Here is a 69,540-nt window from a genome sequence, read left to right as displayed (position 1 = left end):
AAATACTTGTGACTGTGGAACGGCTAGAAAACTGAAAGGCTTGTGCTGCTGTTCTATGGATGATTTCCCGTCCAGGTCTTTGAGGTTGTAACATGAAAACAATCAACTGGTGTGCCCCCCCCACCCCCCAACTATATTAAAGGGGTCATGAACTGGGAAATTGAAGTTCCCTTGGGCTTTTCGCCATGATGGTTGTAGGTTAAACCATTAGTTCACCCAAAAATAAACTGTCATTGACTCTTTAATATCCAACTCTGTTAAAGGATTTTGGTTGCTGTTGGACAGTGTTTTCTCTACTTCCTGTTGGCCTTCTGTAGCTAATCATAGCTCCGTGTAGCTGTTTTTATTTTTCTCTAGAATCTTTTTTTTTTTTTTTTTTTTTAAGTGGTAAAACATAACTTAATTCACGCCATATTTCTGATATTATTGATCAATCTTATCAGATTAACTTTGATCATTCACTTTTATTTTATATCCATGAGCGAAGTACACCCGCAAAGCGTTAGCACTCGTTAGCTTGTCATTAGCGTTTTCTTTTCTCCTCTCTCTCGCTCCAGTTTTTCACAAGTTCATCAAACAACCGCAGTAAGAATATTTCATCAAGCACAGTGAGTAATGGCTTCTCCTGCTATCGTTATTTGCACCTCTTGCCACGTGTACGGTTTATCTATCTCTGTCGCTCATGAGGGATTCACATGTGATAAATGCAGGGAAATAGTTAGGCTGACAGAGAAGATTTCAGAATTAGAGACACGCATCCAATCTTTAATTGAGGACAGTAAGAATGTTAGGGCTCTAGATACGGCTGCCTCCCGTCACAGAGGTCAGTTAATTCTCAGCACATAGAGACTCTTTCACCTAGATATCACACTATAGAGACTGTGTCTGTTCCTCGAACTAGAAAATACAAAAAACGTTCAAACCAAGTTAAGATTAATTTAATTTAGGTTCAACAAATAAAAAAACAAGCAATATGAATAAATGATAAAGCTTGGCTTATTGAATTCAGCCGTCAGCTCCAGTATCACATCAGACAGTGCACTATAGACCCCCTGAGGAACAGTTCCACTCATTCTCTACTATAGGAGAGGAAGAATTGTATAAACTTGTTAAATCATCTAAACCAACAACATGTATGTTAGACCCTATACCATCTAAGCTCCTAAAAGAGGTGCTTCCAGAAGTCATAGTTCCTCTTCTGACTATTATTAATTCCTCATTGTCATTAGGATATGTCTCCAAAACCTTCAAACTGGCTGTTATTAAGCCTCTCATCAAAAAACCACAACTTGACCCTAAAGAACTTGTTAATTATAGACCAATCTCGAATCTCCCTTTTCTGTCCAAGATACTAGAAAAGGTGGTATCCTCACAATTATATTCCTTCTTAGAGAAAAATGGTATATGTGAGGATTTCCAGTCAGGATTTAGACCGTATCATAGTACTGAGACTGCTCTCCTTAGAGTTACAAATGATCTGCTCTTATCATCTGATCGTGGGTGTATCTCTCTATTAGTTTTATTGGATCTTAGTGCTGCGTTTGACACAATTGACCACAACATTCTTTTGCATCTTTTTGCAATTTGAAAAACTAATGGAATGCATAGTCGTAATAAAAAAACTGGATGACGAGTAATTTCTTACTGCTAGATTCAGAAAAAACAGGTGTTGATTATAGGAGCTAAAAACTCTGCTTGTAATAACCTAGAACACTGTCTAAGACTTGATGGTTGCTCTGTCAATTCTTCGTCATCAGTTAGGAACCTAGGTGTGCTACTTGATCGCAATCTTTCCTTAGAAAGCCACGTTTCTAGCATTTGTAAAACAGCATTTTTCCATCTCAAAAATATATCTAAATTACGGCCTATGCTCTCAATGTCAAATGCAGAAATGTTAATTCATGCATTTATGACTTCAAGGTTAGATTATTGTAATGCTTTATTGGGTGGTTGTTCTGCACGCTTGGTAAACAAACTACAGCTAGTCCAAAATGCAGCAGCAAGAGTTCTTACTAGAACCAGGAAGTATGACCATATTAGCCCGGTCCTGTCCACACTGCACTGGCTCCCTATCAAACATCGTATAGATTTTAAAATATTGCTTATTACTTATAAAGCCCTGAATGGTTTAGCACCTCAGTATTTGAATGAGCTCCTTTTACATTATACTCCTCTACGTCCGCTACGTTCTCAAAACTCAGGCAATTTGATAATACCTAGAATATCAAAATCAACTGCGCATTTAGATTTTCCCGCGTTCACTATGATTTAGTCGCTTTCAGCGGTGGCTCGTCGGGTGAGGCAGGGGAGGCACAGTTTCCCCCAAATTTTGAGGTGAATATGAGGAAGATTTTATGTTAATAAAATTCAATATTCATTTCAGTTCATGTCTCAGAATGTATATATTTTTGTTTGTAATTTCACAGTTGTAATACCATTACATGAAAGCAGGGGCGTAGCACCAAATTCTAGGCGCTGTATACTCTCAAAGTCAGTGGGCCCCCTACACATGCCAATGGGGGTCCAGAGTGTCTTCATAAACACTGCAACAAAAAAAATTGTTTTGAAGAATGTTTTCGTCAATTTAGTCAGCTTTTTCATTGAACCAAAAAGAAACATTGAGAAGAAGGATAATGGAATGGTCTGTTGCATGCAATAGTAAGGCTTTCCTCTCTGTACACATATCATTAAGTACAATTTTGCAAGTTTTATTGGTGTCCCCTTCAAAACTTGCTCGTGAGAAAAGTTATGTTTATTGCCCCCCCCCAACATTTAGATGAGATTTTCGCCCCTGGTTTGTACAATATTCAGTTTCTGCTGGTCTGACTTAATCAAAATAGTGTTTAAAAATTACTTTCGGTTTATAGTGACCATAACGCATAAAAGCGCATTAATGGGAACATTAGAGAAAGTTCTTAAAAAAAGTAACAAAAAAGTTACTTTAAACAGTAATGCATTACTTTTTGGTGTAATCAACAAAGTAATTGAGTTACTTTTTGAATTAAGTAACTTTTAACTAGATAATATTTCTTAGTAACTAGCACAACACTGGTGTTGTCAGTTTGGGAGTTCGGAGCATGAATCATTTGAGTCAGTTCGGCAGTTCGGAGCGGGTTCGCGAATCATTTGAGTCTGTTTGGCAGTTCGGATCGTGAATCATTTGAGTCAGTTCGGCAGTTCGGAGCGGGTTCGCGAATCATTTGAGTTTGTTTGGCAGTTCGGAGCGTGAATCATTTGAGTCAGTTTGGGAGTTCGGAGCGGGTTCGCGAATCATTTGAGTTTGTTCGGGAGTTCGGAGCGGGTTCGCGAATCATTTGAGTCTGTTTGGCAGTTCGGATCGTGAATCATTTGAGTCAGTTCGGCAGTTCGGAGCGGGTTCGCGAATCATTTGAGTTTGTTTGGCAGTTCGGAGCGTGAATCATTTGAGTCAGTTTGGGAGTTCGGAGCGGGTTCGCGAATCATTTGAGTTTGTTCGGGAGTTTGGAGCGGGATCGCGAATCATTTGAGTCTGTTTGGCAGCTCGAAGCGTGAATCATTTGAGTCAGTTCGGCAGTTCGGAGCGTGGATCATTTGAGTCAGTTCGGGAGTTCGGAGCGTGAATCATTTTAATCAATTCGGGAGTTCGGAGCGGGATGGCGAATCAATAGAGTCAGTTTGGCAGCTCGGAGCGTGAATCATTTGAGTCAGTTCGGCAGTTCGGAGCGTGGATCATTTGAGTCAGTTCGGGAGTTCGGAGCGTGAATCATTTTAATCAATTCGGGAGTTCGGAGCGGGATGGCGAATCAATAGAGTCAGTTTGGCAGCTCGGAGCGTGAATCATTTGAGTCAGTTCGGCAGTTCGGAGCGTGGATCATTTGAGTCAGTTCGGGAGTTCGGAGCGTGAATCATTTTAATCAGCTCGGGAGTTCGGAGCGGGATCGCGAATCAATAGAGTCAGTTTGGCAGTTCGGAGCGGGATCGCGAATCATTTGATTCAGTTAGGGAGTTCGGAGCGTGAATCGATTCATAAAGACATTTACAGTCACTCGCTGGTAGTTTTAGTTTATTTTTTACAGTATCATTTAAACCCTCATGTTGTCTCAAACCTGAATTAAGTACTTTCTTTTGCACAACATAAAAGAAGGTATTTTGAAGACTGTTGCAAAACAAAGATGTTTTGGTCATAAGTGACTTTCACTGCATGTAAAAAAAAAAAAAAAAAAAGAGTACTGAGATATATATACAGCTCTAAAAATCGCTTGCAGTAGCTCTGCTATTAAATTTATTTCAAAATTGCAATCCATATAAAACTATGATCAGCTTTAGCAGCATTCCCCTCATCCCCTGAGGTAACAACAACTATATTGAAGGGGTTTTATAAATATCAGTCAACAGACGACCTTTATAAAAAATAATAAATAATTTTACCCTATTTACATTTCTTACCTTTTTTACTGTATTTATTCGTCCATATAATTAAACGGAAATAAAACGAAACATTTGTTTCTTTTTTTTATATTATTTATATTCAACAGGGGAGCAATTGAAAAAATAACAGAGCAGCAGAATATGCAATTTTTAATAATAATAATAATAAAAACGTATAGGTACGTTTACCCGCGGGATTTTGCGGGCGGAGCGGGAAGAAACTTGATTGTTTGCGGGCGGGAGCGGGAGAAAATAACTTATATTTTTGCGCGGGCGGGGGCGGGACGGAAAAATCCATTCTGCGCTTGTCTCTGAAAGAGTCGGATGCGCATGCGCTTTTCACTTGTAAAACTCAAGGGTATATGGGGTAATGTAGTCTCGGCTCTCTGTGGGACGAATTAGGATTAGGATAGGATAGACTTTTTTCATTTTTATTCAGCTCTACATAAATACATTTTGAGATTCTTACTTAGCCTAACGAGTAGTTAAAATACAACAAATACTTCACATTTCTCCTGATCAGCCACAAAAATGGAGCTTAATCACAAATTATTTACATATTTACATGAATATTATGGAAACACACTGAACTTAATAACACATATTTGGGTAAGACGCTATGGTAAAAGTATGTAGGCCCATTATTTAAATAATAATTATAATAACAGTATAAACAGCACATATTTGAGTATGAATGAAACAACATAATAGGAGCAGTTTTCCCTCACGTGAATCCCCATGTTATAACTTTCAAGACTTCAAAACATTCAAGTTTATAACTGACCACCTCTAAAAACAAATTTATAACTGTCTTTTCAAAGAAATATGAATCTTTGGGGCTGCTGCTTTGACGCTGTACAAACGCTTCCAGTGTGAAACGGGTCAAGAACCAATGAGAATCGCCCAGTTGCATGAGCTCACACTTGCCTGGAGAATCATGATTGTTAATGAAGTGGGAGGGACTATTGCTAATTAGTTGGGACACAAGAGTACAAAAAGACCAATGTGCAGTATCTCAATAGTGTGGTTAGCTGTTGGACAATGGCTGGAAGTTGGTGGCTGGTTCAGGTATTAGCACTGTGTGCTCTCTGTCATGCTCTTCCAAAGAAGGGTAAGTGGAGTAAACTGTCCCAGAATCCTCCAGCTCTGATGCTCCAGCAAACTGACCAGCGGCTTCAGCAGTCAGTTCAACAGACTAATCAGCAGCTTCCTCAGAAGATTCAGTTTCAGAAGCAAGTAGCGAAGGCTGAGCCTTTGGACAGATGTTCTGTAGCTGATTCTGAGCAGATCCAATGTGGACAACCTGGTATCAGTAGTGCTGAATGTGAAGCTATCAACTGCTGCTTTAGTGGACAGCAGTGTTACTATGGGAAGACCGGTAAGAGTGAGTCAGGGTTATACTCTCAGTTAAACTGATCCTCAACATGAACCTGCTCTTGTTCCTCTCTGTTCCAGTGACTGTCCAGTGTATAAGAGATGGTCAGTTTGTGGTAGTGGTGGCTAGAGATGTTACACTGCCTCGACTGAGTCTGGATTCAGTCAGTTTACTGGGAGGAAGTGACCCAGCTTGCAGTCCTGTGGGGTCCACACCTTCCTTTGCTGTATACCAGTTCCCTGTGACTGCATGTGGCACAAGAGTGATGGTGAGGAGATGCTTATGGTTTTATTCTGCATGGCCTATGATGGACTGGATGCCAACAGTGTTGCTATTTGCAGGAGGACAGTGGTTATGTGGTGTATGAGAACAGAATGAGCTCCTCGTATGAAGTGGGGATTGGACCACTTGGTTCAATCACAAGGGACAGTCACTTTGAGTAGGTGCTCTATGCTGGTCTTATTTGGTGGTCTGTAACAAATGCTACAAGCTCATGGTTTGTCCAGGCTTCTCTTCCAGTGTAGGTACTCTGGCACTTCTGTGGAAGCTCTGGTTGTGGAGGTCAACACTGTTCCTCCACCTCCACCAGTAGCTGCCCCTGGACCCCTCAGGGTGGAGCTTAGACTGGCCAATGGTCAGTGTGTCACCAAAGGGTGTGCAGAAGGTGTGTTCTTGTCCCATGTGTTCCTAGTATCTTTAGACTCCAGGTTGCAGCAGTGTTTAATCCCTGGTGTTCCTCAGGGGATGAGGCCTACACGTCCTACTACAGTGATGCTGATTATCCCATCACAAAAGTCCTGCGGGAGCCTGTGTATGTTGAGGTGCACATTGTGGAGAGGACTGACCCCAACATTGTCCTGATGCTGGGACACTGCTGGGCAACTTCCGCCCCCAATCCACTCAGTCTACCCCAGTGGGACCTTCTGGTTGATGGGTGAGTAATGACCATGTTTATCCAGTTAGTCTGTGGCTTTTCTAACCTCCTTGTCCCTTTCAGATGCCCTTACCAGGATGACCGTTACCTGACCACATTGGTTCCAGTGACTGGCTCTTCTGGTCTTCAGTTCCCAACCCACTACAAGCGCTTCATTGTGAAGATGTTCACGTTTGTGGATCCCACATCACTGGCTCCTCTGCAGGAAACTGTATGCCGCTTTACTTTAACCTTTAGTGTTACTCCTGTTTCTAGATTTGACTTGACCCTCTTTCCTCCCTGTCAGATCTTCATCCACTGTAGTACAGCGGTGTGCCATCCGTCTTCTGGCTCCTGTGAGCAAAGCTGCGGCAGGACGAGTGAGTTCTTGCTCTCTCTTGACTAGAGGAACTGAGAATCTGTCACTATTTCCCTTCACACTTCTAACATTTCTCTTGCAGGAAGGGACACTCATGTGAAGACCATCTCTAGTGAGCAGACGGTGGTTTCTAGTGGAGCAGTTATTCTGATCATGTAAATCTGGTCTCTTTAATAAACCGTGTAAAAACCAAGATGACTGTCTCAATAGTTTGACCTCACACACCGGAATCACCACCTGGAGGGAGACCCAAAGCTTTGCTCCACTAACCACCAGATATTTCTGCAGTTTGCATAATGTAGTAAAACGTTAAAAGGCAAGTGCAGTAAACGTCTTGTGTAATTTGTACAGACAAACATGAACCCCATATAAACTGTCTGAAGTTTCACATTAATAGTTCCCTGACTTTGGTCTCTTAGTATTATGACTTAAGTGTATTAAGGCACATTTAAGTGTTGCAGTGTTTTGTGGCACTGTTTAATGACTGAAATATTGCAGTGGGTGTTTAATAGTAATTTGAAATCGCCAAAACTCGCATTTTGTTCACTTGAGAGGTAATCTAAATACTTGTGCCTGTGGAACGGCTAGAAAACTGAAAGGCTTGTGCTGCTGTTCTATGGATGATTTCCCGTCCAGGTCTTTGAGGTTGTAACATGAAAACGATCAACTGGTGTCCCCCCCCCCCCCCAACTATATTAAAGGGGTCATGAACTGGGAAATTGAAGTTCCCTTGGTCTTTTTGCCATGGTGGTTGTAGGTTAAACCATTAGTTCACCCAAAAATAAACTGTCACTGACTCTTTAATATCCAACTCTGTTAAAGGATTTTGGTTGCTGTTGGACAGTGTTTTCTCTACTTCCTGTTGGCCTTCTGTAGCTAATCATAGCTCCGTGTAGCTGTTTTCATTTTTCTCTAGAATCTTTTTTTTTTTAAAGTGGTGAAATATAACTTAATTCACACCATATTTCTGATATTATTGATCAATCGTTATTTGCAGCTCTTGCCACGTGTACGGTTTATCTATCTCTGTCGCTGATGAGGGATTCACATGTGATAAATGAAGGGAAAAAGTTAGGCTGACAGAGAAGATTTCAGAATTAGAAACATGCATCCAAACTTTAACTGAGGACAGTAAGAATGCTAGGGCTCTAGATACGGCTGCCTCCCGTCACAGAGGTCAGTTCATTCTCAGCACATAGAGACTCTTTCACCTAGATATCACACTATAGAGACTGTGTCTGTTCCACGAACTAGAAAATACAAATGGGCATGGTCATAATTTATATAATGAAAAAAAATCTGAAGATCGTTATGAAAATGAAAATAAAAATCTGACATGAAAATCTGTCTATGAAAACATGAACACACGATTAGGACAGATTAGATAATGATTATGATGAAGAAATGTTATTAATAAAGGAGCAAGAAATATCTGCCTGAGGTGAAGAGTAGCCTATACCAATAAACGGAAGCTAATTCTATAACACATCCTATGATAAATCTGATAACTGAGACATATCAGACGTAACATTACAACTTGTATCAGCACAATAGGATGCTAAGTTATGCATTAGATGGAGAGAGAGAGAGCGAGAGAGAGAGAGAGCGAGAGAGAGAGAGGGAGAGGGAGAGGGAGAGGGAGAGGGAGAGGGAGAGGGAGAGAGAGAGAGAGAGAGAGCGCGAGAGAGAGAGAGAGAGCGAGAGAGAGAGAGAGCGAGAGAGAGAGAGGGAGAGGGAGAGGGAGAGGGAGAGGGAGAGAGAGAGAGAGAGAGAGAGCGCGAGAGAGAGAGAGAGAGAGAGGGAGAGAGAGAGAGCGAGAGAGAGAGAGAGAGAGAGAGAGAGAGAGAGAGAGAGAGAGAGAGAGCTCCGGCTGATGCATTTTCATGACAGCGCGCTGAAAGATGGACAAGGACAGATTTTACTATAGATTCCTATAAAGTTCTCATTATAAATGTATGGCAGATTTGTGCTATATTTTCATCTACGTTATTAAGTGTAATAGTTGTAATTAAGTTTTAGTTAAGTTAAGTTTTATTTTCCATAAACCTGCGCGTTTTCGAAGCCATATGAATTGAATTATGCCCACAAATATGACGGAAAAAAAGCTCGGCTGCATTATTATAACATCAGTAATAAAATATCAATAATAATAGAAAAATAAAACATTTAGCTAAGAGCAATATCATTATCGGGCATTGCTTATATGAGCATGAAACGAATCGATGATATGCAGCGATTTCAGCAAAATTGTTCATGTTAATTAATCAGATGTAGACTAGCTCTTGCAACTTTTATCTGAAAAAAATTCATCGATGCAGATGTGAACTTGACCGAAAGTAACTCGATCGGATTGTGCTTTACAAACACGAAAGTACAATTAATTCACATTAGTGTCACTATCGTTATTTTTTTGTGTATTTTGATATTTAATTAATATTTTGTATTCAATTTGCACTTTCCGATCAACCAAAATATTATTTAAATATTACTTAACAGCATGGAAATCACTGATTATTGCTAAATAATTGAATGAGATTTAAAATATATTTAAGATAAAAACTATGACAAACAAATAATTTTGATTTTCGTCATCTCCACAAATTTAATGTAATTAGGCTACAAATATATCCTGTGCATTTTTATTTTATAAAGACCATTTCATTATTTGTCTGTGATTGAAAAATTAACACACGAAGATAATTCTTTTTTTTTCTTTTTTTTTTTTGCTACTTTATTCAACTGCATTTTTTTTTTTACAAAACATTGTCTTCCAGTATAACTTTAGCAGCATATTTTGATCCAGCGGTGAAACGTAGTTTTTAAAAGATAAGAAAAAAGTTCACCAAGTTTAACCAAACAACTATTATAAGGTATAAAACAGAGACCAAATAGCCTAGATATTTTAACTATGGCTAAAACTCAAAACTAAAATAATTATATTATTAAAAAAATGGTTATTATATTTACCACGACCGGTGAAACATTCAAATGTCTATTTAAAAACATAAGGCGGTCTACGTGCTCAGGTGAGAGCCGCGTGCGCAGCCTGTTCACATTTAGAGGAATAAATTCGCTCCGCTGGAACAGATGTTGCAGGAGCAGCCAGGCACCACTGGACAAGTAAACCTTCTCTGTCCCTGAAACTAATGGGCAGCAAATCTTTCACCACCATTTCAGCGAACAGCTTTGTCGTCTTCTCGGTTCTGCCTGCGTTGCATTTAGGTCTTACGGCAAGTGAGTCAATGCTCCTCTGAGTTGCCGCTCTGTTATCGCCAGATATTTTATGTACACATTTTAGATGATAGCGCATTGTATTTGTTGTAGATTTGTGTGAAAGCTTGGCGCTGCACAGCTTACCCTGAACTGTTTTTTCATCGTTTTTCTCAAAGGGAAACCAGCCATCACTACGTGACTTTGAGGCCATGATTATGTCTTCTTATGTCTTTTGAGCAAGTGGGAAGCTAACCAATCAGAGATCAGGGCGCCGCCCAACGTGCTGCCATAACCAATCAAAAAAATAAATAATAATAATTTTGATCATCGTTTACGTGATCGATCATCGCTGTCGAGGTCGAGTACTGGAGTACTGGATCACTGTTGCACATCCCTAGTTATTAAGCCTCTCATCAAAAAAAAAAAAAAAACAACACAACTTGACCCCAAAGAACTAGTTAATTATAGACCAATCTCGAATCTCCCTTTTCTGTCCAAGATACTAGAAAAGGTGGTATCCTCACAATTATATTCCTTCTTAGAGAAAAATGGTATATGTGAGGATTTCCAGTCAGGATTTAGACCGTATCATAGTACTGAGACTGCTCTCCTTAGAGTTACAAATGATCTGCTCTTATCATCTGATCGTGGGTGTATCTCTCTATTAGTTTTATTGGATCTTAGTGCTGCGTTTGACACAATTGACCACAACATTCTTTTGCATCTTTTTGCAATTTGAAAAACTAATGGAATGCATAGTCGATATAAAAAACTGGATGACGAGTAATTTCTTACTGCTAGATTCAGAAAAAACAGGTGTTAATTATAGGAGCTAAAAACTCTACTTGTAATAACCTAGAACACTGTCTAAGACTTGATGGTTGCTCTGTCAATTCTCCATCATCAGTTAGGAACCTAGGTGTGCTATTTGATCGCAATCTTTCCTTAGAAAGCCACGTTTCTAGCATTTGTAAAACTGCATTTTTCCATCTCAAAAATATATCTAAATTACGGCCTATGCTCTCAATGTCAAATGCAGAAATGTTAATCCATGCATTTATGACTTCAAGGTTAGATTATTGTAATGCTTTATTGGGTGGTTGTTCTGCACGCTTAGTAAACAAACTACAGCTAGTCCAAAATGCAGCAGCAAGAGTTCTTACTAGATCCAGGAAGTATGACCATATTAGCCCGGTCCTGTCCACACTGCACTGGCTCCCTATCAAACATCGTAAAGATTTTAAAATATTGCTTATTACTTATAAAGCCCTGAATGGTTTAGCACCTCAGTATTTGAATGAACTCTTTTACATTATACTCCTCTACGTCCGCTACGTTCTCAAAACTCAGGCAATTTGATAATACCTAGAATATCAAAATCAACTGCGCATTTAGATTTTCCCGCGTTCACTATGATTTAGTCGCTTTCAGCGGTGGCTCGTCGGGTGAGGCAGGGGAGGCACAGTTTCCCCCAAATTTTGAGGTGAATATGAGGAAGATTTTATGTTAATAAAATTCAATATTCATTTCAGTTCATGTCTCAGAATGTATATATTTTTGTTTGTAATTTCACAGTTGTAATACCATTACATGAAAGCAGGGGCGTAGCACCAAATTCTGGGCACTGTATACTCTCAAAGTCAGTGGGCCCCTACACATGCCAATGGGGGTCCAGAGTGTCTGGCACAACTTCATAAACACTGCAACAAAAAAAATTGTTTTGAAGAATGTTTTCGTCAATTTAGTCAGCTTTTTCATTGAACCAAAAAGAAACATTGAGAAGAAGGATAATGGAATGGTCTGTTGCATGCAATAGTAAGGCTTTCCTCTCTGTACACATATCATTAAGTACAATTTTGCAAGTTTTATTGGTGTCCCCTTCAAAACTTGCTCGTGAGAAATGTTATGTTTATTGCCCCCCCCCCCCAACATTTAGATGAGATTTTCGCCCCTGGTTTGTACAATATTCAGTTTCTGCTGGTCTGACTTAATCAAAATAGTGTTTAAAAATTACTTTCGGTTTATAGTGACCATAACGCATAAAAGTGCATTAATGGGAACATTAAAGAAAGTTCTTAAAAAAAGTAACAAAAAAGTTACTTTAAACAGTAATGCATTACTTTTTGGTGTAATCAACAAAGTAATTGAGTTACTTTTTGAATTAAGTAACTTTTAACTAGATAATATTTCTAAGTAACTAGCACAACACTGGTGTTGTCAGTTTGGGAGTTCGGAGCATGAATCATTTCAGTCAGTTTGGCAGCTCGGAGCGTGAATCATTTGAGTCAGTTCGGCAGTTCGGAGCGTGGATCATTTTAATCAATTCGGGAGTTCGGAGCGGGATCGCGAATCAATAGAGTCAGTTTGGCAGTTCGGAGCGTGAATCATTTGAGTCAGTTCGGGAGTTCGGAGCGTGAATCATTTTAATCAGTTCGGGAGTTCGGAGCCGGATCGCGAATCAATAGAGTCAGTTTGGCAGCTCGGAGCGTGAATCATTTGAGTCAGTTCGGCAGTTCGGAGCGTGGATCATTTTAATCAGCTCGGGAGTTCGGAGCGGGATCGCGAATCATTTGATTCAGTTAGGGAGTTCGGAGCGTGAATCGATTCATAAAGACATTTACAGTCACTCGCTGGTAGTTTTAGTTTATTTTTTACAGTATCATTTAAACCCTCATGTTGTCTCAAACCTGAATGAAGTACTTTCTTTTGCACAACATAAAAGAAGGTATTTTGAAGACTGTTGCAAAACAAAGATGTTTTGGTCATAAGTGACTTTCACTGCATGTAAAAAAAAAAAAAAAAAGAGTACTGAGATATATATACAGCTCTAAAAATCGCTTGCAGTAGCTCTGCTATTAAATTTATTTCAAAATTGCAATCCATATAAAACTATGATCAGCTTTAGCAGCATTCCCCTCATCCCCTGAGGTAACAACAACTATATTGAAGGGGTTTTATATATATCAGTCAACAAACGACCTTTATAAAAAATAATAAATCAATTTACCCTATTTACATTTCTTACCTTTTTTACTGTATTTATTCGTCCATATAATTAAACGGAAATAAAACGAAACATTTGTTTCTTTTTTTTATATTATTTATATTCAACAGGGGAGCAATTGAAAAAATAACAGAGCAGCAGAATATGCAATTTTTAATAATAATAATAATAAAAACGTATAGGTACGTTTACCCGCGGGATTTTGCGGGCGGAGCGGGAAGAAACTTGATTGTTTGCGGGCGGGAGCCCGAGAAAATAACTTATATTTTTGCGCGGGCGGGGCGGGACGGAAAAATCCATTCTGCGCAGGTCTCTGAAAGAGTCGGATGCGCATGCGCTTTTCACTTGTAAAACTCAAGGGTATATGGGGTAATGTAGTCTCGGCTCTCTGTGGGACGAATTAGGATTAGGATAGGATAGACTTTTTTCATTTTTATTCAGCTCTACATTAATACATTTTGAGATTCTTACTTAGCCTAACGAGTAGTTAAAATACAACAAATACTTCACATTTCTCCTGATCAGCCACAAAAATGGAGCTTAATCACAAATTATTTACATATTTACATGAATATTATGGAAACACACTGAACTTAATAACACATATTTGGGTAAGACGCTATGGTAAAAGTATGTAGGCCCATTATTTAAATAATATCAATCAATCAATCAATCAATCACCTTTATTTATATAGTGCTTTAAACAAAATACATTGCGCCAAAGCACTGAACAACATTCATTTGGAAAACAGTGTCTCAATAATGCAAAATGATAGTTAAAGGCAGTTCATCATTGAATTCATTGATGTCATCTCTGTTCAGTTGAAATAGTGTCTGTTTTAATTTGCAATCAAGTCAACGATATCGCTGTAGATGAAGTGAAGTGACCCCAACTAAGCAAGCCAGAGGCGACAGCGGCAAGGAACCGAAACTCCATCGGTGACAGAATGGAGGAAAAAACCTTGGGAGAAACCAGGCTCAGTTGGGGGGCCAGTTCTCCTCTGACCAGACGAAACCAGTAGTTCAATTCCAGGCTGCAGCAAAGTCAGATTGTGCAGAAGAATCATCTGTTTCCTGTGGTCTTGTCCTGGTGCTCCTCTGAGACAAGGTCTTTACAGGGGATCTGTATCTGGGGCTCTAGTTGTCCTGGTCTCCGCTGTCTTTCAGGTCAGTAGAGGTCCTTTCTAGGTGCTGATCCACCATCTGGTCTGGATACGTACTGGATCCGGGTGACTGCAGTGACCCTCTGATCTGGACACAGACTGGATCTGGTGGCCACGGTGACCTCGGAACAAGAGAGAAACAGACAAATATTAGCGTAGATGCCATTCTTCTAATGATGTAGAAAGTACGGTGTTATGTGAAGTGTTCCGGTTCCAGTTTACCTAATTAATGCAGCCTAAAAATCCTTTAACGGATTTGGATATTAAAAGCATATTAGTATGTTATGTGTATGCCAGGTTAAAGAGATGGGTCTTTAATCTAGATTTAAACTGCAAGAGTGTGTCTGCCTCCCGAACAATGTTAGGTAGGTTATTCCAGAGTTTAGGCGCCAAATAGGAAAAGGATCTGCCGCCCGCAGTTGATTTTGATATTCTAGGTATTATCAAATTGCCTGAGTTTTGAGAACGTAGCGGACGTAGAGGAGTATAATGTAAAAGGAGCTCATTCAAATACTGAGGTGCTAAACCGTTCAGGGCTTTATAAGTAATAAGCAATATTTTAAAATCTATACGATGTTTGATAGGGAGCCAGTGCAGTGTGGACAGGACCGGGCTAATATGGTCATACTTCCTGGTTCTAGTAAGAACTCTTGCTGCTGCATTTTGGACTAGCTGTAGTTTGTTTACCAAGCGTGCAGAACAACCACCCAATAAAGCATTACAGTAGTCTAACCTTGAAGTCATAAATGCATGGATTAATATTTCTGCATTTGACATTGAGAGCATAGGCCGTAATTTAGATATATTTTTGAGATGGAAAAATGCAGTTTTACAAATGCTAGAAACGTGGCTTTCTAAGGAAAGATTGCGATCAAGTAGCACACCTAGGTTCCTAACTGATGACGAAGAATTGACAGAGCAACCATCAAGTCTTAGACAGTGTTCTAGGTTATTACAAGTAGAGTTTTTAGGCCCTATGATTAACACCTCTGTTTTTTCTGAATTTAGCAGTAAGAAATTACTCGTCATCCAATTTTTTATATCGACTATGCATTCCATTAGTTTTTCAAATTGGTGTGTTTCACCGGGCTGCGAGGAAATATAGAGCTGCGTATCATCAGCATAACAGTGAAAGCTAACACCATGTTTCCTGATGATATCTCCCAAGGGTAACATATAAAGCGTGAAGAGTAGCGGCCCTAGAACTGAGCCTTGAGGTACTCCATACTGCACTTGTGATCGATATGATACATCTTCATTCACTGCTACGAACTGATGGCGGTCATATAAGTACGATTTAAACCATGCTAATGCACTTCCACTGATGCCAACAAAGTGTTCAAGTCTATGCAAAAGAATGTTGTGGTCAATTGTGTCAAACGCAGCACTAAGATCCAATAAAACTAATAGAGAGATACACCCACGATCAGATGATAAGAGCAGATCATTTGTAACTCTAAGGAGAGCAGTTTCAGTACTATGATACGGTCTAAATCCTGACTGGAAATCCTCACATATACAATTTTTCTCTAAGAAGGAATATAATTGTGAGGATACCACCTTTTCTAGTATCTTGGACAGAAAAGGGAGATTCGAGATTGGTCTATAATTAACTAGTTCTCTGGGGTCAAGTTGTGGCTTTTTTATGAGAGGCTTAATAACAGCCAGTTTGAAGGTTTTGGGGACATGTCCTAATAACAATGAGGAATTAATAATAGTCAGAAGAGGACCTATGACTTCTGGAAGCACCTCTTTTAAGAGCTTAGATGGTATAGGGTCTAACATACATGTTGTAAGTTTAGATGATTTAACAAGTTTATACAATTCTTCCTCTCCTATAGTAGAGAATGAGTGGAACTGTTCCTCAGGGGGTCTATAGTGCACTGTCTGATGCGAAACTGTAGCTGACGGCTGAATGGTTGCAATTTTATCTCTAATAGTATCGATTTTAGAAGTAAAGTAGTTCATAAAGTCATTACTGCTGTGGTGTTGGGAAATGTCAACACTTGTTGAGGCTTTATTTTTCGTTAATTTAGCCACTGTATTGAATAAATACCTGGGGTTATGTTTGTTTTCTTCTAAAAGAGAAGAAAAGTAATCAGATCTAGCAGTTTTTAATGCTTTTCGGTAGGATATGCTACTTTCCCGCCAAGCAATACGAAATACCTCTAGTTTTGTTTTCCTCCAGCTGCGCTCCATTTTTCGGGCTGCTCTCTTTAGGGTGCGAGTATGCTCATTATACCATGGTGTCAAACTGTTTTCCTTAACCTTTCTTAAGCGTAAAGGAGCAACTGTATTTAAAGTGCTAGAAAAGAGAGAGTCCATAGTTTCTGTTACATCATCAAGTTGTTCTGAGGTTTTGGATATGCTAAGGAATTCGGATACATCAGGAAGATAACTTAAAAAGCTGTCTTTTGTGGTAGAAGTGATGGTTCTTCGATACTTGTAACAAGAAGTAGAATTTACAATTTTGGCTATATGAAGTTTACACAGAACTAAATAATGATCTGAGATATCATCACTTGGCTGAATAATTTCAACACTATCAACATCAATTCCATGTGACAGTATTAAATCTAGAGTATGATTTCGACAATGAGTAGGTCCTGAAACATGTTGTCTAACACCAATAGAGTTCAGAATGTCTATAAATGCTGATCCCAATACATCTTTTTCATTATCGACATGGATATTAAAATCACCAACTATTAAGACTTTATCTGCAGCCAGAACTAACTCGGATGTAAAATCACCAAACTCTTTAATAAAGTCTGTATGGTGCCCTGGTGGCCTGTATACAGTAGCCAGTACAAACATAACAGGGGATTTATCATTAACATTGGTTTCTCTGGATAATGTTATATGAAGCACCATTACTTCAAACGAGTTATACTTGAAGCCTGCCCTCTGAGAAATCCTGAAAACGTTATTATAAATTGAAGCAACACCTCCCCCTTTGCCTTTTAGACGCGGCTCGTGTTTATAACAATAATCTTGGGGGGTGGACTCATTTAAAATAATGTAATCATCAGGTTTTAGCCAGGTTTCTGTCAAGCAGAGCACATCTATATTATGATCAGTTATCATATTATTTACAAAAAGTGTTTTCGTAGAAATGGATCTGATATTCAATAAGCCAATCTTTATCATTTGTTTATCCATATTGCATTTGTTTTTTATTTGTTGAACCTCAATTAAATTGTTAACCTTAACTTGGTTTGGACGTTTTTTGTATTTTCTAGTTCGTGGAACAGACACAGTCTCTATAGTGTGATATCTAGGTGAAAGAGTCTCTATGTGCTGAGAATTAACTGACCTCTGTGACGGGAGGCAGCTAGCAGACGGTCGGTTTAGCCAGTCTGTCTGCTTCCTGACCTGGGCCCCAGTTAGTCAAGTATAAACACTAAGACTATTTGCCATATTTCTAGACAGAAGAGTGGCGCCACCCCAGGAGGGATGAAGACCATCTCTTTTAAACAGGTCAGGTCTGCCCCAAAAGCTTGTCCAATTGTCTATATAACCTATGTTATTCTGTGGGCACCACTTAGACATCCAGCCATTGAGTGATGACAATCTGCTATGCATCTCATCACCACGGTAAGCAGGGAGGGGACCAGAGCATATTACAGTGTCTGACATCGTGCTTGCAAGTTCACACACCTCTTTAAAGTTATTTTTAGTGATCTCCGACTGGCGAAGTCGAACATCATTAGCGCCGGCATGAATAACAATCTTACTGTATTTACGTTTAGCATTAGCCAGCACTTTTAAATTTGCCAAGATGTCAGGCGCTCTGGCTCCCGGTAAACATTTGACTATGGTGGCTGGTGTCTCTATATTCACGTTCCGTACAATAGAATCGCCAATAACTAGAGCACTTTCATCAGGTTTCTCAGTGGGTGCATCACTGAGTGGGGAGAACCTGTTTAATGTTTTGATCGGAACAGAAGAGCGGTGTTTTGACCCACGACTACGCTGCCTCACCGTCACCCAGTTGCCCTGCTGCAGGGGCTCTGCTGGAACCGGACAATGTACAGGAATCCCTGAGCTAGACGCATCCAAAGCCATATCTAGAGCCCTAACATTCTTACTGTCCTCAATTAAAGTTTGGATGCGTGTCTCTAATTCTGAAATCTTCTCTGTCAGCCTAACTGTTTCCCTGCATTTATCACATGTGAATCCCTCATCAGCGACAGAGATAGATAAACTGTACATGTGGCAAGAGGTGCAAATAACAATTGTAGGAGAAGCCATTACTCACCGTGCTTGATGAAATATTCTTACTGCGGTTGTTTGATGAACTTGTGGAAAACTGCAGCGTGAGAGAGGAGAGGAGAGGAGAAAAGAAAACGCTAATGACAAGCTAACGAGTGCTAACGCTTTGCAGGTGTACTGCAGTCACGGAAGAGTGAACGATCAAAGTTAATCTGATAAGATTGATCGGTAATATCAGAAATATGGTGTGAATTAAGTTATATTTTACAATTAAAAAAACAAACAAACAGACAGTGATAGTAAGAAAGATTATAGAGAAAAAATATAAAATAAAAACAGCTACATGGAGCTATGATTAGCTACAGAAGGTCAACAGGAAGTAGAGAAAACACTGTCCAACAGCGACCGCTAGGCCCATTATTTAAATAATAATTATAATAACAGTATAAACAGCACATATTTGAGTATGAATGAAACAACATGATAGGAGCAGTTTTCCCTCACGTGAATCCCCATGTTTATAACTTTCAAGACTTCAAAACATTCAAGTTTATAACTGACCACCTCTAAAAACAAATTTATAACTGTCTTTTCAAAGAAATATGAATCTTTGGGGCTGCTGCTTTGACGCTGTACAAACGCTTCCAGTGTGAAACGGGTCAAGAACCAATGAGAATCGCCCAGTTGCATGAGCTCACACTTGCCTGGAGAATCATGATTGTTAATGAAGTGGGAGGGACTATTGCTAATTAGCTGAGATACAAGAGTACAAAAAGACCAATGTGCAGTATCTCAATAGTGTGATTAGCTGTTGGACAATGGCTGGAAGTTGGTGGCTGGTTCAGGTATTAGCACTGTGTGCTCTCTGTCATGCTCTTCCAAAGAAGGGTAAGTGGAGTAAACTGTCCCAGAATCCTCCAGCTCTGATGCTCCAGCAAACTGACCAGCGGCTTCAGCAGTCAGTTCAACAGACTAATCAGCAGCTTCCTCAGAAGATTCAGTTTCAGAAGCAAGTAGCGAAGGCTGAGCCTTTGGACAGATGTTCTGTAGCTGATTCTGAGCAGATCCAATGTGGACAACCTGGTATCAGTAGTGCTGAATGTGAAGCTATCAACTGCTGCTTTAGTGGACAGCAGTGTTACTATGGGAAGACCGGTAAGAGTGAGTCAGGGTTATACTCTCAGTTAAACTGATCCTCAACATGAACCTGCTCTTGTTCCTCTCTGTTCCAGTGACTGTCCAGTGTATAAGAGATGGTCAGTTTGTGGTAGTGGTGGCTAGAGATGTTACACTGCCTCGACTGAGTCTGGATTCAGTCAGTTTACTGGGAGGAAGTGACCCAGCTTGCAGTCCTGTGGGGTCCACACCTTCCTTTGCTGTATACCAGTTCCCTGTGACTGCATGTGGCACAAGAGTGATGGTGAGGAGATGCTTATGGTTTTATTCTGCATGGCCTATGATGGACTGGATGCCAACAGTGTTGCTATTTGCAGGAGGACAGTGGTTATGTGGTGTATGAGAACAGAATGAGCTCCTCGTATGAAGTGGGGATTGGACCACTTGGTTCAATCACAAGGGACAGTCACTTTGAGTAGGTGCTCTATGCTGGTCTTATTTGGTGGTCTGTAACAAATGCTACAAGCTCATGGTTTGTCCAGGCTTCTCTTCCAGTGTAGGTACTCTGGCACTTCTGTGGAAGCTCTGGTTGTGGAGGTCAACACTGTTCCTCCACCTCCACCAGTAGCTGCCCCTGGACCCCTCAGGGTGGAGCTTAGACTGGCCAATGGTCAGTGTGTCACCAAAGGGTGTGCAGAAGGTGTGTTCTTGTCCCATGTGTTCCTAGTATCTTTAGACTCCAGGTTGCAGCAGTGTTTAATCCCTGGTGTTCCTCAGGGGATGAGGCCTACACGTCCTACTACAGTGATGCTGATTATCCCATCACAAAAGTCCTGCGGGAGCCTGTGTATGTTGAGGTGCACATTGTGGAGAGGACTGACCCCAACATTGTCCTGATGCTGGGACACTGCTGGGCAACTTCCGCCCCCAATCCACTCAGTCTACCCCAGTGGGACCTTCTGGTTGATGGGTGAGTAATGACCATGTTTATCCAGTTAGTCTGTGGCTTTTCTAACCTCCTTGTCCCTTTCAGATGCCCTTACCAGGATGACCGTTACCTGACCACATTGGTTCCAGTGACTGGCTCTTCTGGTCTTCAGTTCCCAACCCACTACAAGCGCTTCATTGTGAAGATGTTCACGTTTGTGGATCCCACATCACTGGCTCCTCTGCAGGAAACTGTATGCCGCTTTACTTTAACCTTTAGTGTTACTCCTGTTTCTAGATTTGACTTGACCCTCTTTCCTCCCTGTCAGATCTTCATCCACTGTAGTACAGCGGTGTGCCATCCGTCTTCTGGCTCCTGTGAGCAAAGCTGCGGCAGGACGAGTGAGTTCTTGCTCTCTCTTGACTAGAGGAACTGAGAATCTGTCACTATTTCCCTTCTCACTTCTAACATTTCTCTTGCAGGAAGGGACACTCATGTGAAGACCATCTCTAGTGAGCAGACCGTTTCCAGTGGAGAAATTACTCTGCTCATGTAAATCTAGTGTTTTAATAAACCTTCTGATGCACCATGATGGACTTGTCAAGTCACTTTTATTTATGTAGCGCTTTAAACAAAATGCGTTGTGTCAAAGCAACTGAACCACATTCATTAGGAAAACTGTCAATACAAAATGACCGTTAACCCCAGTTCAATGAATTCTGTCTCATTTCCATTTAAATGGCATCTGTGCATTAATTTTGCAATCAAGTCAATGATATCGCTGTAGATGAAGTGACCCCAACTAAGCAAGCCAGAGGCGACAGCGGCAAGGAACCGAAACTCCATCGGTGACAGAATGGAGAAAAACAACCTTGGGAGAAACCAGGCTCAGTTGGGGTCAGTTCTCCTCTGACCAGACGAAACCAGTAGTTCAATTCCAGACTGCAGCAAAGTCAGATTGTGCAGAAGAATCATCTGTTTCCTGTGGTCTTGTCCTGGTGCTCCTCTGAGACAAGGTCTTTACAGGGGATCTGTATCTGGGCTCTAGTTGTCCTGGTCTCCGCTGTCTTTCAGGGATGTAGAGGTCCTTTCTAGGTGCTGATCCACCATCTGGTCTGGATCTGTGTGACATCAGAATAAGCAGTTGATTTTTGTATTCTCAAATTGCCGGAGTTGAGATTCAGTGGACATGGAAGATTATAATTTAAAAGGAGCTCATTCAAATACTGAGGTGCTAAACCATTCAGGGCTTTATAAGTAATAAGCAATATTTTAAAATCTATACGATGTTTGATAGGGAGCCAGTGCAGTGTGGACAGGACCGGGCTAATATGGTCATATTTCCTGGTTCTAGTAAGAACTCTTGCTGCTGCATTTTGGACTAGCTGTAGTTTGTTTACGAAGCGTGCAGAACAACCACCCAATAAAGCATTACAATAATCTAACCTTGAGGTCATAAATACATGGATTAACATTTCTGCACTTGACAATGAGAGCATAGGCCATGTTTTATATTTTGAGATGCGGTTTTACAAATGCTAGGAATGTGGCTTTCTAAGGAATCATTGCTATCAAATAGCACACCTTGGTTCCTAAATGATGACGATGAATTGACAGAGCAGCCATCAAGTCTTATGCAGTCTAATTGTTTTGACCTTGCAGAGTCTGAAGTTGCGTCTTTGTTTCTTGGGCTACACTAAACTGACTTTCCAGTACCTCTCTGTAAGGCCATGCATTCTGAGTCCAGGCTTCTACACAAGCAACCAGTAACTTTACATTTGTCCAACCTCCAGTTGCTACCCAGGGACACAATGCAAGGTTTCAGATTAAGGGTTCTGACTAACATCTGTCTGCATACGTTTTTTTTTTTCTTTTTTTCTCTCTTTTGATTGTGCTTGAACATGCTGCTATGCGATGCAGGGGTACTAGTAGTCTGGGTCTACTTGTGTGTGTGTGTGTGTGTGTGTGTGGCCAGGTATGGTGTCCCATAGTTGGAACGTGCTCTGCATTTAACGAATCCAAGTGCACACAGACTGATGTGTGGTGTTTTTTTTTTTTTTTTATTTATTTTTAGATAACATTCCTAATGTTTATTTAAATTAATGATCTATTTCCAAATGATTGAAGGGCTAAACTATGCCATGGTATATTTTGGGGCTGTACAGAAGAATTTTGATCTAATGTCAAATTGCCTTTTTGTATAGCCCTTGACACAATACTGATTGTCAAACAGGAAAATATTGTCTAATGCAAGAAGATAAAACATTTTTCCAGATAAAGCCAGTTCATTGATTCAGTGACTGTTATCCAGTTCAGCTATCTTCCAATAGTGTTTGTGCAATCAGGCAAGAGTCCCCAACTAAGTAAGCAGAGGCAAGGAACCAAAACACAATTGGTGACAGAAAATGAAGAACACCTTGGGAGATAGCAGGCTCATTTGGTGGGCCAGTTCTCCTCTGATCAGACAAAAGCAGTATGGTGTGCTTTAATTCCAGGCTGCATCACAGGTCTGATTGAGCAGAGGACTCGTGTGGTTCCTGTGGTCTTGTGCCGATGGTCGACGAAGGCTTCACAAGGGATCTGCATCTATGGCTCATCTAGTTGACATGGTCTCCGCTGACATTCAGGGCTGTAGAGGTCGTCTCTAGGTGCTGATCCACCATCTGGTCTGGATAGAGCCTGGATCCGTGTGGCTATAGTGACCCCTGAATAAGAATGAAACCAAATAATATTAGCGTAGATGCCATTCTTCATACAGTATAGCAGTACATCGAGTGCTATGGGAAGTGTTCCCGGTTCTGGTTGACCTGATTAATGCAGCCTAACCATCCTTTAATGGATTTGAATTATAGAAAAGTGACAGTGTATTGTGTAAACCAGGTTCAATTCAAAATGACAGAAATAATCAGTGTTGAGTACTCGAGACTCGGACTCGGTCTTGGACTCGGTCTCGAGACCGTATTTTAATGGTCTCGGTCTTGTCATGGACTCGTGTGCATTTTGACTCGGTATTGACTCGGACTCGAACATATTAGGAATCGGACTTATGCCCGAGTCCACTCGAGTCCCAATCAAACTATTTCATGATTATTACTGTATGTTAATGTTTCTTTAAATTGATGTATGATTGATACATCCAATGACTGGTGATTTTCTTTAGACGTTAGGCCAGCGACACACTGGATGCATGGCGCAAGCATCTCAGCTGCGAGGCGTGTCTGTTTTTAATTTGGCTCCCATGTTAACAGGTTAGAGCTTACAGACTGCCTGCGTGAGACGCGCGGAAAATGCGTGCATGCTAGAAATAGAACCGACGCCTATTTTCACGCGAACACGCGCGTGTTGGAAGCGTTTCCAGGCAAAATAAACTAGGAAAATATGTTTATATGTCACTTGTGTCATTATGTACACAAATACATATTAATTCATGACATTTTGATATTTTAAAGTCTATAGGTTGGCATAAATTCTGATATAAATGTAATTTAAAAAAATATAAATAAATAATTATCGATTTTCAAATATTGCACCTGTCAAACATACTCTATTTTGCAAGAGCCTGGTTTTTCGGCGGCCTCTCTCTATATCACCTATAGCAGAAGCAGCGCGCCAGCGCCGCGTCAGACACGCTTCTGGTGTGTAAATCATGCTTCAAAAAAACCATGCTTCTAGCACGCAGTAGAGACGCCACGCAGCCAGTGTGTCACCGGCCTTAAGTTACCCTCCTGCCATCCGCCTGTAGTGATCCCGCTTTCCAGAAAGCCACACTGCTACATTATTTCTCTCAACTGTGTTATTTTTACAAAGTAGGACAAAATGGTCACAGAAAAAAAAAAAATATTGTTTAATTAAATTATATAATGAATACAGACACAGACTGACTGTCTCAACACTAAACATCTCCCCCCGAAAAAATGTCTGACAGAAGGCATTGAACTTATATTGCATTTGATCCAGCTTTCTTCCCCTGGCACATACACACTTTTGGATGAAATTTTCCTGGACAGTCAGTCGGCTCTTGTGTGTATGCCTTCCATAACTAAAAAAAACTTCGACTAGTGTGTATTTTACCCTGCATTAAAACGCACCATCCAGTGAAATTAGCATTAGATTATCCGTTGCTGTTACAGAAAGTGATGAAATGGTAACTTTTGTCAGTCCCCGCTTCCTCTGCACCAGTAGAGAGAGTTTTTAGTCGGGGTGGATTGATCATGAGACCACATCGTGCTTGGTTGGGTAGCAGGATGGTCTCCTCACTTATTTTTTTGAAAAGTAATTATGCCCATCTTTAATCTTCACAACATCTAAAGTGCACATAATCCAAGACATTGTAAGGATATTAGCAGTCATTAGTTAAGCTTCAGGGTTAAAAGTTATGTAAAAGCTGTTACAGTTGAACATTTACAGGTATAGTGGTACAGTAATGTTACTTGTACTAGAAGTGTTATGTGGAATTACAATATAGAGTCGTACAGTAATATTATGTGTACTAGAAAGGTTATATGGATGTGTATAGTGGTACAACGATGTTATGTGAAAATGAGCACTTAATATTGACAAGTAACAATTCATAATTCTAATAAAATTACCTTTACACCACATACTATGTGGCCCTTTTACCCTTTATTGTTTCCATCATACATTTTACATACTCTTGAAGATTTCTTTAGGTCTTGTCTCAGACCCAATCTCTCTGGTCTCGGTCTTGACTCGGACTCGACCATCTCTGGACTCGATCTGGACTCGGACTCGAATGAGCTGGTCTCGACTACAACACTGGAAATAATACTACCATGTAATTTTAAATTAAGTAAGTTTAATATGTGGAGAAAAACAAGGAAAACTGAGTCTTAAGAACCACTGAGAATTACCCCGTTGCATGAGCTCCAGCGTTGCCAAGTCCGCTTATTATACGCGACTTTGGGCTTGTTTTTCTGTAAAGTTGATTACAAATATTGGTAGTCGTGGGTAGCATTTTTTTTAGGCTTGTTTCTAAAGTGTAGATGCTTATTTGGGCTTGTTCCCAGCTCCATAATAAGTTATCAAGCATCTATTTTCTATATGTTATACGTAGGAGTTCTAGCCTGTTCTCTCTGTCCCTCCCTTTTCCCCACACACAGGAGACAGAGTTTTTTCCCACCCACATCCTGCTTCTAACTGGCTCTAACCCAGATGGCAACGAGTACTAGCCAATCAGAGACAGAGCAGGGCAATCTGTTTTTTTATTTTCTGGTTAGGAAATCAGTGTCAGTGAGTGACGTAAACTTTAAATAAATGCGCGCGAGTTGCGACCAGGGGGCAAGGAACTCGACCGGAAGTTGAAGTCTGGTGGGGGCTGCCATCTTTTAGCAGAACTTCACTTGCGTTAGCAATCCCATTGACTCCCATTCATTTTGGCGTCACTTTGACAGCGAATAACTTTACATCTGAGGCGTTTAAAGACTCCGTTTGTCCATTATTTATTTCTAAAGATACACGACAATGTATAAAGGGCTCCATTACCTTCTATGTTACATTATGGCCCCGTATAAACAGTTTTTGTAAAAAATAGGCTAACGATTGCGTCATAACCACTCGGCTCTCTGTCGCATTACCGTAGAGACAGGAGGAGAAGCTCGCAGGCAATTAACTTAATATGGCGTACTGGCGTTACATTTTAAAATACTATACAAAATAATTAATCAGAATACTTACTCCTGCTCACTCACGACAAAGAACTCCCCGCTCAAGCTCGCCGTCTCTGTAAGATTAACGATGGCAGTTTGCACGCACAGCTACTAGAAGATTTACATCTGTCAGACAGGTTGCTGACGTCGTCAAGCTTCGTTTGAGTCTGCGCTTCAGAAACGGAAGTGCTAAAAAACGCTAAAAATGGGCTTCACTTGTCTCAATTGAGTTCCAATGGGGTCGCTGTGTCCATTTCTTTTACTGTCTATGGTTGCGACTGATGGTGACTGACTGGACTGTAGGAGAGTTTTTATTATGCAATAATAAAAAATTTGTGAATTCAGGATGATATTTTTTGTGTGTGCAAATTTTAATTATCAGATGTTTATTGTGAATATATGGTACTCGGATTAATCAGTCTATATTTGATATCCCAACAGTTTTCTAATGTTAAATAATATTTAAAGGTGGTTTAACTCCCTCTGGTGGTCATTTTCCTGAAGCTCAGGGGGAGAAAAATAAATAAACTGTACCTTGTGTGCAGTTTACCAATCTGTCCACATGGATGTAAACTGACAATCTGTACCCACAGTTAAAAATCCGTCTCCTCGAATTGTAAAACAGTGCACACAGTTGATTTATTTTTACCTTCCCAGAACCTAGGGGGGTTCTGTAGAAAAAGTTGCTTGTTTTGGACTTGTTTTCACAGGCCTGGTTGCTTATTTGTCTTGCGAGATCTGGCTACACTGATGAGCTCACACTTGCGCAAGTCTGGAGAATCATGATTGTTAATGAAGAGCGAGATACTATAACTAATTAGCTGAGATACAAGAGTACAAAAAGACCAATGTGCAGTATCTCAATAGTGTGATTAGCTGTTGGACAATGGCTGGAAGTTGGTGGCTGGTTCAGGTATTAGCACTGTGTGCTCTCTGTCATGCTCTTCCAAAGAAGGGTAAGTGGAGTAAACTGTCCCAGAATCCTCCAGCTCTGATGCTCCAGCAAACTGACCAGCGGCTTCAGCAGTCAGTTCAACAGACTAATCAGCAGCTTCCTCAGAAGATTCAGTTTCAGAAGCAAGTAGCGAAGGCTGAGCCTTTGGACAGATGTTCTGTAGCTGATTCTGAGCAGATCCAATGTGGACAACCTGGTATCAGTAGTGCTGAATGTGAAGCTATCAACTGCTGCTTTAGTGGACAGCAGTGTTACTATGGGAAGACCGGTAAGAGTGAGTCAGGGTTATACTCTCAGTTAAACTGATCCTCAACATGAACCTGCTCTTGTTCCTCTCTGTTCCAGTGACTGTCCAGTGTATAAGAGATGGTCAGTTTGTGGTAGTGGTGGCTAGAGATGTTACACTGCCTCGACTGAGTCTGGATTCAGTCAGTTTACTGGGAGGAAGTGACCCAGCTTGCAGTCCTGTGGGGTCCACACCTTCCTTTGCTGTATAAGGTAAAGGTAAAGGTAAGGTAAAGGATTTTATTGTCATTCCAAAGCATGTACATGAGCTGGAACGAAATTAGACACTGAGGCCCGGTTAAAACCATTCACAATAAATAACTAACTACTCACTCATCAATAAATACAATAGATAAAATAACAAATAATACAAGCCCATATTAATATATGGGTACAGTCTCTCCACACACTAAAAACCCTTAAAAATTAGCAGCATAGTAATAAAGTTAGTGCAATCTAATTTAGGACAGCAAGTTCAGTTCATCAATTCTGTAGTTTGTCAATATTAAAAAGTCTCACGGCTTCTGGATAGAAACTGTTTTTTAACCTTGATGTCCTAGCTCTGATGCTTCACAGCCTCCTGCCTGAAGGAAGAGGGTCAAATAGTCTATTGGCAGGGTGAAAGAAGTCTTTCATGATACTTGCAGCCCTAGTCTTGCATCTGTTGATGTATATATCTCCAATTGCAGGGAGACTACAACCGATGACTTTCTCTGCCGTCTTAACCACACGCTGTAGGGCCTTCCTCTCTGTTACAGAGCAGTTTCCATACCACACTGTTATACAAGATGTTAGGACGCTCTCCACCACACACCTATAAAAAGATGTGAGAACTGTAGTTCCCAAGCCAGCCTTTTTAAGCCTCCTCAGAAAATACAGCCTTTGATGAGCCTTTTTTACCAGACTATTACAGTTGGATTTCCACTTTAAGTCATCGTTGATATGTACTCCTAGATATTTGTAGCTGGAGACAACTTTCACCTCAGATCCCTCAATACAAATGGGAGGGGTGTGCCTCCTATTTGTTTTTTCTAAAATCCACAATAATTTCTTTAGTCTTTTCCACGTTAATCCATAGGTTGTTGTCCTTGCACCAGGCCACCATTTGTTCCACCTCTGATCTATAGGCTGACTCATCATTCTGAGAAATGAGTCCCATCACCACAGTATCATCTGCAAACTTGACAACATGATTACTCGGGTGTCTGGCTGAACAATCATATGTCAGCAGTGTGTACAACAATGGGCTCAGGACACATCCCTGTGGTGAGCCGGTGTTAAGAACAATGGTGGAAGAAAATTTATTATGGATTTTTACAGACTGTTTTCTGTTTGTTAAAAAGTCCAGTACCCAGTTGCACAATGAGTAACTCAGTCCTAAAATCTCCAGTTTGTGTATCAATGTCTGTGGAATGATTGTATTAAAAGCCGAACTAAAATCCATAAAAAGCAATCTCACATATCATCCTCACATACCAGTTCCCTGTGACTGCATGTGGCACAAGAGTGATGGTGAGGAGATGCTTCTGGTTTTATTCTGCATGGCCTATGATGGACTGGATGCCAACAGTGTTGCTATTTGCAGGAGGACAGTGGTTATGTGGTGTATGAGAACAGAATGAGCTCCTCGTATGAAGTGGGGATTGGACCACTTGGTTCAATCACAAGGGACAGTCACTTTGAGTAGGTGCTCTATGCTGGTCTTATTTGGTGGTCTGTAACAAATGCTACAAGCTCATGGTTTGTCCAGGCTTCTCTTCCAGTGTAGGTACTCTGGCACTTCTGTGGAAGCTCTGGTTGTGGAGGTCAACACTGTTCCTCCACCTCCACCAGTAGCTGCCCCTGGACCCCTCAGGGTGGAGCTTAGACTGGCCAATGGTCAGTGTGTCACCAAAGGGTGTGCAGAAGGTGTGTTCTTGTCCCATGTGTTCCTAGTATCTTTAGACTCCAGGTTGCAGCAGTGTTTAATCCCTGGTGTTCCTCAGGGGATGAGGCCTACACGTCCTACTACAGTGATGCTGATTATCCCATCACAAAAGTCCTGCGGGAGCCTGTGTATGTTGAGGTGCACATTATGGAGAGGACTGACCCCAACATTGTCCTGATGCTGGGACACTGCTGGGCAACTTCCGCCCCCAATCCACTCAGTCTACCCCAGTGGGACCTTCTGGTTGATGGGTGAGTAATGACCATGTTTATCCAGTTAGTCTGTGGCTTTTCTAACCTCCTTGTCCCTTTCAGATGCCCTTACCAGGATGACCGTTACCTGACCACATTGGTTCCAGTGACTGGCTCTTCTGGTCTTCAGTTCCCAACCCACTACAAGCGCTTCATTGTGAAGATGTTCACGTTTGTGGATCCCACATCACTGGCTCCTCTGCAGGAAACCGTATGCCGCTTTACTTTAACCTTTAGTGTTACTCCTGTTTCTAGATTTGACTTGACCCTCTTTCCTCCCTGTCAGATCTTCATCCACTGTAGTACAGCAGTGTGCCATCCGTCTTCTGGCTCCTGTGAGCAAAGCTGCGGCAGGACGAGTGAGTTCTTGCTCTCTCTTGACTAGAGGAACTGAGAATCTTCACTATTTCCCTTCACACTTCTAACATTTCTCTTGCAGGAAGGGACACTCATGTGAAGACCATCTCTAGTGAGCAGACGGTGGTTTCTAGTGGAGCAGTTATTCTGATCATGTGAATCTGGTCTCTTTAATAAACCGTGTAAAAACCAAGATGACTGTCTCAATAGTTTGACCTCACACACCGGAATCACCACCTGGAGGGAGACCCAAAGCTTTGCTCCACTAACCGCCAGTTATTTCTGCAGTTTGCATAATGTAGTAAAACGTTAAAAGGCAAGTGCAGTAAACGTCTTGTGTAATTCGTACAGACAAACATGAACACCATATAAACTGTCTGAAGTTTCACATAAATAGTTTCCTGACTTTGGTCTCTTAGTATTATGGCTTAAATGTATTAAGGCACATTAAGTGTTGCAGTGTTTGTGGCACGGTTTAATGACTGAAATATTGCAGTGGGTGTTTACTAGTAATTTGAAATCGCCAAAACTCGCATTTTGTTCACTTGAGAGGTAATCTAAATACTTGTGCCTGTGGAACGGCTAGAAAACTGAAAGGCTTGTGCTGCAGTTCTATGGATGATTTCCCGTCCAGGTCTTTGAGGTTGTAACATGAAAACGATCAACTGGTGTTGCTTTGCAGAGTCTCTGCCTCTTGCCCCCCCCCCCCACTATATTAAAGGGGTCATGAACTGGGAAATTGAAGTTCCCTTGGTCTTTTTGCCGTGGTGGTTGTAGGTTAAACCATTAGTTCACCCAAAAATAAACTGTCACTGACTCTTTAATATCCAAATCCATTAAAGGATTTTGTTCGCTGTTGGACAGTGTTTTCTCTACTTCCTGTTGGCCTTCTGTAGCTAATCATAGCTCCGTGTAGCTGTTTTTATTTTTCTCTAGAATCTTTTTTTTTTAAAGTGGTGAAATATAACTTAATTCACACCATATTTCTGATATTATTGATCAATCTTATCAGATTAACTTTGATCGTTCACTTTTATTATATATCCGTGAGTGAAGTACACCTGCAAAGCGTTAGCACTCGTTAGCTTGTCATTAGCGTTTTCTTTTCTCCTCTCTCTCGCTCCAGTTTTCCACAAGTTCATCAAACAACCGCAGTAAGAATATTTCATCAAGCACGGTGAGTAATGGCTTCTCCTGCTATCGTTATTTGCAGCTCTTGCCACATGTACGGTTTATCTATCTCTGTCGCTGATGAGGGATTCACATGTGATAAATGCAGGGAAATAGTTAGGCTGACAGAGAAGATTTCAGAATAAGAGACACGCATCCAATCTTTAACTGAGGACAGTAAGAATGTTAGGGCTCTAGATACGGCTGCCTCCCGTCACAGAGGTCAGTTCATTCTCAGCACATAGAGACTCTTTCACCTAGATATCACACTATAGAGACTGTGTCTGTTCCTTGAACTAGAAAATACAAAAAACGTTCAAACCAAGTTAAGATTAATTTAATTTAGGTTCAACAAATAAAAAACAAGCAATATGAATAAATGATAAGGCTTGGCTTATTGAATTCAGCCGTCAGCTACAGTATCACATCAGACAGTGCACTATAGACCCCCTGAGGAACAGTTCCACTCATTCTCTACTATAGGAGAGGAAGAATTGTATAAACTTGTTAAATCATCTAAACCAACAACATGTATGTTAGACCCTATACCATCTAAGCTCTTAAAAGAGGTGCTTCCAGAAGTCATAGGTCCTCTTCTGACTATTATTAATTCCTCATTGTCATTAGGATATGTCCCAAAACCTTCAAACTGCCTGTTATTAATAGGGATGGGCATTTGGGAAATTTCTCATTTCGATCATCGATAGGTTTCAAAAACGATTAATAGATTAATCGGGGGTGTGGCTTGTGCGGGGGGGCGGGGCATGGTCATAATTTATATAATGAAAAAAATCTGAAGATAGTTGTGAAAATGAAAAAATAATAAAATAAAAATAAAAATCTGACATGAAAATCTGTCTATGAAAACATGAACACATGATTAGGACAGGTTAGATTATGATTATGATGAAGAAATGTTATTAATAAAGGAGCAAGAAATATCTGCCTGAGGTGAAGAGTAGCCTATACCAATCAACGGAAGCTAATTCTATGACACATCCTATGATAAATCTGATAACTGAGACATATCAGACAATATCAGTAACATTACAACTTGTATCAGCACAATAGGATGCTAAGTTATGCATTAGATGGAGAGAGAGAGAGAGAGAGAGAGAGAGCGAGAGAGAGAGAGAGAGAGAGAGAGAGAGAGAGGGAGACAGAGAGAGAGAGAGAGAGAGAGAGAGCGCGAGAGAGAGAGAGAGAGAGAGAGAGAGGGAGAGCTCCCACTGATGCATTTTCATGACAGTGCGCTGAAAGATGGACAAGGACAGATTTTACTATAGATTCCTATAAAGTTCTCATTATAAATGTATGGCAGATTTGTGCTATATTTTCATCTACGTTATTAAGTGTAATAGTTGTAATTAAGTTTTAGTTAAGTTAAGTTTTATTTTCCATAAACCTGCGCGTTTTCGAAGCCATATGAATTGAATTATGCCCACAAATATGACGTAAAAAAGCTTGGCTGCATTATTATAACATCAGTAATAAAATATCAATAATAATAGAAAAATAAAACATTTAGCTAAAAGCAATATCATTATCGGGCATTGCTTATATGAGCATGAAACGAATCGATGATATGCAGCGATTTCAGCAAAATTGTTCATGTTAATTAATCAGATGTAGACTAGCTCTTGCAACTTTTATCTGAAAAAAAATTCATTGATGCAGATGTGAACTTGACCGAAAGTAACTCGATCGGATTGTGCTTTACAAACACGAAAGTACAATTAATTCACATTAGTGTCACTATCGTTATTTTTTAATGTATTTTGATATTTAATTAATATTTTGTATTCAATTTGCACTTTCTGATCAACCAAAATATTATTTAAATATTATTTAACAGCATGGAAATCACTGATTATTGCTAAATAATTGAATGAGATTTAAAATATATTTAAGATAAAAACTATGACAAACAAATAATTTTGATTTTCGTCATCTCTACAAATATAATGTAATTAGGCTACAAATATATCATGTGCATTTTTATTTTATAAAGACCATTTCATTATTTGTCTGTGATTTAAAAATTAACAAAATTAAAAAAATTTTGCTGCTTTATTCAACTGCATTTTTTTTTTTACAAAACATTGTCTTCCAGTATAACTTTAGCAGCATATTTTGATCCAGCGGTGAAACGTAGTTTTTAAAAGATAAGAAAAAAGTTCACCAAGTTTAACCAAACAACTATTATAAGGTATTAAACAGAGACCAAATAGCCTAGATATTTTAACTATGGCTAAAACTCAAAACTAAAATAATTATATTATTAAAAAAATGGATATTATATTTACCACGACCCGTGAAACATTCAAATGTCTATTCAAAAACATAAGGCGGTCTACGTGCTCAGATGAGAGCCGAGTGCGCAGTCTGTTCACATTTAGAGGAATAAATTCGCTCCGCTGGAACAGATGTTGCAGGAACAGCCAGGCACCACTGGACAAGTAAACCTTCTCTGTCCCTGAAACTAATGGGCAGCAAATCTTTCACCACCATTTCAGCGAACAGCTTTGTCGTCTTCTCGGTTCTGCCTGCGTTGTATTTAGGTCTTACGGCAAGTGAGTCAATGCTCGTCTGAGTTGCCGCTCTGTTATCGCCAGATATTTTATGTACACATTTTAGATGATAGCGCATTGTATTTGTTGTAGATTTGTGTGAAAGCTTGGCGCTGCACAGCTGAACTGAACTGTTTTTTCATCGTTTTTCTCAAAGGGAAACCAGCCATCACTACGTGACTTTGAGGCCATGATTATGTCTTCTTATGTCTTTTGAGCAAGTGGGAAGCTAACCAATCAGAGATCAGGGCGCCGCCCAACGTGCTGCCATAACCCAGGGGCGGCGTTAGGGGTGGGCTAAGGGGGCTGGAGCCCCGAATGTTTTCAGTAAAGCCCCGAATGTTTTTATTACTACCATGCCATCAATGAGTTTTCATGCCCAATAAAGTAATTTATATTAGAATTTAAATAAATAAATAAATATCTCTCGACTCTCACGTCCACAGTGTCTGTAAATTTACCCAAGTAAGTTACACGTTGTCTTTAACACCTGACGAAAACCGCCCACTGAGTCTAGTGCTTCTGACTGACATGTAAACTGGCCAACCATCGATGAGCGTCTGTACGATCCAGCCAATGAAATGAGCAGGCGGTTTGTTGGCGTGTAGTATTTTACTAGATCAATTTATTTGAAAATTAAAATGGATATTGCAAAATTCATCTTCTTCTCTTTCAAAAATAGGAAGTTACCCCCCCCCCTAACTTTTAATCTTATTATATTTCTTTTTCGGTTTTAAATTGTGTCTGATTTAACGTTACATTTTGATTCAAATGATTTGCGATTCACAAACTGACTCAAATGATTCGCGATCCCGCTGCGAACTGCTTCAAATGATTTGCAACCCCAAACTGACTCAAATGATTTGCGATCCCGCTACGAACTCCCGAACTGACTCAAATGATTCGCGATCCCGCTCCGAACTCCCGAACTGATTCAAATGATTCGCGATCCCCAAATTGACTCAAATGATTTGCGATCCCGCTCCGAACTCCCGAACTGACTCAAATGATTTGCGATCCCAATAATACACATAAAAGTGTGCACATCAAGGGAAATAAACAGCAGATGTTCATGTTAACAACTTCTTTAACTTGAGCAAACGCTGCTAATACATATACATTTGTTAATAAAGTAAATAAAACGAAAATATGAATGTTTTAATGCTACTCAATAAAAATAAACGATCCACTCGAAAGTCTCTGCTCATCATGACAGCACCTAGATCAGTGGGCTGATGACCTCATTTCCATGGAGGAATGTTGTACACGCCCCCGTCCATTGACTCCGCCCCCACGTCAAAACAGTGCCACAAAGAGAGACGTGCAGAAAAGTGAAGAGCAAAGGAGAAATGGCTTCGCAAGCTCAAACTAGACTGACACGCAAAATAAAAGCAACGTTGCAAATAAATTAATAGTTATGACCATGGAAAATATGTATTGCAAAAAAAAATGTATTGTTTCATTTGTTTTGCAATTCTTCATTTTTGTTTGCATAAAGCAAATGTATTTTCCTCAATACTTTAAATAAAATGTTTTAAATTTGTTTTTGTTTTTATTGTTTTTGTATATTTTAAACAAGGTAAATCTTTCTGATTTATTAAAATAAAAAAGTCACATACATGGATTTTTCTGGGCTAAGCCCCGGATCTCCACTCACCCTAGAACCACCCCTGCCATAATCAATCAAAAACATAAATAATAATAATTTCGATCATCGTTTACGTGATCGATCATCGCTGTCGAGGTCGAGTACTGGAGTACTGGATCACTGTTGCACATCCCTAGTTATTAAGCCTCTCATCAAAAAAAAAAAACACACAACTTGACCCCAAAGAACTAGTTAATTATAGACCAACCTCGAATCTCCCTTTTCTGTCCAAGATACTAGAAAAGGTAATATCCTCACAATTATATTCCTTCTTAGAGAAAAATGGTATGTGTGAGGATTTCCAGTCAGGATTTAGACCGTATCATAGTACTGAGACTGCTCTCCTTAGAGTTACAAATGATCTGCTCTTATCATCTGATCGTGGGTGTATCTCTCTATTAGTTTTATTGGATCTTAGTGCTGCGTTTGACACAATTGACCACAATATTCTTTTGCATCTTTTTGCATTTTCAAAAACTAATGGAATGCATAGTCGATATAAAAACTGGATGACGAGTAATTTCTTACTGCTAGATTCAGAAAAAACAGGTGTTAATTATAGGAGCTAAAAACTCTGCTTGTAATAACCTAGAACACTGTCTAAGACTTGATGGTTGCTCTGTCAATTCTTCGTCATCAGTTAGGAACCTAGGTGTGCTATTTGATCGCAATCTTTCCTTAGAAAGCCACGTTTCTAGCATTTGTAAAACTGCATTTTTCCATCTCAAAAATATATCTAAATTACGGCCTATGCTCTCAATGTCAAATGCAGAAATGTTAATCCATGCATTTATGACCTCAAGGTTAGATTATTGTAATGCTTTATTGGGTGGTTGTTCTGCACGCTTGGTAAACAAACTACAGCTAGTCCAAAATGCAGCAGCAAGAGTTCTTACTAGAACCAGGAAGTATGACCATATTAGCCCGGTCCTGTCCACACTGCACTGGCTCCCTATCAAACATCGTATAGATTTTAAAATATTGCTTATTACTTATAAAGCCCTGAATGGTTTAGCACCTCAGTATTTGAGCGAGCTCCTTTTACATTATACTCCTCTACGTCCGCTACGTTCTCAAAACTCAGGCAATTTGATAATACCTAGAATATCAAAATCAACTGCGCATTTAGATTTTCCCACGTTCACTGTGATTTAGTCGGTTTCAGTGGTGGCTCGTCGGGTGAGGCAGGGGAGGCACAGTTTCCCCCAAATTTTGAGGTGAATATGAGGAAGATTTAATGTTAATAAAATTCAATATTCATTTCAGTTCATGTCTCAGAATGTATATATTTTTGTTTGTAATTTCACAGTTGTAATACCATTACATGAAAGCAGGGGCGTAGCACCAAATTCTGGGCCCTGTATACTCTCAAAGTCAGTGGGCCCCCTACACATGCCAATGGGGGTCCAGAGTGTCTGGCACAACTTCATAAACACTGCAACAAAAAAAAGTTGTTTTGAAGAATGTTTTCGTCAATTTAGTCAGCTTTTTCATTGAACCAAAAAGAAACATTGAGAAGAAGGATAATGGAATGGTCTGTTGCATGCAATAGTAAGGCTTTCCTCTCTGTACACATATCCTTAAGTACAATTTTGCAAGTTTTATTGGTGTCCCCTTCAAAACTTGCTCGTGAGAAATGTTATGTTTATTGCCCCCCCCCAACATTTAGATGAGATTTTCGCCCCTGATTTGTACAATATTCAGTTTCTGCTGGTCTGACTTAATCAAAATAGTGTTTAAAAATTACTTTCGGTTTATAGTGACCATAACGCATAAAAGCGCATTAATGGGAACATTAAAGAAAGTTCTTAAAAAAAGTAACAAAAAAGTTACTTTAAACAGTAATGCATTACTTTTTGGTGTAATCAACAAAGTAATTGAGTTACTTTTTGAATTAAGTAACTTTTAACTAGATAATATTTCTTTGTAACTAGCACAACACCGGTGTTGTCAGTTTGGGAGTTCGGAGCATGAATCATTTGAGTCAGTTTGGCAGCTCGGAGCGTGAATCATTTGAGTCAGTTCGGCTGTTCTTTTTTTTTTTTTTTTTTTTTTTTTTTTTAAACAATACAAACATACAGTACACTTAAAATAATAAAGACAAAAAACAAAAACAACAATACACACAGATTTGTTTGTTATGCCAGGGTAACAACAAGAAAAACGAGGTAATAAAACTACATCTTAAGAGGACACAAAGGACGAATATAAAGAGACTGTTTTCATAGCTTTCAAATTAACAGAACTTCGGATAGTTTCCACATACTTGTCTAAGTCCAATTTGAATAAAGAAAAAAGAGGTTTAGAGCCATTTTAATCAGTTCGGGAGTTCGGAGCGTGGATCATTTGAGTCAGTTCGGCAGTTCGGAGCGTGAATCATTTTAATCAGTTCGGGAGTTCGGAGCGGGATCGCGAATCATTTGATTCAGTTAGGGAGTTCGGAGCGTGAATCGATTCATAAACACATTTACAGTCACTCGCTGGTAGTTTTAGTTTATTTTTTACAGTATCATTTAAACCCTCATGTTGTCTCAAACCTGAATGAAGTACTTTCTTTTGCACAACATAAAAGAAGGTATTTTGAAGACTGTTGCAAAACAAAGATGTTTTGGTCATTAGTGACTTTCACTGCATGTAAAAAAAAAAAAAAAAAAAAAAAAAAAAAAAAAATATATATATATATATATATATATATATATATATATATATATATATATATACATATATACAGCTCTAAAAATCGCTTGCAGTAGCTCTGCTACTAAATTTATTTCAAAATTGCAATCCATATACAACTATGATCAGCTTTAGCAGCATTCCCCTCACCCCCTGAGGTAACAACAACTATATTGAAGGGGTTTTATATATATCAGTCAACAAACGACCTTTATAAAAAATAATAAATCATTTTACCCTATTTACATTTCTTACCTTTTTTACTGTATTTATTTGTTCCTTGTTCGTTTTCGTCCATATAATTAAACGCAAATAAAACGAAACATTTGTCTCCTTTTTTTATATTATTTATATTCAACAGGGGAGCAATTGAAAAAAGAACAGAGCAGCAGAATATGCAATTTTTAATAATAATAATAATAAAAACGTATAGGTACGTTTACCCGCGGGATTTTGCGGGCGGGAGCGGAAAGAAACTTGATTGTTTGCGGGCGGGAGCGGGAGAAAATAACTTATATTTTTGCGCGGTCGGGGCGGGACGGAAAAATCCATTCTGCGCAGGTCTCTGAAAGAGTCGGATGCGCATGCGCTTTTCACTTGTAAAACTCAAGGGTATATGGGTAATGTAGTCTCGGCTCTCTGTGGGACGAATTAGGATTAGGATAGGATAGACTTTTTACATTTTTATTCAGCCCTACACTGTAATGAATTGCTGTAAAAATTACAGCATTATTTTACAGCCGCGGACTGTTTTTTAATAATACAGCATATTGCTGTAAACTGCAATGCATTCTGGGGTCACGTGTAGGTCTGACTCCAATTTACAGAATTTTGCTGTAAATTTCAAATCTTCGGAGCCGCATCGTCAACGGTCGAGGAGATTAACGTTAAAGACAAGAGGAGTGATTCACAACTGTGGTAAGTGACTTCAGTTTTTTATATTTCTTGTTTGGTAGTTTATAGTATATGAATGCATCTACATTCGCGGATTATATTGGTAACCCCAGATTCAAGCATCATCCGTCCGCGGGGCGCGAGGCAGAATTGCGCGGGGTTTCAGTAGCGCGGTCGCGGTAGGATTTCACACATCCCCTGCGCTATAGCGGCCATGGACAGAAAATCTCTGGAATCCTTCGTTATGAATGACATGTTTCAGTGCTAATAGTTTATATTCACTGTAACTTAGTGTTTATCAGCACACTTCGTCGTGATTATTTTATGATGTAAAACAACTTTGCACACGCAGTCATCTGTTAACACGGGCGCCGAAATAAAACGCGTTTCTAAAGCCTCGCGGTCAGTCAGGGTCGCTCACGGAGGATGTGTGTGTCATATAAATTCTCAGTGGTGCTTTTCTAAGAGGTTAACGTAACCAGTGAGATGTAGATTTTTTTTGAGCATTTGCTAACTTCAGGTAACGTTAATGTGAAAACTTTAACAAATCTGTTTGATATAAAGTCTGCTTTGTATAGTTAGCCTAATTTATTACCTTAGGGCGACCAAATACGTTTTCCTTGAAATTATTAAATATGCTATTTATATATATATGTGTCTATATTTATGTCGGCCGGCAAATCTTGTGTGTATTTTGGCACAGGGTGCACAAATGCTCCTTATCAGTGCGGTGACACTTGAACAAATGAACTGATCATGCGCGACACTGACCAATAAACAAACGAGTTGTTTTATTGCGTCTATGACTTGAATCTTATCATCAGTTGTAGTGATGGGAAGTTCGGATCATTTTACCGAATCGGACTTTTGAGTCTCGTTCAGCAAAATGAACGAATCTTTTTTCGAGTCATTTCAAATGAACGAACAACCAGAAGGTTCAGGAAGAAAAAAACAAAGTGCTTGCAGTCTGTTTCACATTAGGAGGCATTTTGCTGCATAATCGATCCACCACAAACCATATGCAACTATGGAAGCTCAACTTCCATTAAATGGACTGAAAACGCTCAAGTAACGTTATAGGTCTCAAAACGCTTGCTCTGCGCCAGTGGATACACACCATAGACAGTAAAAGAAATATGTGCATGTCACAGACTGTCTGGGCATGCACTTCCGCGTTTCAGAGATCCGCCTTTTACTTTCCGTCAACATTACATTAATTAACGTTTAGAAAATTTATTTTTGACATTTGTGAATCAGTTCAGAATCGTCTGCTTATGCATTGCGATACATTTAAGAATCACATTTTTATCCCACCCCTACTAAATATAGTATGTAATGTAAATGTAAAAATCTGAAATACAAAAAAAAAAAAAAAATGGTATAGGTATTAATTACTATTGTGATATTGATTGTTTTAGGAGACACTTTGACAAGTGGGCACTGGATGCTGAGTATTGAAGGCGAGGTGGTGTGTGAGGGCACTCATCCCAGTTTCCTGTCCGGCCTTGCCACTCTGTTTGCTGCTTATTACTAGTTTAATCTTGAGTATCAGGAGGAAGCAGTGTGTACCTTGGAGTTCATTCAAAGGTAATGGTTGAATTCTAACAACTTCAGAACCAGCATTTTATAGATAAGTTATATCAGAACATTCCTTTTAATAATGTTATGTTATCAGTGTTATTTCTGTTGATGCCTTTAAAACAATGTGTCTTAACTCGAGAAGAGAATATATTTGTCTCCCTATTTAACACCAGCAAGCTATTGAGTTAAATATGTTTTTTTTTATTATTAGTGGACATCTCCAACTTTCTTGGAGGTCCTAAAACCGCTCCTAATTACATATTGTCTGTTTCATGACCCTTTAGGTGCTTTGTGGGCATAAATCCAGAGAGAGGACCCAAAGCCAAGGGAAAAGTGCCATCGAAATAAAAACAGGACAAGTGATACAGAAGAAAATGTGTGGCAGTCAACCCACATGTTGCCAGTCTTCTGTGCAAATTCCAATGGAATTTCTGAAATGTAAGGATACACACACACCAAGATTGCGTCTTCCTTTTATTGTTCTCTATCTGCCTTTGACTGTACCTCTCATCCCTCTGTCTCTCTCTGACTGTACCTCTCATCCCTGTATCTGTCTCTGACTGTATCTGTCCTCCCCCTATTTGTTTCTGAAAGTATTATTATGTTTTGTAATATATCTAATGTATTGTCCTCTTTACTCTTTTCAATATTTCTAGTCACACTTTGAATCCTGGGATGGAACTTCATCTGGAGCATAATTGTTATTTGGTTGATTTTTATCTGTTTGATGGAAAGTTTGTATGACTTCTGCAAGTGCGCGGCTCCTTACGGTCAGTCATGCATCACTTTTTTTTGTATGACTTGTTTGGCAATATTGGTCTATTCCTTAATGATGATAGCTATCTGAAAATGTCTTTGTGGTTTTTAAAGGATTAGTTCACCCAAAAATGAAAAATAAGTCAATAATTACTTATGTCGTTTCACACCCGTAAGATCTTCGTTCATCCTCACAACACATAATAAGATGTGGCTCAGTGAAGCGTGCATTTCTAGCAAGATCATTTATTTTTTTCAATGCCCAGAAAGCCTCTAAAACATTTAAAACAATTCATGTGACTACAGTTGTTCAACCTAAATATTATAAAGCGACGAGAATACTTTTTTTGCCAACCCCCCACCCCCCACCCCCATCTCCCAAAACAACGATTTTATTCAACTATATCTAGTGATGGGCGATCTCAAAACACTGCTTCATGAAGCTTAGAAGCTTTACGAATCTTTTGTTTCAAATCATTTGCTCAGAACGTGTATCAAACTGCAGAAGTCACACGAACCATTGAAATTTCAAAACACTTATGACGTAACGAAGCCTCATTTACTGAAATCATGTGACTTTGGCAGTTTGATATGCTCTGATTTGAACTGAAAGATTAATAAAGCTTTGAAGCTTCATGAAGCAGTGTCATCCATCACGAGATACTGTTGAATAGTCATTATTTAGTTTTTTGGCACACAAAAAGTATTTTCATTGCTTCATTACACTAAGGTTGAACCACTGTAGTCACATAAACTGTTTTAAATATGTTTTTAGTACCTTTCTGGGCATTGGAAAGGGAAATGATCTTGCTAGCAATGTAGGCATCACTGGGGTAATAGGTTTTATAAAAAATATCTTAATGTGTGTTGTGAAGATGAACAAAGGTTTTAAGGGTGTGGAATGACATGAGGGTGAGAAATGACAGAATTTTCACTTTTGGGTGAACTGTTTTAATATGACCATGTTGGTCATGTTTCGGTTATAACGCAGTTTGAATATTGCTTTGTGTCAAGGTCCATGATGGCCATTATGTTCCAAGTAATAAAAAAGAAATCATGCCAAAATTTCATATCCATTTAAAAAAAAATGAAATAATTTTAAAATAAATAAAAATGAGTTCAAAATAATATACTTTTTATGTCATTTTTTTATGTAAATTTGAAAGTGATATATAACATTTTGACCTGTTTTTTTTTTAGATTTTAAAAATGTTATTTTTTTATATTTTTTTGGTGAATTAAGTTATGCATTATATAACACTTTATGCAGTTAAAGTTAAGTCAGCAATAGGGAAAATATATTGTATGCTATCATTTTACATACTTTAAATATAGCAAATACACATGCTTTTTTTCAAAGAATTGCTTTGCACAGTAAACTACTTGAAAGTGTGCATTTGCTATTTAAATAATTGTTAAATGCCATATACAATGTATTAAAAATGCAGTATATAATATATTTTTTGTACAAATGCAGTATACAAAATATAAAAAAATTACTGTAAATTTTACAGTAAAATACTGGCAGCAGGGTTGCCAGCCAGTTACTGTAAATTTTACAGTAGTCTTACTGTAATTTAATTTACAGAATTTTACTGTAATTGAGAATACAGGAAAAATCTGTAAATTAAATTACAGTACGACTACTGTAAAATTTACAGTACCTGGCTGGCAACCCTGCTGCCAGTATTTTACTGTAAAATTTACAGTAATTTTTTAACAGTGTACATGAATACATTTTGAGATTCTTACTTAGCCTAACGAGTAGTTAAAATACAACAAATACTTCACATTTCTCCTGATCAGCCACAAAAATGGAGCTTAATCACAAATTATTTACATATTTACATGAATATTATGGAAACACAGTGAACTTAATAACACATATTTGGGTAAGACGCTATGGTAAAAGTATGTAGGCCTATTATTTAAATAATAATTATAATAACAGTATAAACAGCACGTTCTATATTTGAGTATGAATGAAACAACATTATAGGAGCAGTTTTCCCTCACGTGAATCCCCATGTTATAACTTTCAAGACTTCAAAACATTCAAGTTTATAACTGACCACCTCTAAAAACAAATTTATAACTGTCTTTTCAAAGAAATATGAATCTTTGGGGCTGCTGCTTTGACGCTGTACAAACGCTTCCAGTGTGAAACGGGTCAAGAACCAATGAGAATCGCCCAGTTGCATGAGCTCACACTTGCCTGGAGAATCATGATTGTTAATGAAGTGGGAGGGACTATTGCTAATTAGCTGAGATACAAGAGTACAAAAAGACCAATGTGCAGTATCTCAATAGTGTGGTTAGCTGTTGGACAATGGCTGGAAGTTGGTGGCTGGTTCAGGTATTAGCACTGTGTGCTCTCTGTCATGCTCTTCCAAAGAAGGGTAAGTGGAGTAAACTGTCCCAGAATCCTCCAGCTCTGATGCTCCAGCAAACTGACCAGCGGCTTCAGCAGTCAGTTCAACAGACTAATCAGCAGCTTCCTCAGAAGATTCAGTTTCAGAAGCAAGTAGCGAAGGCTGAGCCTTTGGACAGATGTTCTGTAGCTGATTCTGAGCAGATCCAATGTGGACAACCTGGTATCAGTAGTGCTGAATGTGAAGCTATCAACTGCTGCTTTAGTGGACAGCAGTGTTACTATGGGAAGACCGGTAAGAGTGAGTCAGGGTTATACTCTCAGTTAAACTGATCCTCAACATGAACCTGCTCTTGTTCCTCTCTGTTCCAGTGACTGTCCAGTGTATAAGAGATGGTCAGTTTGTGGTAGTGGTGGATAGAGATGTTACACTGCCTCGACTGAGTCTGGATTCAGTCAGTTTACTGGGAGGAAGTGACCCAGCTTGCAGTCCTGTGGGGTCCACACCTTCCTTTGCTGTATACCAGTTCCCTGTGACTGCATGTGGCACAAGAGTGATGGTGAGGAGATGCTTATGGTTTTATTCTGCATGGCCTATGATGGACTGGATGCCAACAGTGTTGCTATTTGCAGGAGGACAGTGGTTATGTGGTGTATGAGAACAGAATGAGCTCCTCGTATGAAGTGGGGATTGGACCACTTGGTTCAATCACAAGGGACAGTCACTTTGAGTAGGTGCTCTATGCTGGTCTTATTTGGTGGTCTGTAACAAATGCTACAAGCTCATGGTTTGTCCAGGCTTCTCTTCCAGTGTAGGTACTCTGGCACTTCTGTGGAAGCTCTGGTTGTGGAGGTCAACACTGTTCCTCCACCTCCACCAGTAGCTGCCCCTGGACCCCTCAGGGTGGAGCTTAGACTGGCCAATGGTCAGTGTGTCACCAAAGGGTGTGCAGAAGGTGTGTTCTTGTCCCATGTGTTCCTAGTATCTTTAGACTCCAGGTTGCAGCAGTGTTTAATCCCTGGTGTTCCTCAGGGGATGAGGCCTACACGTCCTACTACAGTGATGCTGATTATCCCATCACAAAAGTCCTGCGGGAGCCTGTGTATGTTGAGGTGCACATTGTGGAGAGGACTGACCCCAACATTGTCCTGATGCTGGGACACTGCTGGGCAACTTCCGCCCCCAATCCACTCAGTCTACCCCAGTGGGACCTTCTGGTTGATGGGTGAGTAATGACCATGTTTATCCAGTTAGTCTGTGGCTTTTCTAACCTCCTTGTCCCTTTCAGATGCCCTTACCAGGATGACCGTTACCTGACCACATTGGTTCCAGTGACTGGCTCTTCTGGTCTTCAGTTCCCAACCCACTACAAGCGCTTCATTGTGAAGATGTTCACGTTTGTGGATCCCACATCACTGGCTCCTCTGCAGGAAACTGTATGCCGCTTTACTTTAACCTTTAGTGTTCCTCCTGTTTCTAGATTTGACTTGACCCTCTTTCCTCCCTGTCAGATCTTCATCCACTGTAGTACAGCGGTGTGCCATCCGTCTTCTGGCTCCTGTGAGCAAAGCTGCGGCAGGACGAGTGAGTTCTTGCTCTCTCTTGACTAGAGGAACTGAGAATCTTCACTATTTCCCTTCTCACTTCTAACATTTCTCTTGCAGGAAGGGACACTCATGTGAAGACCATCTCTAGTGAGCAGACGGTGGTTTCTAGTGGAGCAGTTATTCTGATCACGTAAATATGGTCTCTTTAATAAACCGTGTAAAAACCAAGATCACTGTCTCAATAGTTTGACCTCACACACCGGAATCACCACCTGGAGGGAGACCCAAAGCTTTTCTCCACTAACCACCAGTTATTTCTGCAGTTTGCAAAATGTAGTAAAACGTTAAAAGGCAAGTGCAGTAAACGTCTTGCGTAATTTGTACAGACAAACATGAACCCCATATAAACTGTCTGAAGTTTCACATTAATAGTTTCTGAAGGAAACCGCTGAACATTAATTGGATTTGTTCACTTTCTGACGTCTGCTTGCCTATGTACACTACACATGATTTAAAATACGATTGACTTTGGTCTTTTTAGTATTGTGGCTTAAATGTATTAAGGCACATTTAAGTGTTGCAGTGTTTGTGGCACTGTTTAATGACTGAAATATTGCAGTGGGTGTTTAATAGTAATTTGAAATCGCCAAAACTCGTATTTTGTTCACTTGAGAGGTAATCTAAATACTTGTGCCTGTGGAACGGCTAGAAAACTGAAAGACTTGTGCTGCTGTTCTATGGATGATTTCCCGTCCAGGTCTTTGAGGTTGTAACATGAAAACGATCAACTGGTGTTGCTTTGCAGAGTCTCTGCCTCTTGCCCCCCCCCCCCACTATATTAAAGGGGTCATGAACTGGGAAATTGACGTTCCCTTGGTCTTTTTGCCATGGTGGTTTTAAGGTGTACGGTCTACTGTCCACGTCCAGAAAGGTAAGAAAAACAAAGTAGTCCATGTGACGTCAGTTAGAGCGGAAGAGAAGATGAAGCTGAATAAAGTCTCATTATTTTTGGACCAAAATTGTGTTTTTGAAACTTCTACAAATTCTAACGTATGATGTCACATGGACTACCTTGTTTTTATTAATTTTCTGGACCTGGACCGTAGACCGTACACACAGCTTCAATGGAGGGACTGAGAGCTCCTGGACTAAATCTAAAATATCTTAAACTGTGTTCTGAAGATGAACGGAGGTCTTATGTGTTTGGAAAGACATGAGGGTGAGTCAATGACCGTTTTAATTTTTGGGTGAACTAATGCTTTAAAACTACCTGTATATTCAAGGAAGTTACCTTTCTTGTAAGTCAAAAATGCTTACATTGAAGCCAATATGACAGATTAGTCATCCCAGAACCCCTCCTGATTAAACTCACACAGCTCTCTGTTTCCACCTCCATCTGTCAGTGCATCATCAAATGTTGGTTAACTATGCTTTTGGGAAGCGCACCCCAGTATGGTTAATAAGAGTTATCTTGTGTTCAGTGTATCTTCCTCTGAGTTGGGGTTAATGGTACGTGCTGTTTATCTTTTGTGAGACTTGTGTTCAGACCAAACTTGTGCCAGATTAAAACAATGTTCTAGTTTTCTGAGGTTTAATAGGCAAGTGGATCATAAAGCACCTGTCAGTCGTAGTGAAACGCAAACGCAGTGCACACATTGACCTAATTATCCCACATTTCTCATGTAGCAGGCCACTGGACAGGACGAGCGGAGAGTGAGCTGATCCACATGAACAAACACCAGTAACACTGATCCGACTGACAAACAGGAAAAGTTTCTTTAGACATGTAGATTACTGGAGATTCTTGGATTGTCTGAGCTCTATGTAACTGAATGTCAGTTCAGTGGTTGATGAGTTAAATGCAGTGTGCTCTGGAGACGGTGCATGTGTGCAGTGGATGGACATGAAGAGACTCGTCTGTGTGATTCTGCTCTACATTTCTCTCGCACAGGTAACTACATGAGTCCCTTACAAGTTTACCAAGTTTGTTCTACAGTTAAATTGAACTACATCACTTTTATTTTTGTTAGTGATGGCTCCTACAGATCTATAGATAGCTAAAGCGACCTTTTTAGTAGATGAGAAACTCAAACATCAAAACATTCTTGAAATATGTTTACTAGAATGCAAGCAGCTGTTCTGGTGCTCGGTGCAAACTGGCTATGTACTAAAATATTGACAGATATCAGATATTCCTCACTGAATGTTATTACTGGACAGAAGAAATATCTGCTCTAGTGTTTGTAATTTGTAATAAAATACGTATGTATTTGAGCCCATCTTTGGATATAAAGACGAGTCTTTAAAGAAGATGCTTGAGGTTTATAAGAAGTGTGTGAGACAGATCTCGGTTCTCTGCCTTGTGTCCCTGGTCTCTCTCTCAAAAAATCATTTTGTGAAGAAAAAAAAATGTTTACAAATTAAGTTATTAACATTAAATGGAGTTATTTGAAAAAAATTTCCACTTCTTTTCAGGGTGTATGGTAAATCATATATTTTGACTACCTTTTTTATTTTTACAAGTGCATTAAAGCTGATATCTCTGTCTTATCCGATTCTAATTGGAGAAAATTATTTGTCATCCAATCTTTTACATTTTTAACACACTTTGTTAGCTTAGATAATTTAGAAGTTTCCTCTGGTCTCGTTGAGATATATAGCTGAGTATCATCAGCATAACAGTGGAAGCTAATTCCGTATTCAGTTTGTACAATATTCAGTTTGTGCTGGTCTGACTTAATCAAAATAGAGTTTAAACATTACTTTCTGTTTTACTTATTGACCATAACGCATAAAAGCGCATTAATGGGAACATTAAAGAAAGTTCTTTAAAAAAGTAACTAAAAATGCATTAATGCATTACTTTTAGGTGCAAGTAATCAACAAAGTAATTGAGTTACTTTTTGAATCAAGTAACTAGTAACTGTAACTAGATACTATTTCTTAGTAACTAGCACAACACTGGTGTTGCCAGTTCAGCAGTTCGGAGCGTGAATCGTTTGAGTCAGTTCGAGAGTTCGGAGCGGGTTCGTGAATCATTTGAGTCAGTTCAGCAGTTTGGACCGTGAATCATTTGAGTCAGTTCAGCAGTTTGGAGCGTGAATCATTTGAGGCAGTTCGGAGCGTGAATCATTTGAGTCAGTTCAGCAGTTCGGAGCGTGAATCATTTGAGTCAGTTCGAGAGTTCGGAGCGGGTTCGCGAATCATTTGAGTCAGTTCAGCAGTTCGGACCGTGAATCATTTGAGTCAGTTCAGCAGTTTGGAGCGTGAATCATTTGAGTCAGTTCAGCAGTTCGGAGCGTGAATCATTTGAGTCAGTTCGGCAGTTCGACGCGTGGATCATTTGAGTCAGTTCGGGAGTTCGGAGCGGGTTCGCAAATCATTTGAGTCTGTTCGGGAGCTGGGAGTGGGATCGCGAATCATTTGAGTCAGTTTGGCAGTTCGGAGCGTGAATCATTTGAGTCAGTTTGGCAGTTCGGAGCGTGAATCATTTGAGTCAGTTCGGGAGTTCGGAGCGGGATCGCGAATCATTTGAGTCAGTTCGGGAGTTCGGAGCGTGAATCATTTTAATCAGTTCGGGAGTTCGGAGCGGGATCGCGAATCATTTGAGTCAGTTCGGGAGTTCGGAGCATGAATCATTTTAATCAGTTCGGGAGTTCGGAGCGGGATCGCGAATCATTTGAGTCTGTTCGGGAGTTCGGATCGTGAATCATTTTAATCAGTTCGGGAGTTCGGAGCGTGAATCATTTTAATCAGTTCGAGAGTTCGGAGCGGGTTCGCGAATCATTTGAGTCTGTTCGGGAGCTGGGAGTGGGATCGCGAATCATTTGAGTCAGTTTGGCAGTTCGGAGCGTGAATCATTTGAGTCAGTTTGGCAGTTCGGAGCGTGAATCCAGTGTTGAGTACTCGAGACTCGGACTCGGTCTTGGACTCGGTCTCGAGACCGTATTTTAATGGTCTCGGTCTTGTCATGGACTCGTGTGCATTTTGACTCGGTATTGACTCGGACTCGAACATATTAGGAATCGGACTTATGCCCGAGTCCACTCGAGTCCCAATCCAAATATTTCATGATTATTACTGTATGTTAATGTTTATTTAAATTGATGTATGATTGACACATCCAATGACTGGTGATTTTCTTTTGACGTGAGACGTTAGGCCAGCAACACACTGGATGCGTGGCGCAAGCGCCTCAGCTGCGTGGCGTGTCTGTTTTTAATTCGGCTCCCCTGTTAACAGGTTAGAGCTCGCAGACTGCCTGCGTGAGACGCGCGTCCCAGGCGCGGCTCGAGCCGCGCGGAAAACGCGCGCATGCTAGAAATAGAACCGACGCCTATTTTTCACGCGACACGCGTGCATGTTGGAAGCGTTTCCAGGCAAAATATACTAGGAAAATATGTTTATATGTCATTTTGTACACAAATACATATTAATTCATGACATTTTGATATTTGAAAGTCTATAGGTTGACATAAATTCAGATATAAATGTAATTTTAAAAATAAATTAATAATGATCGATTTTCAAATATTGCACCTGTCAAACATACTCTATTTTGCCGTCAATACTGTTGACGGTGTCTTATCAGTAGGTGTGTAAAAAAATAAAAAAATAAATTTGATATTGTAATAAAAAATAAAGAGCCTGGTTTTTTTGGCGTCCTCCCTCTATGTCACCTACAGCCGCAGCAGCGCGCCAAGCGCCGCGTGCAGGCACGCTTCTGGTGTGTAAAGACACAGAAAACGCGAAGCAGCCACCACGTTTCTGGCACGCAGTAGAGACGCCACGCAGCCAGTGTGTCACCGGCCTTAAGTTACCCTTCTGCCTCCGTAAATAAAAAAACTTCGACTAGTGTGTATTTTACCCTGCATTAAAACGCACCATCCAGGGAAATTAGCATTAGATTATCCGTTGCTGTTACAGAAAGTGATAAAATGGTAACTGTTGTCAGTCCCCGCTTCCTCTGCACCAGTAGAGAGTGTTTTTAGTCAGGGTGGATTGATCATGAGACCACATCGTGCTTGGTTGGGTAGCTGGATGGTCTCCTCACTTATTTTTTTGAAAAGTAATTATGCCCATCTGTAATCTTCACAACATCTAAAGTGCACATAATCCAAGACATTGTAAGGATATTAGCAGTCATTAGTTAAGCTTCAAGGTTAAAAGTTATGTAAAAGCTGTTACAGTTGAACATTTACAGGTATAGTGGTACAGTAATGTTACTTGTACTAGAAGTGTTATGTAGAATTACAATATAGAGTCGTACAGTAATATTATGTGTACTAGAAAGGTTATATGGATGTGTATAGTGGTACAACGATGTTATGTGAAAATGAGCACTTAATATTGACAAGTAACACTTCATAATACTAATAAAATTACCTTTACACCACATACTATGTGGCCCTTTTAACCTTTATTGTTTCCACCAAACATTTTACATACTCTTGAAGATTTCTTTAGGTCTTGTCTCAGACCCAATCTCTATGGTCTCGGTCTTGACTCGGACTCGACCCTTTCTGAACTCGGTCTTGACTCGGACTCGACCCTCTCTGGACTCGATCTGGACTCGGACGCGAATGAGCTGGTCTCGACTATAACACTGCGTGAATCATTTGAGTCAGTTCGGGAGTTCGGAGCGGGATCGCGAATCATTTGAGTCAGTTCGGGAGTTCGGAGCATGAATCATTTTAATCAGTTCGGGAGTTCGGAGCGGGATCGCGAATCATTTGAGTCAGTTCGGGAGTTCGGAGCATGAATCATTTTAATCAGTTCGGGAGTTCGGAGCGGGATCGCGAATCATTTGAGTCAGTTCGGGAGTTCGGAGCATGAATCATTTTAATCAGTTCGGGAGTTCGGAGCGGGATCGCGAATCATTTGAGTCAGTTCGGGAGTTCGGAGCATGAATCATTTTAATCAGTTCGGGAGTTCGGAGCGGGATCGCGAATCATTTGAGTCAGTTCGGGAGTTCGGAGCATGAATCATTTTAATCAGTTCGGGAGTTCGGAGCGGGATCGCGAATCATTTGAGTCAGTTCGGGAGTTCGGAGCATGAATCATTTTAATCAGTTCGGGAGTTCGGAGCGGGATCGCGAATCATTTGAGTCAGTTCGGGAGTTCGGAGCATGAATCATTTTAATCAGTTCGGGAGTTCGGAGCGGGATCGCGAATCATTTGAGTCAGTTCGGGAGTTCGGAGCATGAATCATTTTAATCAGTTCGGGAGTTCGGAGCGTGAATCGATTGCGTCAGTTCGGGAGTTTGGAGCGTGAATCGATTCATAAAGACATTTACAGTCACTCACTGGTAGATTTAATTTATTTTTTACAGCATCATTTAAACCCTCATGTTGTCTCAAACCTGAATGATGTACTTTCTTTTGCACAACATAAAAGAAGGTATTTTGAAGACTGTTGCAAAACAAAGATGTTTTGGTCATTAGTGACTTTCACTGCATGAAAAAAAAAAAGAATACTGAGATGTTTCTCAAATTATCTTTTTTTATGTTCCATACTTTATGTTAGGCTGTAAATAAAGCCTAAACAGTTAACACAATAATAGATTCAAATTATCTTTTGGGGGTATTTTCACAGCCAAATTTAGTTTGTGTCTAATTAGATTAATCGCAGCACCCTGTGATTAATTAGATCCAAAATTTTAATTGACTGACAGCTGTGAAAGGAACATTTTTAAGGGCTCAACACAACAGCTTTTATGATGCAGAAGCCACTTTAGTTTTTGATTCTGAATATATTATTCAGGTGTTTTGTTATTTATTTCAGAAATCCTTGTGATATAATTCCATTCAAGTTTATTTGTATAGCGCTTTTTACAATACAAATCGTTACAAAGCAACTTTACAGAAAATTATGTTTCCACAATATTTAGTAATAGCTTATAAGTGGTGACTGTCAGTTTGTGCACGTATGACAGGATTTGTAGAAAAATTAATACAAGACGTGGTCAGCCAGACGATGAACATTATTAATATGATTAATAATTAATAATTATTATATAATGCAGTCACACTTGTAGCAATATTTGTTAGTTCTGTTGTTGATTCAGGGTCAGCATCATCTGAGGTCCTCTGAGGGTCAGCATCATCTCTTCTCAGGTGTTCTGGATCCAGACTGGAGCTTGTGTAAATCCTAGTTACCACGGGATGAAGATCCAGCAGAAACAGAGAAACACATAGAGACATCATTAGCTGCTGATCCAACAAAGTAAAATTAATTAGTTTAACCCAAGCTAGAGAATAAGAATGTGCATTTGATCAGATGCAACTGCACTCACAATTTAAAAGATACATTATTCGAATGCTTGGCGAAAGAGATGTGTTTTTAATCTAGATTTAAACAGAGAGAGTGTGTCTGAACCCTGAACATTATCAGGAAGGCTATTCCAGAGTTTGGGAGCCAAATGTGAGAAAGCTCTACCTCCTTTAGTGGACTTTGCTATCCTAGGAACGACCAAAAGTCCAGCGTTTTGTGACCTTAGGGTGCGTGATGGGTTGTAGCGTGGTAGAAGGCTAGTTAGGTACGCAGGAGCTAAACCATTTAGGGCCTTATAGGTAAGTAATGATAATTTGTAACTGATACAGAACTTAATAGGTAGCCAGTGCAGAGACTGTAAAATTGGGGTAATATGATCATATTTTCTTGACCTGGTAAGGACTCTAGCTGCTGTATTGTGGACGACCTGTAGCTTGTTTATTGAAGAAGCAGGACAACCACCTAGAAGTGCATTACAATAGTCCAGTCTAGAGGTCATGAATGCATGAACTAGCTTTTCTGCATCAGAAACAGATAACATGTTTCGTAGCTTGGCAATGTTTCTAAGATGAAAGAATGCAGTTTTTATAACATTGGAAATATGATTTTCAAAAGACAAATTGCTGTCTAATATAACACCCAGATTTCTGACTGTAGAGGAAGTAACAGTACATCCGTCTAGTTGCAGATTGTAATCTACAAGATTCTGTGTAGTGTATTTTTTGGTCCAATAATTAATATCTCTGTCTTATCCGAATTTAATTGGAGAAAATTATTTGTCATCCAATCTTTTACATTTTTAACACTCTGTTAACTTAAATAATTGGGAAGTTTCATCTGGTCTCGTTGAGATATATAGCTGAGTATCATCAGCATAACAGTGGAAGCTAATTCCGGATTCAGTTTGTACAATATTCAGTTTGTGCTGGTCTGACTTAACCAAAATAGTGTTTAAAAATTACTTTCTGTTTTACTTTGTGTTTGTATAGACCATAACGCATAAAAGCGCATTAATGGGAACATTAAAGAAAGTTCTTTAAAAAAGTAACTAAAAATGCACTAATGCATTACTTTTTGGTGTAAGTAATCAACAAAGTAATTGAGTTACTTTTTGAATTAAGTAACTAGTAACTGTAACTAGATACTATTTCTTAGTAACTAGCACAACACTGGTGTTGCCAGTTCGGCAGTTCGGAGCGTGAATCATTTGAGTCAGTTCGAGAGTTCGGAGCGTGAATCGATTCATAAAGACATTTACAGTCACTCACTCGCTGGTAGTTTTAGTTTATTTTTTACAGTATCATTTAAACCCTCATGTTGTCTCAAACCTGAATGATGTACTTTCTTTTGCACAACATAAAAGAAGGTATTTTGAAGACTGTTGCAATGTAGCAATTGTAGCAATTTGAAAAACTAAAGGAATGCATAGTCAAAATAAAAAAACTGGATGACGAGTAATTTCTTAGTGCTAAATTCTGAAAAAGCTTTATTGGCTGGTTGTTCTGCATGCTTGGTAAACAAACATTTGCATTATTGACACACTGTTCCTAATTAATGTTGTTCAGTTGCTTTGACACAGTCTTTACTGTTTAAAGAGCTATAGAAATAAAGGTGACTATTGACTTGTAGGCTACAACGGTATGTTTCTAATTATTTACATATTTACATGAATATTATGGAAACACACTGAACTTAATAACACATATTTGGGTAAGACGCTATGGTAAAAGTGTGTAGGCCTATTATTTAAAAAATAATAATAATAACAGTATAAACAGCACATATTTGAGTATGAATGAAACAACATGATAGGAGCAGTTTTCCCTCACTTGAATTCCAATGTTATAACTTTCAAGACTTCAAAACATTCAAGTTTATAACTGACCACCTCTAAAAACAAATTTATAACTGTCTTTTCAAAGAAATATGAATCTTTGGGGCTGCTGCTTTGACGCTGTACAAACGCTTCCAGTGTGAAACGGGTCAAGAACCAATGAGAATCGCCCAGTTGCATGAGCTCACACTTGCCTGGAGAATCATGATTGTTAATGAAGTGGGAGGGACTATTGCTAATTAGCTGAGATACAAGAGTACAAAAAGACCAATGTGCAGTATCTCAATAGTGTGATTAGCTGTTGGACAATGGCTGGAAGTTGGTGGCTGGTTCAGGTATTAGCACTGTGTGCTCTCTGTCATGCTCTTCCAAAGAAGGGTAAGTGGAGTAAACTGTCCCAGAATCCTCCAGCTCTGATGCTCCAGCAAACTGACCAGCGGCTTCAGCAGTCAGTTCAACAGACTAATCAGCAGCTTCCTCAGAAGATTCAGTTTCAGAAGCAAGTAGCGAAGGCTGAGCCTTTGGACAGATGTTCTGTAGCTGATTCTGAGCAGATCCAATGTGGACAACCTGGTATCAGTAGTGCTGAATGTGAAGCTATCAACTGCTGCTTTAGTGGACAGCAGTGTTACTATGGGAAGACCGGTAAGAGTGAGTCAGGGTTATACTCTCAGTTAAACTGATCCTCAACATGAACCTGCTCTTGTTCCTCTCTGTTCCAGTGACTGTCCAGTGTATAAGAGATGGTCAGTTTGTGGTAGTGGTGGCTAGAGATGTTACACTGCCTCGACTGAGTCTGGATTCAGTCAGTTTACTGGGAGGAAGTGACCCAGCTTGCAGTCCTGTGGGGTCCACACCTTCCTTTGCTGTATACCAGTTCCCTGTGACTGCATGTGGCACAAGAGTGATGGTGAGGAGATGCTTATGGTTTTATTCTGCATGGCCTATGATGGACTGGATGCCAACAGTGTTGCTATTTGCAGGAGGACAGTGGTTATGTGGTGTATGAGAACAGCATGACCTCCTCGTATGAAGTGGGGATTGGACCACTTGGTTCAATCACAAGGGACAGTCACTTTGAGTAGGTGCTCTATGCTGGTCTTATTTGGTGGTCTGTAACAAATGCTACAAGCTCATGGTTTGTCCAGGCTTCTCTTCCAGTGTAGGTACTCTGGCACTTCTGTGGAAGCTCTGGTTGTGGAGGTCAACACTGTTCCTCCACCTCCACCAGTAGCTGCCCCTGGACCCCTCAGGGTGGAGCTTAGACTGGCCAATGGTCAGTGTGTCACCAAAGGGTGTGCAGAAGGTGTGTTCTTGTCCCATGTGTTCCTAGTATCTTTAGACTCCAGGTTGCAGCAGTGTTTAATCCCTGGTGTTCCTCAGGGGATGAGGCCTACACGTCCTACTACAGTGATGCTGATTATCCCATCACAAAAGTCCTGCGGGAGCCTGTGTATGTTGAGGTGCACATTGTGGAGAGGACTGACCCCAACATTGTCCTGATGCTGGGACACTGCTGGGCAACTTCCGCCCCCAATCCACTCAGTCTACCCCAGTGGGACCTTCTGGTTGATGGGTGAGTAATGACCATGTTTATCCAGTTAGTGTGGGGCTTTTCTAATCTCCTTTTCCCTTTCAGATGCCCTTACCAGGATGACCGTTACCTGACCACATTGGTTCCAGTGACTGGCTCTTCTGGTCTTCAGTTCCCAATCCACTACAAGCGCTTCATTGTGAAGATGTTCACGTTTGTGGATCCCACATCACTGGCTCCTCTGCAGGAAACTGTATGCTGCTTTACTTTAACCTTTAGTGTTACTCCTGTTTCTAGATTTGACTTGACCCTCTTTCCTCCCTGTCAGATCTTCATCCACTGTAGTACAGCGGTGTGCCATCCGTCTTCTGGCTCCTGTGAGCAAAGCTGCGGCAGGACGAGTGAGTTCTTGCTCTCTCTTGACTAGAGGAACTGAGAATCTTCACTATTTCCCTTCACACTTCTAACATTTCTCTTGCAGGAAGGGACACTCATGTGAAGACCATCTCTAGTGAGCAGACGGTGGTTTCTAGTCGAGCAGTTATTCTGATCATGTGAATCTGGTCTCTTTAATAAACCGTGTAAAAACCAAGATCACTGTCTCAATAGTTTGACCTCACACACCGGAATCACCACCTGGAGGGAGACCCAAAGCTTTGCTCCACTAACCACCAGTTATTTCTGCAGTTTGCAAAATGTAGTAAAACGTTAAAAGGCAAGTGCAGTAAACGTCTTGTGTAACTTGAACAGACAAACATGAACGCCATATAAACTGTCTGAAGTTTCACATTAATAGTTTCCTGACTTTGGTCTCTTAGTATTATGGCTTAAATGTATTAATGCACATTAAGTGTTGCAGTGTTTGTGGCACGGTTTAATGACTGAAATATTGCAGTGGGTGTTTAATAGTAATTTGAAACTGCCAAAACTCGCATTTTTGTTCACTTGAGAGGTAATCAATCAATCAATCACCTTTATTTATATAGTGCTTTAAACAAAATACATTGCGCCAAAGCACTGAACAACATTCATTTGGAAAATAGTGTCTCAATAATGCAAAATGATAGTTAAAGGCAGTTCATCATTGAATTCATTGATGTCATCTCTGTTCAGTTGAAATAGTGTCTGTTTTAATTTGCAATCAAGTCAACGATATCGCTGTAGATGAAGTGACCCCAACTAAGCAAGCCAGAGGCGACAGCGGCAAGGAACCGAAACTCCATCGGTGACAGAATGGAGAAAAAAACCTTGGGAGAAACCAGGCTCAGTTGGGGGGCCAGTTCTCCTCTGACCAGACGAAACCAGTAGTTCAATTCCAGGCTGCAGCAAAGTCAGATTGTGCAGAAGAATCATCTGTTTCCTGTGGTCTTGTCCTGGTGCTCCTCTGAGACAAGGTCTTTACAGGGGATCTGTATCTGGGGCTCTAGTTGTCCTGGTCTCCGCTGTCTTTCAGGGCAGTAGAGGTCCTTTCTAGGTGCTGATCCACCATCTGGTCTGGATACGTACTGGATCCGGGTGACTGCAGTGACCCTCTGATCTGGACACAGACTGGATCTGGTGGCCACGGTGACCTCGGAACAAGAGAGAAACAGACAAATATTAGCGTAGATGCCATTCTTCTAATGATGTAGAAAGTACGGTGTTATGTGAAGTGTTCCGGTTCCAGTTTACCTAATTAATGCAGCCTAAAAATTCCTTTAACGGATTTGGATATTAAAAGCATATTAGTATGTTATGTGTATGCCAGGTTAAAGAGATGGGTCTTTAATCTAGATTTAAACTGCAAGAGTGTGTCTGCCTCCCGAACAATGTTAGGTAGGTTATTCCAGAGTTTAGGCGCCAAATAGGAAAAGGATCTGCCGCCCGCAGTTGATTTTGATATTCTAGGTATTATCAAATTGCCTGAGTTTTGAGAACGTAGCGGACGTAGAGGAGTATAATGTAAAAGGAGCTCATTCAAATACTGAGGTGCTAAACCATTCAGGGCTTTATAAGTAATAAGCAATATTTTAAAATCTATACGATGTTTGATAGGGAGCCAGTGCAGTGTGGACAGGACCGGGCTAATATGGTCATACTTCCTGGTTCTAGTAAGAACTCTTGCTGCTGCATTTTGGACTAGCTGTAGTTTGTTTACCAAGCGTGCAGAACAACCACCCAATAAAGCATTACAGTAGTCTAACCTTGAAGTCATAAATGCATGGATTAACATTTCTGCATTTGACATTGAGAGCATAGGCCGTAATTTAGATATATTTTTGAGATGGAAAAATGCAGTTTTACAAATGCTAGAAACGTGGCTTTCTAAGGAAAGATTGCGATCAAGTAGCACACCTAGGTTCCTAACTGATGATGAAGAATTGACAGAGCAACCATCAAGTTTTAGACAGTGTTCTAGGTTATTACAAGTAGAGTTTTTAGGCCCTATGATTAACACCTCTGTTTTTCTGAATTTAGCAGTAAGAAATTACTCGTCATCCAATTTTTTATATCGACTATGCATTCCATTAGTTTTTCAAATTGGTGTGTTTCACCGGGCTGCGAGGAAATATAGAGCTGCGTATCATCAGCATAACAGTGAAAGCTAACACCATGTTTCCTGATGATATCTCCCAAGGGTAACATATAAAGCGTGAAGAGTAGCGGCCCTAGAACTGAGCCTTGAGGTACTCCATACTGCACTTGTGATCGATATGATACATCTTCATTCACTGCTACGAACTGATGGCGGTCATATAAGTACGATTTAAACCATGCTAATGCACTTCCACTGATGCCAACAAAGTGTTCAAGTCTATGCAAAAGAATGTTGTGGTCAATTGTGTCAAACGCAGCACTAAGATCCAATAAAACTAATAGAGAGATACACCCACGATCAGATGATAAGAGCAGATCATTTGTAACTCTAAGGAGAGCAGTTTCAGTACTATGATACGGTCTAAATCCTGACTGGAAATCCTCACATATACCATTTTTCTCTAAGAAGGAATATAATTGTGAGGATACCACCTTTTCTAGTATCTTGGACAGAAAAGGGAGATTCGAGATTGGTCTATAATTAACTAGTTCTCTGGGGTCAAGTTGTGGCTTTTTTATGAGAGGCTTAATAACAGCCAGTTTGAAGGTTTTGGGGACATGTCCTAATAACAATGAGGAATTAATAATAGTCAGAAGAGGACCTATGACTTCTGGAAGCACCTCTTTTAAGAGCTTAGATGGTATAGGGTCTAACATACATGTTGTAAGTTTAGATGATTTAACAAGTTTATACAATTCTTCCTCTCCTATAATAGAGAATGAGTGGAACTGTTCCTCAGGGGGTCTATAGTGCACTGTCTGATGCGAAACTGTAGCTGACGGCTGAATGGTTGCAATTTTATCTCTAATAGTATCGATTTTAATCTTAATTTTAATTAATTTTAAAAAATTATTTAGGTAATCTAAATACTTGTGCCTGTGGAATGGCTAGAAAAACTGAAAGGCTTGTGCTGCAGTTCTATGGATGATTTTCCGTCCAGGTCTTTGAGGTTGTAACATGAAAACAATCAACTGGTGCCCCCCCCCCCCCAACTATATTAAAGGGGTCATGAACTGGGAAATTGAAGTTCCCTTGGGCTTTTGGCCATGGTGGTTGTAGGTTAAACCATTAGTTCACCCAAAAATAAACTGTCATTGACTCTTTAATATCCAAATCCGGATAGGATTTTGGTCGCTGTTGGACAGTGTTTTCTCTACTTCCTGTTGGCCTTCTGTAGCTAATCATAGCTCCAAGTAGCTGTTTTTATTTTTCTCTAGAATCTTTTTTTTTTTTTTTTTTTTTAAAGTGGTAAAATATAACTTAATTCACGCCATATTTCTGATATTATTGATCAATCTTATCAGATTAACTTTGATCGTTCACTTTTATTATATATCCATGAGTGAAGTACACCCACAAAGCGTTAGCACTCGTTAGCTTGTCATTAGCGTTTTCTTTTCTCCTCTCTCTCGCTCCAGTTTTTCACAAGTTCATCAAACAACCGCAGTAAGAATATTTCATCAAGCACGGTGAGTAATGGCTTCTCCTGCTATCGTTATTTGCAGCTCTTGCCACGTGTACGGTTTATCTATCTCTGTCGCTGATGAGGGATTCACATGTGATAAATGCAGGGAAATAGTTAGGCTGACAGAGAAGATTTCAGAATTAGAGACATGCATCCAATCTTTAATTGAGGACAGTAAGAATGTTAGGGCTCTAGATACGGCTGCCTCCCGTCACAGAGGTCAGTTAATTCTCAGCACATAGAGACTCTTTCACCTAGATATCACACTATAGAGACTGTGTCTGTTCCTTGAACTAGAAAATACAAAAAACGTTCAAACCAAGTTAAGATTCATTTAATTTAGGTTCAACAAATAAAAAAACAAGCAATATGAATAAATGATAAAGCTTGGCTTATTGAATTCAGCCGTCAGCTGCAGTATCACATCAGACAGTGCACTATAGACCCCCTGAGGAACAGTTCCACTCATTCTCTACTATAGGAGAGGAAGAATTGTATAAACTTGTTAAATCATCTAAACCAACAACATGTATGTTAGACCCTATACCATCTAAGCTCCTAAAAGAGGTGCTTCCAGAAGTCATAGGTCCTCTTCTGACTATTATTAATTCCTCATTGTCATTAGGATATGTCCCCAAAACCTTCAAACTGGCTGTTATTAAGCCTCTCATCAAAAAAACACAACTTGACCCCAGAGAACTAGTTAATTATAGACCAATCTGGAATCTCCCTTTTCTGTCCAAGATACTAGAAAAGGTGGTATCATCACAATTATATTCCTTCTTAGAGAATAATTGTATATGTGAGGATTTCCAGTCAGGATTTAGACCGTATCATAGTACTGAGACTGCTCTCCTTAGAGTTACAAATGATCTGCTCTTATCATCTGATCGTGGGTGTATCTCTCTATTAGTTTTATTGGATCTTAGTGCTGCGTTTGACACAATTGACCACAATATTCTTTTGCATCTTTTTGCAATTTGAAAAACTAATGGAATGTATAGTCGATATAAAAAACTGGATGACGAGTAATTTCTTACTGCTAGATTCAGAAAAAACAGAGGTGTTAATCATAGGGCCTAAAAACTCTGCTTGTAATAACCTAGAACACTGTCTAAGACTTGATGGTTGCTCTGTCAATTCTTCGTCATCAGTTAGGAACCTAGGTGTGCTACTTGATCGCAATCTTTCCTTAGAAAGCCACGTTTCTAGCATTTGTAAAACTGCATTTTTCCATCTCAAAAATATATCTAAATTACAGCCTATGCTCTCAATGTCAAATGCAGAAATGTTAATCCATGCATTTATGACTTCAAGGTTAGACTACTGTAATGCTTTATTGGGTGGTTGTTCTGCACGCTTGGTAAACAAACTACAGCTAGTCCAAAATGCAGCAGCAAGAGTTCTTACTAGAACCAGGAAGTATGACCATATTAGCCCGGTCCTGTCCACACTGCACTGGCTCCCTATCAAACATCGTATAGATTTTAAAATATTGCTTATTACTTATAAAGCCCTGAATGGTTTAGCACCTCAGTATTTGAATGAGCTCCTTTTACATTATACTCCTCTACGTCCGCTACGTTCTCAAAACTCAGGCAATTTGATAATACCTAGAATATCAAAATCAACTGCGCATTTAGATTTTCCCGCGTTCACTATGATTTAGTCGGTTTCAGCGGTGGCTCGTCGGGTGAGGCAGGGGAGGCACAGTTTCCCCCAAATTTTGAGGTGAATATGAGGAAAATTTAATGTTAATAAAATTCAATATTAATTTCAGTTCATGTCTCAGAATGTATATATTTTTGTTTGTAATTTCACAGTTGTAATACCATTACATGAAAGCAGTGGCGTAGCACCAAGTTCTGGGCCCTGTATACTCTCAAAGTCAGTAGGCCCCCTACACATGCCAATGGGGGTCCAGAGTGTCTGGCACAACTTCATAAACACTGCAACAAAAAAAATTGTTTTGAAGAATGTTTTCGTCAATTTAGTCAGCTTTTTCATTGAACCAAAAAGAAACATTGAGAAGAAGGATAATGGAATGGTCTGTTGCATGCAATAGTAAGGCTTTCCTCTCTGTACACATATCATTAAGTAAAATTTTGCAAGTTTTATTGGTGTCCCCTTCAAAACTTGCTCGTGAGAAATGTTATGTTTATTGCCCCCCCCCCCAACATTTAGATGAGATTTTCGCCCCTGGTTTGTACAATATTCAGTTTCTGCTGGTCTGACTTAATCAAAATAGTGTTTAAAAATTACTTTCGGTTTATAGTGACCATAACGCATAAAAACGCATTAATGGGAACATTAGAGAAAGTTCTTAAAAAAAGTAACAAAAAAGTTACTTTAAACCGTAATGCATTACTTTTTGGTGTAATCAACAAAGTAATTGAGTTACTTTTTGAATTAAGTAACTTTTAACTAGATAATATTTCTAAGTAACTAGCACAACACTGGTGTTGTCAGTTTGGGAGTTCGGAGCATGAATCATTTGAGTCAGTTCGGCAGTTCGGAGCGGGTTCGCGAATCATTTGAGTCTGTTCGGGAGTTTGGAGCGGGATCGCAAATCATTTGATTCAGTTTGGCAGCTCGGAGCGTAAATCATTTGAGTCAGTTCGGCTATTCAACGCGTGAATCATTAGTGTCAGTTCGGCAGTTCGGAGCGTGGATCATTTGAGTCAGTTCGGGATGTACAAACGGCTTGCATGCATGACCCTTTTAAGACGTGTTGCCCCTTTAAGGTGTGTTGCCCTTTTAAGTCTTATCGCCATTTTACCATTGCGCAGCAAAGTTGAAGAGAAGAGACATTTAGCCGATCCAATACAAGCATAATATGTGTGCGTGCATCCTAAAAGTGAGTTGTTCTTGGTAAATTATGTTTAGTATTGAGATTAAGTTATAATCTTGCAGGCATTTGCAGATATGATAATTATTTTCGATAGATTGTGCGTGCATAACCAGCGTTTGTTTACAAGCACGTTATGTATATCTGCCGTGATATTTTACAATTGCTTTATCTCTACTGTTCTCATGTTCTACATTGAGATAGATTGTCTTTAGTTAATCTGTCTGCTGTAAATTGCAAGTATAAGTGTGTTAATGAGGATTATGTGGTAAAATTACCTATTCAGATGCTAATATGCCAATCCATTGAGCTGTAGCATTTCACTTATATTCAGTAATATTGCTAGTGATGTTAATTTGTTGGGTTTAAAATCTGTATTATTCACCTTTTTGTATTTGTTATTTTTATACAGACCACACCTGTTATATGCTAAATGGGAAAGTAAAGTCCTCAAAGAAAGAACTGTTGTTGACTGAGTTCCTGGGCTCTGACCGGCCTACCAGTGCAAGTGATCCCTTCCACAGTCTTTTGATAACTCGCATTCCAAATCCTACACGGGAGTTCGGAGCGTGAATCATTTTAATCAGTTCGGGAGTTCGGAGCGGGATCGCGAATCAATAGAGTCAGTTTGGCAGTTCGGAGCGTGAATCATTTGAGTCAGTTCGGGAGTTCGGAGCGTGAATCATTTTAATCAGTTCGGGAGTTCGGAGCGGGATCGCGAATCAATAGAGTCAGTTTGGCAGCTCGGAGCGTGAATCATTTGAGTCAGTTCGGCTGTTCGACGCGTGAATCATTTTAATCAGTTCGGGAGTTCGGAGCGGGATCGCGAATCAATAGAGTCAGTTTGGCAGTTCGGAGCGGGATCGCGAATCATTTGATTCAGTTAGGGAGTTCGGAGCGTGAATCGATTCAGAATCAGAATCAGAATCAGAATGAGCTTTATTGCCAGGTATGTTTACACATACGAGGAATTTGTTTTCGTGACAGAAGCTCCGCAGTACAACAGAATGACAGCGACAGAACATAAAACACATAATAAAAGAATAAAAAATACAAATATGTAGACAGTGAATGACAATATACAAATGACAATTGTAGGCAGGTATATTACAAAGTGAAGTTATGTATGTACATATATATTGTGTGCAAAATTTAAGTGTATACTAAGTATGTGTGTTAGATAAATAAAGTGTGTGTGTATATAAATATAAAGTGTAGTGTGTTCGCCATTATTGTCAGCTGTTCATAAGATGGATTGCCTGAGGGAAGAAACTGGTCCTGTGTCTGGTCGTTCTAGTGCTCAGTGCTCTGTAGCGTCGACCAGATGGCAACAGTTCAAAGAGGGAGTGTGCTGGATGTGAGGGGTCCAGAGTGATTTTGACAGCCCTTTTTCTCACTCTGGATAAGTACAGTTCTTGAATAGATGGGAGAGTTGAACCGATGATTCGCTCAGCAGTCCGGACTACTCTCTGTAGTCTTCTGAGGTCAGATTTAGAAGCTGAGCTGAACCAGACAGTTACTGAAGTGCAGAGGATGGATTCAATGATGGTGGAGTAGAACTGTTTCAGCAGCTCCTGTGGCAGGTTAAACTTCCTCAGCTGATGGAGGAAGTACAACCTCTGCTGGGCCTTTTTTACGATGGAGTCAATGTGAATGTCCCACTTCAGGTCCTGAGAGATGGTGGTTCCCAGGAACCTGAATGACTCCACTGCAGTCACAGGGCTGTTCATGATGGTGAGTGGGGGGAGTGCAGGGGGGTCTCTCCTGAAGTCCACGATCATCTCCACTGTTTTGAGCATGTTAAGCTCCAGGTTGTTGAGACTGCACCAGACAGCCAGCTCTTTTACCTCCTGTCTGTAAGCAGACTCGTCACCGTCCTGAATGAGGCCGATGAGTGTGGTGTCATCTGCAAACTTCAGGAGCTTGACAGAGGGGTCCTTAGATGTGCAATCATTAGTGTACAGGGAGAAGAGCAGTGGGGAGAGAACACAGCCCTGGGGAGCTCCGGTGCTGATTGTACGGGTGCTGGATGTGTATTTTCCCAGCCTCACTAGCTGCTGCCTGTCTGTCAGGAAGCTGTTGATCCACTGACAGACTGAGGTGGGCACGGAGAGCTGATTTAGTTTGGGCAGGAGGAGGTTTGGGATGATCGTGTTGAAGGCCGAGCTGAAGTCCACAAACAGGATCCTCACATAAGTCCCCGGTCTGTCTAGGTGTTGCAGAACATAATGCAGTCCAATGTTTACTGCATCGTCCACAGACCTGTTTGCTCTGAAGGCAAACTGAAGAGGATCCAGCAAGGGCCCAGTGATGTCCTTCAGGTGGGCCAGCACCAGTTTCTCAAATGACTTCATGACTACAGACGTTAGAGCCACAGGCCTGTAGTCATTTAGTCCTGTAATTTTGGGTTTCTTAGGGATGGGGATGATGGTGGAGCATTTGAGGCATGAAGGGACTTCGCACAGCTCCAGCGATCTGTTGAAGATCTGTGTGAAGATGGGGGCCAGCTGGTCAGCACAGGATTTCAGACAGGCTGGTGTAACACAATCTGGGCCTGGTGCTTTTTTCCTTTTCTGCTTCCGGAAGACCTGGCGCACCGCATCCTCGCTGATCTGAATTGCAGGTGTGGGGGAGAGGGGGGATGCAGGAGGTGAGAATGGTGAGAGTGCTTGATTGGAGAGGTGTTCAGGATGGGTTTCAGGAGCTGTTAATGGTGTGAACGGTAGTTTGGAGAGGCATTCAGGGCTGGTTGCAGGAGTTGTGAAGGGTGTGAATGGTTGTGTGGGGAGGCGTTCAGGGCAGGTGATGGGTGTTCTTTCAAACCTGCAGTAAAACTCGTTCAGATCGTCTGCCAGTCGTTGATTCTCTACGGTGCTGGGGGGTGGTGTCTTGTAATTGGTGATCTTCTTTAGACTTTTCCACACTAATGCGGAGTCGTTGGAAGTGAACTGAGTCCTTATTTTTTCAGAATAATTCCTCTTTGCCACTTTGATCTCCTTTTCCAATGTGTATTTAGCCTGTTTATACAAGACATTGTCCCCCTTCACGTAAGCATCTTCTTTGGCCTGACGGAGCTGTCTGAGTTTTGCAGTGAACCACGGTTTGTCATTATTGTAAATTAGTTGAGTCTTTGTAGGAATACACATATCCTCACAGAAACTGATATATGATGTTACGGTCTCTGTGAGTTCGTCCAGATCGGTGGCAGCAGCTTCAAAAACACTCCAATCAGTGAGGTCAAAACAAGATTGTAAATCCTGCTCTGCTTCATTAGTCCATCTTTTTACAGTCCTTGATACAGGTTTAGCTGATTTTAGTTTCTGCCTGTAGGACGGTATAAGATGAACCAGAAGGTGATCAGAACGTCCCAAAGCTGCTCGTGGAACAGAGTGAAATGCATCCTTTATTGTGGTGTAACAGTGATCCAATATATTACTGTCTCTTGTGGGACATGTAACATGCTGTCTGTATTTTGGCAGTTCACGGGACAGATTGGCTTTATTAAAGTCCCCCAGAATGATTAAAACAGAGTCCGGGTGTTGTTGTTCTGTCTCTGTGATCTGATCAGCGAGTTTCTGTAAAGCTGAGCTCACATGCGCTTGAGGAGGGATGTAAACACTGACCAGAATGAACGAGTGAAACTCCCGCGGCGAATAGAACGGCTTGCAGTTAATGAAGATTGTTTCGAGATTTGAGCAGCACGTCTTCTTTAACACAGTTACATCTGTACACCACCGTTCATTGATGTAAAAGCATGTCCCGCCGCCACGCGATTTCCCAGTGGATTCTGATTCGCGATCCGCTCTAAACAGCTGAAAGCCCGGCAGATGGAGCGCGCTGTCCGGTATGGTGTCATTCAGCCAGGTTTCCGTGAAACACAGAGCAGCAGAGTGTGTGAAATCCTTATTTGTCCGAGAGAGCAGAAGGAGTTCGTCCGTTTTGTTGGGTAGAGAGCGGAGATTTGCCAGATGGATGCTAGGCAACGGCGTTCGAAATCCGCGCTTCCTGAGTCTGACGAGCGCTCCCGCTCGCTTCCCCCGTCTGCGCGTCCTGAAGCGCTTGATCAGCGCCGCCGCTCCTCCGATAACAACGTTCAGTAAAACATCTGAATAATTGAAATCCGGAAAAACATCTTGTGGTGCGTTCTGCCGAATGTTCAGCAGTTCATCCCTGGTGAAACTGATGGCAGGAATATAACTAAAGACAGGACAAACTAACAAAAACACAAAAACATATGCGGAGCTCGTCACGGAGGCAGCCATCCTGTATCGGCGCCAGCGATAATTTAGTGATAATTAGAGTGACTGTAAATTCATAAAGACATTTACAGTCACTCGCTGGTAGTTTTAGTACTTAGTACTTTAGTAAGAGTACTGAGATATATATATATATATATATATATATATATATATATATATATATATATATATATATATATATATATATATATATATATATATACAGCTCTAAAAATCGCTTGCAGTAGCTCTGCTACTAAATTTATTTCAAAATTGCAATCCATATACAACTATGATCAGCTTTAGCAGCATTCCCCTCATCCCCTGAGGTAACAACAACTATATTGAAGGGGTTTTATATAGGCTATATCAGTCAACAGACGACCTTTATAAAAAATAATAAATCATTTTACCCTATTTACATTTCTTACCTGTTATACTGTATTTATTTGTTCCTTGTTCGTTTTCGTCCATATAATTAAACGCAAATAAAACGAAACATTTGTTTCTTTTTTTAATATTATTTATATTCAACAGGGGAGCAATTGAAAAAATAACAGAGCAGCAGAATATGCAATTTTTAATAATAATAATAATAATAACGTATAGGTACGTTTACCCGCGGGATTTTGCGGGCGGGAGCGGGAAGAAACTTGATTGTTTGCGGGCGGGAGCGGGAGAAAATAACTTATATTTTTGCGCGGCCGGGGGCGGGGGCGGGGGCGGGACGGAAAAATCCATTCTGCGCTGGTCTCTGAAAGAGTCGGATGCGCATGCGCTTTTCACTTGTAAAACTCAAGGGTATATGGGTAATGTAGTCTCGGCTCTCTGTGGGACGAATTAGGATTAGGATAGGATAGACTTTTTTCATTTTTATTCAGCTCTACATAAATACATTTTGAGATTCTTACTTAGCCTAACGAGTAGTTAAAATACAACAAATACTTCACATTTCTCCTGATCAGCCACAAAAATGGAGCTTAATCACAAATTATTTACATATTTACATGAATATTATGGAAACACACTGAACTTAATGACACATATTTGGGTAAGACGCTATGGTAAAAGTATGTAGGCCTATTATTTAAAAAATAATAATAATAATAGTATAAACAGCACGTTCTATATTTGAGTATGAATGAAACAACATGATAGGAGCAGTTTTCCCTCACGTGAATCCCCATGTTATAACTTTCAAGACTTCAAAACATTCAAGTTTATAACTCACCACCTCTAAAAACAAATTTATAACTGTCTTTTCAAAGAAATATGAATCTTTGGGGCTGCTGCTTTGACGCTGTACAAACGCTTCCAGTGTGAAACGGGTCAAGAACCAATGAGAATCGCCCAGTTGCATGAGCTCACACTTGCCTGGAGAATCATGATTGTTAATGAAGTGGGAGGGACTATTGCTAATTAGCTGAGATACAAGAGTACAAAAAGACCAATGTGCAGTATCTCAATAGTGTGATTAGCTGTTGGACAATGGCTGGAAGTTGGTGGCTGGTTCAGGTATTAGCACTGTGTGCTCTCTGTCATGCTCTTCCAAAGAAGGGTAAGTGGAGTAAACTGTCCCAGAATCCTCCAGCTCTGATGCTCCAGCAAACTGACCAGCGGCTTCAGCAGTCAGTTCAACAGACTAATCAGCAGCTTCCTCAGAAGATTCAGTTTCAGAAGCAAGTAGCGAAGGCTGAGCCTTTGGACAGATGTTCTGTAGCTGATTCTGAGCAGATCCAATGTGGACAACCTGGTATCAGTAGTGCTGAATGTGAAGCTATCAACTGCTGCTTTAGTGGACAGCAGTGTTACTATGGGAAGACCGGTAAGAGTGAGTCAGGGTTATACTCTCAGTTAAACTGATCCTCAACATGAACCTGCTCTTGTTCCTCTCTGTTCCAGTGACTGTCCAGTGTATAAGAGATGGTCAGTTTGTGGTAGTGGTGGCTAGAGATGTTACACTGCCTCGACTGAGTCTGGATTCAGTCAGTTTACTGGGAGGAAGTGACCCAGCTTGCAGTCCTGTGGGGTCCACACCTTCCTTTGCTGTATACCAGTTCCCTGTGACTGCATGTGGCACAAGAGTGATGGTGAGGAGATGCTTATGGTTTTATTCTGCATGGCCTGTGATGGACTGGATGCCAACAGTGTTGCTATTTGCAGGAGGACAGTGGTTATGTGGTGTATGAGAACAGAATGAGCTCCTCGTATGAAGTGGGGATTGGACCACTTGGTTCAATCACAAGGGACAGTCACTTTGAGTAGGTGCTCTATGCTGGTCTTATTTGGTGGTCTGTAACAAATGCTACAAGCTCATGGTTTGTCCAGGCTTCTCTTCCAGTGTAGGTACTCTGGCACTTCTGTGGAAGCTCTGGTTGTGGAGGTCAACACTGTTCCTCCACC

The 69,540-nt window shown here is 40.1% G+C and overlaps 6 protein-coding genes and 2 long non-coding RNA genes across 8 annotated transcripts in view; all 8 read left to right on the top strand.

Moving 5' to 3' along the window:
• The first annotated feature begins 5,406 nt into the window (after positions 1-5,406).
• On the top strand, positions 5,407-7,270 carry LOC113075651 (zona pellucida sperm-binding protein 4-like). Its single transcript, XM_026248328.1, has 8 exons — positions 5,407-5,785; positions 5,863-6,050; positions 6,124-6,221; positions 6,289-6,446; positions 6,524-6,716; positions 6,780-6,927; positions 7,003-7,075; positions 7,157-7,270. Exons 1-8 carry the CDS (start codon positions 5,449-5,451, stop codon positions 7,231-7,233), a joined length of 1,272 nt encoding a protein of 423 aa, XP_026104113.1. The 5' UTR covers positions 5,407-5,448; the 3' UTR covers positions 7,234-7,270.
• Positions 7,271-19,447: 12,177 nt separating this feature from the next.
• Positions 19,448-21,305, top strand: LOC113075649 (zona pellucida sperm-binding protein 4-like). Its single transcript, XM_026248327.1, has 8 exons — positions 19,448-19,824; positions 19,902-20,089; positions 20,163-20,260; positions 20,328-20,485; positions 20,563-20,755; positions 20,819-20,966; positions 21,042-21,114; positions 21,196-21,305. The coding sequence occupies exons 1-8, from the start codon at positions 19,488-19,490 to the stop codon at positions 21,267-21,269; spliced, it is 1,269 nt and encodes a 422-aa protein (XP_026104112.1). The 5' UTR covers positions 19,448-19,487; the 3' UTR covers positions 21,270-21,305.
• A 5,921-nt stretch (positions 21,306-27,226) lies between these two features.
• Positions 27,227-30,349, top strand: LOC113075644 (zona pellucida sperm-binding protein 4-like). The gene is made up of 9 exons (XM_026248324.1): positions 27,227-27,602; positions 27,680-27,827; positions 29,092-29,131; positions 29,205-29,302; positions 29,370-29,527; positions 29,605-29,797; positions 29,861-30,008; positions 30,084-30,156; positions 30,237-30,349. Exons 1-9 carry the CDS (start codon positions 27,266-27,268, stop codon positions 30,311-30,313), a joined length of 1,272 nt encoding a protein of 423 aa, XP_026104109.1. The 5' UTR covers positions 27,227-27,265; the 3' UTR covers positions 30,314-30,349.
• An 8,693-nt stretch (positions 30,350-39,042) lies between these two features.
• LOC113075647 (uncharacterized) lies at positions 39,043-41,036 on the top strand. The gene is made up of 3 exons (XR_003281010.1): positions 39,043-39,136; positions 40,531-40,699; positions 40,978-41,036. It is a non-coding gene; the product is annotated as an uncharacterized LOC113075647 (long non-coding RNA).
• A 46-nt stretch (positions 41,037-41,082) lies between these two features.
• LOC113075648 (uncharacterized) lies at positions 41,083-41,472 on the top strand. The gene is made up of 2 exons (XR_003281011.1): positions 41,083-41,131; positions 41,350-41,472. It is a non-coding gene; the product is annotated as an uncharacterized LOC113075648 (long non-coding RNA).
• Positions 41,473-43,736: 2,264 nt separating this feature from the next.
• On the top strand, positions 43,737-45,596 carry LOC113075645 (zona pellucida sperm-binding protein 4-like). The gene is made up of 8 exons (XM_026248325.1): positions 43,737-44,115; positions 44,193-44,380; positions 44,454-44,551; positions 44,619-44,776; positions 44,854-45,046; positions 45,110-45,257; positions 45,333-45,405; positions 45,486-45,596. The coding sequence occupies exons 1-8, from the start codon at positions 43,779-43,781 to the stop codon at positions 45,560-45,562; spliced, it is 1,272 nt and encodes a 423-aa protein (XP_026104110.1). The 5' UTR covers positions 43,737-43,778; the 3' UTR covers positions 45,563-45,596.
• A 9,146-nt stretch (positions 45,597-54,742) lies between these two features.
• On the top strand, positions 54,743-56,600 carry LOC113075646 (zona pellucida sperm-binding protein 4-like). The gene is made up of 8 exons (XM_026248326.1): positions 54,743-55,119; positions 55,197-55,384; positions 55,458-55,555; positions 55,623-55,780; positions 55,858-56,050; positions 56,114-56,261; positions 56,337-56,409; positions 56,490-56,600. Exons 1-8 carry the CDS (start codon positions 54,783-54,785, stop codon positions 56,564-56,566), a joined length of 1,272 nt encoding a protein of 423 aa, XP_026104111.1. The 5' UTR covers positions 54,743-54,782; the 3' UTR covers positions 56,567-56,600.
• Positions 56,601-68,585: 11,985 nt separating this feature from the next.
• Positions 68,586-69,540, top strand: part of LOC113075643 (zona pellucida sperm-binding protein 4-like) — a 1,857-nt gene continuing 902 nt past the window's right edge. The window contains exons 1-4 of the mRNA XM_026248323.1: positions 68,586-68,962; positions 69,040-69,227; positions 69,301-69,398; positions 69,466-69,540. The exon at positions 69,466-69,540 is cut by the window's right edge and continues 83 nt beyond it. Of these exons, the coding sequence (XP_026104108.1) occupies positions 68,626-68,962; positions 69,040-69,227; positions 69,301-69,398; positions 69,466-69,540 (698 nt within the window). The 5' untranslated portion in view covers positions 68,586-68,625. The remainder of the gene's footprint in view (positions 68,963-69,039; positions 69,228-69,300; positions 69,399-69,465) is intronic.

Source organism: Carassius auratus, unplaced genomic scaffold (assembly GCF_003368295.1).
Source record: "Carassius auratus strain Wakin unplaced genomic scaffold, ASM336829v1 scaf_tig00017367, whole genome shotgun sequence".
Lineage (NCBI taxonomy): Eukaryota > Metazoa > Chordata > Actinopteri > Cypriniformes > Cyprinidae > Carassius > Carassius auratus.
The sequence above is the reverse complement of the archived record's forward strand: the minus strand, read 5'-3'. Positions and strand labels throughout refer to the sequence as shown.

Excerpts from the sequence above, each read along its gene's own strand:
- LOC113075651 (XM_026248328.1), top strand. The coding sequence starts at position 5,449 with ATGGCTGGAAGTTGGTGGCTGGTTCAGGTATTAGCACTGTGTGCTCTC. Across the intron at positions 5,786-5,862 it reads GTGTTACTATGGGAAGACCG|TGACTGTCCAGTGTATAAGA; the intron begins GTAAGAGTGAGT and ends TCTCTGTTCCAG. Across the intron at positions 6,717-6,779 it reads TGGGACCTTCTGGTTGATGG|ATGCCCTTACCAGGATGACC; the intron begins GTGAGTAATGAC and ends TGTCCCTTTCAG.
- LOC113075649 (XM_026248327.1), top strand. The coding sequence starts at position 19,488 with ATGGCTGGAAGTTGGTGGCTGGTTCAGGTATTAGCACTGTGTGCTCTC. Across the intron at positions 20,090-20,162 it reads CATGTGGCACAAGAGTGATG|GAGGACAGTGGTTATGTGGT; the intron begins GTGAGGAGATGC and ends TGCTATTTGCAG. Across the intron at positions 20,967-21,041 it reads TGGCTCCTCTGCAGGAAACT|ATCTTCATCCACTGTAGTAC; the intron begins GTATGCCGCTTT and ends CCTCCCTGTCAG.
- LOC113075644 (XM_026248324.1), top strand. The coding sequence starts at position 27,266 with ATGGCTGGAAGTTGGTGGCTGGTTCAGGTATTAGCACTGTGTGCTCTC. Across the intron at positions 30,009-30,083 it reads TGGCTCCTCTGCAGGAAACC|ATCTTCATCCACTGTAGTAC; the intron begins GTATGCCGCTTT and ends CCTCCCTGTCAG. Across the intron at positions 30,157-30,236 it reads GCAAAGCTGCGGCAGGACGA|GAAGGGACACTCATGTGAAG; the intron begins GTGAGTTCTTGC and ends TTTCTCTTGCAG.
- LOC113075646 (XM_026248326.1), top strand. The coding sequence starts at position 54,783 with ATGGCTGGAAGTTGGTGGCTGGTTCAGGTATTAGCACTGTGTGCTCTC. Across the intron at positions 55,385-55,457 it reads CATGTGGCACAAGAGTGATG|GAGGACAGTGGTTATGTGGT; the intron begins GTGAGGAGATGC and ends TGCTATTTGCAG. Across the intron at positions 55,781-55,857 it reads CACCAAAGGGTGTGCAGAAG|GGGATGAGGCCTACACGTCC; the intron begins GTGTGTTCTTGT and ends GGTGTTCCTCAG.
- LOC113075645 (XM_026248325.1), top strand. The coding sequence starts at position 43,779 with ATGGCTGGAAGTTGGTGGCTGGTTCAGGTATTAGCACTGTGTGCTCTC. Across the intron at positions 44,552-44,618 it reads ACAAGGGACAGTCACTTTGA|GCTTCTCTTCCAGTGTAGGT; the intron begins GTAGGTGCTCTA and ends TGGTTTGTCCAG. Across the intron at positions 45,406-45,485 it reads GCAAAGCTGCGGCAGGACGA|GAAGGGACACTCATGTGAAG; the intron begins GTGAGTTCTTGC and ends TTTCTCTTGCAG.